The 72,089-nt window shown below is 39.9% G+C and overlaps 2 protein-coding genes and 2 non-coding genes across 4 annotated transcripts; 2 read left to right on the forward strand and 2 right to left on the reverse strand.

Annotated features, from left to right (window-relative positions):
* Window positions 1–30,293: 30,293 nt before the first annotated feature.
* vac14 (vac14 homolog (S. cerevisiae)) lies at window positions 30,294–44,088 on the reverse strand. The gene is made up of 19 exons (XM_066648624.1): window positions 43,443–44,088; window positions 41,843–41,993; window positions 41,555–41,722; window positions 41,360–41,422; window positions 40,233–40,340; window positions 39,927–40,036; window positions 39,278–39,399; window positions 39,018–39,155; window positions 38,496–38,636; window positions 36,141–36,204; window positions 35,467–35,611; window positions 35,291–35,356; window positions 35,047–35,191; window positions 34,580–34,712; window positions 33,960–34,134; window positions 32,433–32,551; window positions 31,913–31,992; window positions 31,613–31,763; window positions 30,294–31,292 (listed from the first exon to the last, which is right to left on the reverse strand). The coding sequence occupies exons 1-19, from the start codon at window positions 43,544–43,546 to the stop codon at window positions 31,133–31,135; spliced, it is 2,343 nt and encodes a 780-aa protein (XP_066504721.1). The 5' UTR covers window positions 43,547–44,088; the 3' UTR covers window positions 30,294–31,132.
* On the reverse strand, window positions 36,761–36,831 carry trnag-gcc (transfer RNA glycine (anticodon GCC)). Its single transcript has one exon. It is a non-coding gene; the product is annotated as a tRNA-Gly (tRNA).
* On the forward strand, window positions 37,326–37,396 carry trnag-gcc (transfer RNA glycine (anticodon GCC)). The gene has a single exon. It is a non-coding gene; the product is annotated as a tRNA-Gly (tRNA).
* A 3,953-nt stretch (window positions 44,089–48,041) lies between the features above and the next one.
* On the forward strand, window positions 48,042–59,043 carry mmp15a (matrix metallopeptidase 15a). The gene is made up of 10 exons (XM_066648628.1): window positions 48,042–48,649; window positions 50,435–50,583; window positions 51,148–51,270; window positions 51,621–51,925; window positions 52,088–52,249; window positions 53,193–53,464; window positions 54,104–54,242; window positions 55,069–55,216; window positions 56,192–56,307; window positions 57,366–59,043. Exons 1-10 carry the CDS (start codon window positions 48,521–48,523, stop codon window positions 57,809–57,811), a joined length of 1,989 nt encoding a protein of 662 aa, XP_066504725.1. The 5' UTR covers window positions 48,042–48,520; the 3' UTR covers window positions 57,812–59,043.
* The last annotated feature ends 13,046 nt before the right edge of the window (window positions 59,044–72,089 follow it).

Genomic DNA, 72,089 nt, shown 5'->3' on the forward strand with positions numbered 1-72,089 from the left:
CTGGATACTTCTGGAAAGGACGGTGTGTGTTATTAATAAAAATATTGTGCTTATTTCCATATCTTTCCTAATGCTGTTTTTTAAAAATAAAGGGTAAGTTCAGAGCCAGATTAAGACCATTGCCACATATTGGATGGCATATTGATTTAGCCAGAACATATTGAGGTTGATGTTAGATATAATTCTGGATCACTCCAACCTTTCCCAATGAAACTGAATAATAAACACAGTTCCAGTGCTCTACAGCCCAGTGTGGGGGCTTTATATCCTGCAGTTTTCCTTGGCTTCTAGTGTGAGGTCCTTAAACACATTTGTAGCTGATGTGTCTCATTAAATTTCATGCATTATATGCAGATTTTACAAACTGTGCATGCTCTAATAATATTTCTGTCCACCATGTGTGCACATTATATTAACCTTTGGAAATAGAGTATACATTCTTTTCGATTCATATATAATATTATTATATAATATCTCTGGCTTATACATTTTAGCCCTGTCCTAGAGGAATATTTACATTAGAATTATTATAACATTTTGAGATTTTTGTTTTATGAAACAGTATCCTCAGAAAGCTAGTTTGTTCTTAGAGGCTTGTTGCTAAACTGTCCTGAATCAACAGAATATACAGGGGTTAGACAATGAAAGTGAAACACCTGTCATTGTAGTGTGGGAGGTTTCATGGCTAAATTGGAGCAGCCTGGTGGCCAATCTTCATTAACTCCACACTGCACCAGTAAGACCATGTGCATCCAATGGTTCAAACATTGTGTCCTGAAGGCGGTGCCGTGTATCAGGACGACAATGCACCAATACACACAGCAAGACTGGTGAAAGATTGGTTTGGTGAACATGAAAGTGAAGTTGAACATCTCCCATGGCCTGCACAGTCACCAGATCTAAATATTATTGAGTGACATTGGGGTGTTTTGGAGGAGCGAGTCAGGAAACGTTTTCCTCCACCAGCATCACGTAGAGACCTGGCCACTATCCTGCAAGAAGAATGGCTTCAAATCCCTCTGACCACTGTGCAGGACTTGTGTATGTCATTCCCAAGACGAACTGACATTGTATTGTCCACAAAAAAGGCCCTACACCATACTAATAAATTACTGTGGTCTAAAACCAGGTGTTTCACTTTCATTGTCCAACCCCTGTAACTGCCAATGTATTTTGTAGTATACTTCGCAAATAGGTGTTTTTCTTCAAAAAAATGTACCCCATTCCCAATATTCTGTATAAAATTGGCAACAGTGTTTTGGAAAAGAATTACAAAATAAAACAGCGTATATGAACCCTGTTTTTGTGAAGTCTTTTGTAAGTGAAAAGAAGCTAGATCACAGATAGCATTTCAAATCATTTTTGATAGCATTTTCGATCTGCAGTCAAACATCCTCAACGTGATATCAAAGCCTGCCCTGAAGCTTTTTCTGCTTCGCCAGTGAAAGTGATATGACTCCTGAACATTTTGAACAAGAACAAACACAGACATCAATAGCAAGTCTTTTGAAGCTAGGAATGATCTAGGATGACATCTGAAGGAAAAAACTTTTCATAGAACTGGTCATGGAGGAAACATATGTAAGAAAAACATGGTATACAGTTGCTTCTAGACTGCTGAGTGAAATTCAGATCCCACACTGAGAAGGAACACCAAACTATACCAATATAGGCCCCAGCCTACATTGTCAGAAAATCTGTCACTGTGGTGGTACCTTTTGCTGTCTCTGTGGTAGTAGCCTCAAGAGTACATATTTGTACCTTTAGTTAGGAAACAATACTGTACCTTTTTTTTGTTTTCTTTTTATTTGACACAATTCTATTAAGAAAACTTATAAATATTCACCTCTCCTTCTAGTAAAGAGAATGTAAAGCACCTTCAGGAAACACAGCTGGACTTTTAAACACTGTTGTACTTTTAAAGGTACATTCTCACTGTTTGTAACTTTAGTGACTAATAATGTACCGTACCTTGTTTTCGGAGAGTGTACTTCTTGTAGAGACACAGTTTGCCAGTTTACAAGCTTGGATACTTTGTCCAGTATTTTGGACTGTTGACAAATCATAGGCGGAGTCTGCCCAGCTGGCAGGTGCATTTTCTAGCAATTTCATCATATTCATGGTAGCCATATGATCATCATCTCCACAGAAAGTAGGCTGAAGCTTTAAGGGTCCCTGGATAAGACTCCTAACCCTAAATTAGCCTAGCATGATTGTCGTTCTGGATAAGAGCATCTGTCTAATACGATAAATGTAAATGTAAACAGCATAAACTCGTAAGAGATTTAAAGAGTTTCGAGGAAATGATCTTGCCTAAAGAAATTTTATTAAACCATGGTAATGGATCGGCAAGCTTTGTGCAGAGCTCCTCCACTGTCCTGGAGCTTTAGAGGCATCACTTTTAATGGGCCCCAATAAATCATGGATTCATATTTATTTATTGGACTGCTGTTATTCAGCCTCACTCCAGCAAGCAAGTGTTAATTACAGCAGTGCTGTTCACTCAAGTGAAGCTTACATAACCAGGAAAACACTCACAGTTATTTCAAACAGGAGAGAAAGAGCGAGAGAGAGAGAGAGAGAGAGAGAGAGAGAGAGAGAGAGAGAGAGAGAGAGAGAGAGAGAGAGAGGTGACCTACCAATAATTGCTCTAGATGCAGTTTATTACATTAGTTACATGTATTTTTTTTAAAAAAAGAAGAAGAGTATATTCTCCCCCAGTTCTCAGTTTGAAATCACCATGAAAGCGCTGTGACTTCTAGCCATTTCAACTCAATTTTCAACATTGCTGAGTGAACTAGCGTGGGTCCCGCTTCACCGCAAGGATAATTACAGGAACACTGAAGCAAATTACACCTAACTTGCTTTTGCCAAGGCCATGGCGCAGGGCCTCACAAAGGCAACACACTTCGGCTGTGTGAACCACAGCTTAATTGTGTCGTGAGTCACAGCATAAGAACGGGGACGAAAGCTTTCTCTTTCAGAGCAAATTACTCGCCATCAGCCAGTTTGTTTCACCACTGTGGAAACACCGAGGCTGCTGTGATGAGCATCTTAAACTGAGGAGATTGAGAGAGGCAGCTGAAAGTCCATGTGATTGAGCATTTACATTTTCTTTCCCCCCAAAACTTTTCAATGGAAGATCACATTAGGCATATTTTTGGACACCATCCCACTCCTATAGAGAGAAGTCCCTCTACAGAACTCTGTCCATCTCTTTATTCATGAAATGAGAGCTTTTCATTTTCTTTGGTCTCTGTTTATGCAGTGTTATATTCAGCAGCTGAAACAGGAAATATGAAAGCAGATATTGGTTCTGACACTTAGGCTGGGGGTCAGTGTATTAAATGAAGCTGCACACTCTTTGTATTCTGCCCTTATTCAATAACGTTCTGCAGTTCACTCGGATGCCTTCTAGCCATGCCTTTAGCCTAAGATGCAATAATCCGGGTTCATCTACAGAAGCTGAGGTGACGGTTGCTTATATAGCTGGGAATAATACTACACTCAGTGAGCATAGATATTTAATTCATATAGTGAGATCACATTAATATGATTATATGCAGTAAGTGTATGAACTCTTTTCATTTTCAAGCATTTCTAGAGAACTACAATTTATGTTTACATTTAATTTGCTTGCTGTCTACATTGCTGCATCACATAGCTGTTATACGTGTTGATGTTAACATCTATTATTCCCGATGACATAGTTTGGGCAGCTGGTATATTAAGCCTATCAGTGACATTAAATTTTCTACAGCCAAGTGTCAGGTTGGCCTCAAGTATGTCAGGGGAAGCACATTCTTCATCCCACCCTCTCAGGGACTGTGGCATTGTGTGCAAGTATCGGAGGTTTACTTATGGATTTAATTAACTACAACAAATCACTAGTTATGAAATTTAGCTAAAAATGCACTGAAATGCTGCACCTCTAATATGGGTTCATTTATGTCTTCATTCATCTTCTGTAACTGCTTCATGTTTAGAGTTTGGAGCCTTGAAGGAACAAAGACATAAGGAGAACACACCAAACTCCTCAGACAGTGACACAAGGCAAAGATCAAACCCGGTACCCTGAGAACCAGGATTTTGTGGCAGACATCACTTGTAGTGGCAGCATGCAGCACTTATATGGGTTCAACAGGTCAAACAAATCAACAAATGAAAAGCTGTGCTGTGATTGGTCTGCTCCGATATAAAAGCGTATCACATCATTTCGCTTATTTTCAGCAATCCATTTTTGTCCTACTTTCTACAGCAGCAAGCAACATCACATGCTGTAGAAAGTAGTTGCACCGAAATGTTTTTTTTTTTACTTTAAAGTGCAGCAAAGTAATATTAAGTTCATTCATTATCCGTAACCCTTATCCAAATCAGGGTCGCAGTGGGTCCAGAGCCTACCTGGAATCATTGGGCGCAAGGCGGGAACACAACCTGGAGGGGGCGCCAGTCCTTCACAGGGCAACACAGACACACACACACTCACACACACTCACAAACTCACACCTACGGACACTTTTGAGTCGCCAATTCACCTACCAACATGTGTTTTTGGACTGTGGGAGGAAACCTACGCAGACACGGGGAGAACACACCAACTCCTCACAGACAGTCACTCAGAGGAAACCCACACAGACACAGGGAGAACACACCACACTCCTCACAGACAGTCACCCGGAGGAAACCCACACAGACACAGGGAGAACACACCACACTCCTCACAGACAGTCACCTGGAGGAAACCCATGCAGACACAGGGAGAACACACCACACTCCTCACAGACAGTCACCCAGAGTGGGAATCGAACCCACAACCTCCAGGCCCCTGGAGCTGTGTGACTGCGACACTACCTACCCAATATTAAGTTCAGTAAATTTAAAAAAGTAAAAAATTGTATTGTTTTGTTCAGTGCATTATAGGAATAGCTAGATTTACTTTATTTTATCCACCGTTGCTGGGAGGACTAAAGGATTCACATTGTATTATTCCTAGAAATAATGATTTTAAAGGGAAAAAAGTCTTTGTTTTTGTCAGAATACTTAAGCATGAAATCACTGAGGGCCCTGCAGTTGTTGAGCTTTGTAGCTTATCAGTAAAATGCAGTACCAGCATTAGAACTGAGCATGGACATAATATCATTTTTACTGGACTTGCCAAGCCAATGAACTTTACCAGGCAAATTTGGGTTTCTGGTAGAGTTCACCTTCACTATTTCTCTCTCTCTCACTCTCTCTCTGACACAAAAGTATGAGTGTCTGGAAGGGCAGGCAATTTATTTGGAGAGATCCATGGCGAAGCATGCAGATAAGAGTCACTGTACGTCACTCTTTGATGAAATATTCATTTTGAAGTCAAGCTTGTGTGATTTCATTGGTTTGTAAAGAGAAAATAAACAGAATTTAAATGAGGTCAATAGCCACAGGCTCAATTATAACAGGAAAAACAAATAAGCAACATTTCTCTCTTTAGATGCCTATGTACATGCTCTGTGCTTTTAATACTGTAAATAAGGCTTTAATAACAAGTAAATACATAAATATAATAGGCATTTTGTGACATTATTTAAGACACTTGCTAATCAAATTCTGTCATTGTGTGATATTCATTTGGAATGAAGTTGTGAATAAGTTTCACTGCATATTTCTGTGAAGTTTATTGAAAAGAAAAAGGAAGCTGTAATAAAAATGGTGGCCACACAAAATACTTGAAATTCATTATATACTATTTAGATACAAGTTTATGAGGTTTCTGCGTAACTGTCTCTTTTGTCACTGAACAACATTTTACACAGCTTTTAAAAACGTAAACTGAATGAGGAAGCAGTGTATGTTTATGTGACAGTTCTTAATTTATTATTATTTTTATTATTTATAAATCATTTTGGGGCAATAGTCGTCTGCTTGTCTTGAAATTTGGACACCTAAGTAGCAGGTGGAGTTTACGATAACGTCAAAAGATAAAAGGTGAAATGGAGTTATAAGGTTTTGTTCTGGCAGTTCCAATATGTTTTCCTGTTTATCAGCCAATGAAAGTGCAATAAATGTACTTAAAAGGTATGTTTAACTGAAATGTAATAAATGATGGTTGTTTTTTGTTTGTTTGATTTTTTAATTTTTTGTATACACTTTGCAGCCTCCAGTGTATGTCTGTTAGAATTGGACAGCCTTGAGATACAGTGGTTGATACAGTGACTAGCTCATAGTTGTTTGCCCGCAAAGGCTGACCTTAGTTCCAGCACATTCATATTACATTTAGTGAATGAAAAAGTCTAGACATCACTACAAGAACAAGGACGTCTCCCAGTGTCCTTGCCTGCAGGACAGGGTAATGCTAATGACCCTGAATCACTTCGTCTGGGTCTGGCTGGCTTTGTAGAAAGCTAATAAGGATAGTTTTTGTGTGTGTGTGTGTGTGTGTGTGTGTGGACTCCTCACACTGCATGGTCTTTCGCTGCTTAGGGGATAGTATTCTTCAAGAAGAACTAATAAATCCAATGTGTACATTTGTGTTGTTTATTTAAGGAATGTATATAATGCTAAACTTGTGAAATGGAAGTTTAGTATCTATCTTGAATTTATCAGTTGTGCTTCTAGCTGCTTTTTGCAACCCTCAGAACACTGTTTTAGTGTCTGGAGAATGTTTTCAGAGTTTCTGGTCTTGTTTCCAATATCTATTAATCATTAAAATGCTCACAGCTATTGGAATTCTGATCGCTGCATTCTGATTATCCATCTGCACCTCTGTGCACTTATAGGAGGCTCAGGTTTGTAAGCAATTACCCTGCAGACCATGTGGAGTCTTCTGTGGAAAGAAGTCAGGTTCTCTTTGAGGCATATAGCAGCTAGCAATTAATATATCCTTGTGGTTTTTTTTAACTTATACTGGTGTGGAATATATTGTCTTAAATGAAAAGATTTCATTGAGATTGAGTTCATTTTTATCATAAACACATGAACATTTTGATTGTTTTGGTTTGGACAGGCATGAGCTGGTGGACAAGTGGCACCGTGAGTGTGTTCATCTACTGTTGTGTTAACAGCACTCAAGCAGAGAGTACCCCCCTAAATCAGGTCTGACAAGGCAATTCCCTTTAATTCACCTCTCTAATTAAGATAAAGCCTTGGCCTACTTGTTGTCAAATAAAAGTGTTAAGCAATCAGCGAATTGTGACGGTCAGAGCAACATGCTGCTTTTCTCAATTGTAACTTTTCTTGGTTCATGTTTACCTTACTAATCTAGTGAATTTGACTCATACACCAGTTTTGCCAATATATTGCATGATATTCCTTTTACAGGGAATTTACCCTAAACAAATAAAACATTTCGACACTGCCATCAAAATACAACCTTGCTCACTTTGTCTCAAAATTACTGGAATAGATCAGTGTACCACACATGAATACATTTTCTCCAACAAACAAGGCCAAGCAGCTCTATAAATCTAAATAAAGCTACAAAGTTTTCTCCAAAGAGACTAACTGAATGTCAAAACAGTATTTTGCATTTCAAAACATCGCACTTCACCTCAGAAATGCCCCCCGGGAACCCCAAAACCCTGTACACAAGTCCTGCAAACAAACAATCGGTTTAATCAGTGCTGTGCTGATGTAGAGCACAGAAACACTTTCACCATCACAGGGATGTGATACTCGCTTGATACGATTCAAATACATGCTAATCCATGTCTGGAACAGAAACAGAGAAGTTTGGAAGTGTACTGATCAGAGGAAGCAGGAAAACACATGGACCGGATGCTTTCAGTTTGTGGTTTTGTGAGCACTTGTTAATGAGTAAATTTTGTGTCAGAATCAGATTGGAAGCAGAGTCATATTATCATTTGCATGATGAAGGAATTTGTCTAGTGAAACTAATGCATATGCATTGGGAGAAAAATATAAACACGATACTCAGCGACAAAAGGCCGACAAAATTATACACATGCATGTAAACCAGTCATTCATTATCTGTAAGCGCTTATCCAATTCAGGGTCATGATGGGTCCAGAGCCTACCTGGAATCATTGGGCGCAAGGTGGGAATACACCCTGGAGGGGGCGCCAGTCCTTCACAGGGCAACACAGACACACATTCACTCACACCTACGGACACTTTCACAGACCACACACACATACATACATCCACAATGAACCTCAGACATGGACTACAAGGAGACAACTCCAACAAGAAACACCTGGACAATAATTAAAACACGTGACACTAGAAAAACAACGGAAGGGTATCACATGACCGAGGAACAAGCAGGAAGCAGACTATGGAAGCAAATCTTTCTCATCAGACTTTGAAATATTACCACCTTTAAATTTGTAGCATTTAATTTTTTTTTTTTTTTGCAAATTATGCATCTGAATGTTTTGTACTGAAATTATGAATCTGAATATAATTGCTCTTGAACTGAACTCATGAATTTTCAAGAACACGTTTTCACTGTTATTATTCGAGGTTAATAAATTCAGATAAAAAAAAAATTCAAGCTCAAAAAAATACAAACAATATCCCAGTAAACAAGGAACATCCCTGGACATGAAAAATAGGTCTAAAAGTAGTCTGTCCGTCAACGACATATTTTAAACGTCAATGGACATCCAAAATCCATCTTAATAAGTTAGTTAAGTGGTGACCAATCGATAACGTCAGTGGATGTCCAAAACGCGTCTAATAGTCGTCTTTTCAATGTCTGTGTTTGGACTTCTTTTCAACTTTCATTTTCAACCTTAAGAGAACGTTGATTAGACGGCAGTCATTACTTTATTTCAACGTTGAATCAACGGCTAAATGTTTACTGGGATATTTTGAAGTTGCTCAAATTCGACAGACGAAATTCTGATACCAAAATACGAGTTACAAAAAAATTCAGATACACATGTGGGACACAAAGGATGAGCAATCGATTCATCTGGATTTTCTCTTTCACCTTAAATGCTTAAATGTTCCTGTGAACACAGCATGTGATATGACAGAATGTGGAAACATGAACTGTGGGGATACAGTCGTGTGAAAATTAGAACACCCCATGAAAGCCTTTGTCTTTTTAAACACATTTAAACATATGTACATTTCATTTTCATTTGAACAGCACTAAGAAATGGAGCTTATACAAATAAAACTGAAGAAGTTACTTATAAACATAGGTTGTACAATGTAATTGGCTTTGGCAGAGAGAAGTTGGCAAGTTTTTCATGGGTGCAACCCACATACTCAGCTCTACTGCTCCTCCCACAAATGCATGTTCCTTACAACAGTATAAGATTACAACAGTATAAGATTTATTGCCAAGAAGCATTGTTACAACAAATAAATAATCTACAAACACAAATTTCTATATAAATATTTATAAAAATAAAATAACCAGACATTGTTAATATACACACCGACATTCAGTGTTTAAACAAAAACAACTTAATGAATTAAACTCTGCACTTTGGGATATTATATTTGTACTACACGTTCTGTAAAATCAATTTCAGATTCTTGATAATCTGACAATAAAAAAATAAAAATGCCATAGGACATATACTCCAAAGTTCATATTTCCACATTCTGTCATATCACATGCTATCTACCGAATTTTAGCATCTTCAAAATATATTGTTTGAATTTTTTTCTGAATTTATTAACCTTGTGTCAGGGACTAGCGGAGGGCAGACTGACGGAGACGGACGCACACGCTAAAACACAGTTACTTTATTTACAAAAGGAAATAACGAATAACGAGTGCTACAAATTCAAAGGTGGTAATATTTCAAAGTCTGATGAGACAGATTTGCTTCCATAGCAGACAGAAGACAGGGGGAACAGTCACATGACACAGGGAGCACAAACAAGAAACAGTATAAAACAGAACACAAAACTATGCATGTTACAGAGAGAGAGAGACTTTAGACTGTAAACTACTGAAATACATTGTATTGGTACAATATCTGCAGTATAGTATACAGGAACTAAGAACACTTTCCAGTATAAAGTTTTCCTTTGACAAACAGTGACGTTTGAGTTCGGTACACTGAAAATTCCCTTTCATCTTATTGATCTCCTGAAACAGAGCCTTATGAAATATTCAGTGAATGGATCAACAGGAATTATGTATGACTGGGATCAATGCATAAAAAAAAAGGAGACATAGCTATCGGTCTTGTCTCTAGTCTTCAGCACGGCTCTTTAATGGAGGACTTTCACCTGTTCTGTTTGAGTGGGCTGTTCAGGTGGGATTAGAAGCAGACGGCTCATTGTCTAGTCTCTGTCTGAGAGGCTTTATGGAAGGTCCAGGTAGGATTCAGCAGAAAGGGCTGTGTACAGTACCAGCTTTCGATCGGTTTGCTGCTCATCCCTGAAGACTCACTCTCAGAAAGTCTGCTGTTACTGTAAGGATGTGAAAGACTACATTTTATCACTCCCTCAAAATTTACAAAAAGCCTTGGGCTGTGTGGGGTTCATGAAGTGAACCTGATTTGAGATTAGACCTAAAAATTATTTTCTTTTGCCTCCATTAATTAATTTTCCCTATCCCAAGACTGCTGGAATACCTTTAAAACCCCTCTCTCGTTTCTGTTCTGAGGTGAAGTTAAAACACAAATTATTAAAGAACTACAGATTAATAGGTAGGTTCTGTAGCAATAAGAGTGAAGAGTGGATCCACATGTAAACTCTTAGAGTTAAAAGGGTTAAAAGTATGCTTGTCTGTGGTAAAGGGCAGTGGGAACAGCTGGGTTTCCGTATCAAAGGGTATCTCTTGTGTTATATCCCACTAAAACCCCTCAAATACTCTTTGAAGACATTTGGCAATGCCTTCAAAGGAAAGGGCTAACAAAACCGGAAGGTCTGAGGGCCACTAGATTTTAGAGGTTAATCGGAGGCCAGATTAATGCCTTCTAAACTGGGTCTCTGGATCCCTTGTATAGAGAGGCCTGCACTTGGTTTGGTTTGGGTTGAGATTTGCTTGAAAAGTGAAAGATCTGAAAAAATGTCTGTCTTTTGCTAACAGACCAAACACAGCCTGAATTTCAGTGTTTATTACTGTACTAAATAAAGCCATGACTGGTCAACCGGATTTAGCTCAATAAAAAATGGCTGTATAGTATGTAAGTAAGTGGAGAGCAAATAACATCCTTATGATGTCTGGTGTTTGGTGGGTTGGATTTGAAGCTGTTGAATACCCAGTGAAGCATCAGCCATTGGCCAGGGGTCTTAGAGAGCACTACTGGCCTCTGGATGAAGGTAAAAGCCAGATAGTGTTATCCTCCAAGCATTCGAAGTCATTCAATAATGTGGTTTTAACAGCATTTGAAAAGAATTACTTGAATGAAAACATTTGAATTAACTGATTTGTAGGTAACTGAATAAAAACCGATAAATTCCTTTAAAAATAAATCTACTTTGATGTTTACAACAGGAGATATAGGAAGATTGAACTTCATGCACTGAAGATAAATATGAAATATCAATAGAATGGTGAAGTAAATACATCTAGGTTCATTTCTTTTCTTCATGACCTCTTGATTTTGTAAGAGCCATGAAATAAGAATGTGCTCTTTCCTGTCATCTCCACACTAGTTACCTCCACAGATGTTAACTCCTAAATTTCCCCAAGTCACAGTTCCATAAAAATATTTCGATCTCCAAACCAATCAGCCTCTGGAAATAGGCTCTGCCCTGTGTGTCAGCTAGGGCAGGAGCATCCATCCTCTCCACAAAAGAAGACAAGCTCATGAGTTGGCTCACAACAAAACGTACTTAGTATTTTTTTTTTCTTAAACTCAATCTGTTTCTGAAGGTCTCCACTTCATTTCATTATACCTCCACCCCAGCAGTGAAGAGTCACAGTCCCAGCTTTTCCATTTACATCTCTCTCTTTCTCTCTGTGTGTGAAGCAGCATGGGGGATTGGAAGTGCTTACCGGGGTTGAATTGCCTCTTTCTGTGTGAGCGAAACCTTTAGAAATCCAATGAATTTGCCACAGTGTGAAACTCTGAGCTTTTGTGCTGAAATCAGTCGGCACAGAGGTCAAGGCCTAATCTCACTCATTTAAAGTCAGGTTTCTAGACTGCAGGGATCAAGAGGATGTACAAGGAGCAGCTGATCCCCATGCACAAAGAAGCTGGACCCACTAGAATTAACTGGAGCCAGTTGACTGACTCTGAAACACAGCTGTAGCACTCATGCATCTTATTTTTGCTTTTTGGAAGAGTCATTTTGAACCAGTTTGAATCAATTCTGTTCCATTTATGAATCCGTTAGATTCTATTAATGAACAAGTTTGAATGCCTTACTGAGTACTTCCTGTGTTATGTGAATTATATGGTATTGATGAGTCAGGTTTAATCCATGGTTGAATAATATTATATTAACAACTCAGTTTTATTACATTGAGAAGTCAAGTCGAATGTATTGCATGCACAGTTTCGATCAAAATACTAAAACTTCATTCATTCATTATCTGTAAGTGCTTATCCAAGGGTTCAGGGTCACGGTGGGTCCAGAGCCTACCTGGAATCATTGGGCGCAAGGCGGGAATACCCCCTGGAGGGCGCCAGTCCTTCACAGGGCAACACAGAGACACACACATTCACGGACACTTTTGAGTCACCAATCCACCTACCAACGTGTGTTTTTGGACTATGGGAAGAAACCGGAGCACCCGGAGGAAACCCACGCAGACACAGGGAGAACACACCAACTCCTCACAGACAGTCACCCGGAGGAAACCCACGCAGACACAGGGAGAACACACCAACTCCTCACAGACAGTCACCCGGAGCAGGAATCGAACCCACAACCTCCAGGTCCCTGGAGCTGTGTGACTGCGACACTACCTGCAGCGCCACCGTGCCGCCTGTATTAAAACTTGTTTTTGGTTAATTTGAGGAAAAAAGAGCACCCAGAGAAAACCCATGCAGACGCAGGGAGAACACACCACTGTGTTAAGTCAGTTCTATTTTACTGTGGAGTCCGTTGTATTTTATTGTTATTTCTATTATATTCAATCTCTTGTCTATTTCTGTTTCTAATCCATCACTGAATTAGTCCCAGTTTTTGTTTGTGAATCAATTTATTTTGCTTTAGACTCGGTTGGCCTTATCTGCCTTTTCCTATTTATTGGCCAGTCAGTTTTATTTTATAGATGATTGATTCAGTTCAGTTGATGAGTCATTTCATGTTGTTTAGTCAGTTCTTTTTATTTTATTGATGAGTCTGTTCTATCCTGAGGGTGGATCTGTTCTATGGTGTTTGTGAGCTGAAAACTGATAATGCTTTGCTATGAAAACCCCACTGTCAGACAAGGTTTATACACAGTAACGAACTGATGCACAGGAATGAATTAGGCCTACAGTCAACCTGTGTTTGATGCTTCGCACATCAGATATTACAATGTAGAGCTATGACTATGAGCATATAGAATGCAGGTGCAAAGAAAAGCTTGTGGGTTTGAAACTTTCAGTAAAAGAGCCAAGGGCAACAGTGGCAAGTACAAAACAATCCCACACACAGGAGAGCAGAGCTAAGAACAAACATACTCTCCTCCTACCAAAAACAGCCACTAGCCTCTGGAGAGTATCTGTGGTTTAGGTGAGTCATGCCAGCCTTTCAATATTCAATCACATCCCCTTGTTTCTGGGACTGTAGGTATTTCTGAGTCCAAAATGTATAATAACCTCTTTCAGGTTAATGCCATGGTCAGGATCCTGGCTGTATGAGGCTAATCACCATCGGGTGCAAATGAATGTTGCATTTAGTAACAGCTTGACTGTTTACTGCCCACTCATCATGAATTATTCATGGAATCCAGATTCACTAAACTTTAATATTATAGTCTCACTCATTTCAGCATAAACCTAACAGTTCCTTATGTGTTTGAATTTTTTGGGGAAATTTCTTGAAAGTATTGGCTGTAGGGTATTAATTTATTACTAGTGACCTTTTCTGTATCCATCACTATGATTACACCAGAGGGCCAGCTGGGTTTGGCTAGGTGCAGAGACATTTATTGTTTGTTTTGACAAGGCTATTTGCATAGATTAGCTTATGACTTGAGCAATTATATTCAGTCTCAATGGGTGTATGGTAGTTTAATCAGTGTAAGATACAGTTAGAAAACAATCAATGGTACATGAGACTCTAATCTTCCTTTAACCTTGCAGACTATGAGATAAGCACACAAAGCTAGAAGAGTTTACAAATAACAATGTAGTATTTCTGGATGGAGCATGGATAGGTCAACTGGAAACAAATGAGCATTATATTTCAAATGGTGTGTGTGTGTGGGGGGGGTGCAGTTGTAAGCACTGTTGCAGCCGATGTGATTCTGGGGACATGACACTTGAGCAATAAATAAAACAAAACACATAATCTATTACTGTTAAGCATCTTTATGAAAAGAAAGTTTTACCTGCACATCTTTTGCTGGCTATACACAGCAGTGCAGCAGACAGAGTGAGGCTGGGGGTTACAACCAGCCAGATATAGAGTAATGTTGTGGCTGAAGAGCTCTCAGTGATGTAGCAAAATGAAGTATTGACTGGTTGTCAAAACAGAGAACACAATCATCCGTCTCCAGTGTGGCACAGGAACCAATCTGGAGGAGACACAGGCCAAACTAACATTAGAATGTGTGCAACAGAGGTTAATGTTGCAAACAAACACTAGAGCTCTGTAGTTACCCATTTGTTTCCACAAAATACATTCCCAAAACGTTTTACAACTTTAAACACTGTGTCCACTCAATGTTCACTCTGTTAAACACACCTACCTTGTTTGTCCACCTTGTAGATGTAAAGTCAGGGACAGTAGCTCATCTGTTGCTGCACAGTCGTCCTCTAGTTCTTCATCTGTGGTTATCTAAAGCTGCCCACAGGATGTTGTTGACAGGATGCATTTGGTTGTTGGACTATTCTTTGTCCAACAGCGACAACGAGTGCTTGAAAAACTCCAGCAGCACTGCTATGTCCGATCCACTTGTACTAGAACAACAAACAGTAACCCGCCACCATGATGTCAGTGTCACTGCTGTGCTGTGTATGAGCCACTACCCAAAACCAACTGTGGATGACCTCTAGGGGTCTTAACCATTGAAGAACAGGATGGAATGGGGCAAAGGAAGTATACAGAGCAACAGACTGGACTCCAGTAGGACTACAGTGTTCCCCTGTACAGTCAGTGGAGCTGAGAGAATGGACAGTGAGTGTGGAGACAAGGAGGTGGTCATAATGTAATGGCTGATTAATTTATGTTTACAGGAACCAAAGGAGTGCTGAACATAGCCTCACATCTAGGCACAACACTCGTTACCTAAAATGTCTGCCTCCAGCAGAGGTTTATTTAAGTCATACTGTGTCTATAAACTATATTAACATGTCTTCATTACATAAATTAATTTTTAAATGGTGTTATGCGCAAGGCTTGGCTGATAAATGAAGCAACTTTATTATATGACACTAAGAAGGGTGTATAATTTTGTACATTTGATTATTCACCTAACTAATGACTTAGAAAGCTTAGAAACACTAAATAAACAAATTCATTTTACAGTATAACTCATGTTTTCTGATTGAGAAAACTAGACAAAAATACTACACATAGGAGATCACAGTAGTTTGTTTACTATTTAATACATTTTTGGTGTTTCTAATTTACATTAAATGCCACATAAATTATTTAAATTTGACTATTAATATTGATATTTATAGCTTCTATTTTATTTTTTAATTATTTTATTAAGTAATACAACAGCATATATTAGTTTAACAACTGACTGCAAACTACTGAACTTTGGGGTAGCACTAACACATCCGTATTCATGAAACATGACAATTAGGAAGGGAGCTCACAGACGCAGTGAAAAGTGTTTGCATGCCTGGCAAATATTTCATGAAGAAATTCTCACTTACCATCACTAATGGCTACTCAAGACAGAGAGAAACAGAATTAGAGCTCATTTCCAGGCAGTGGCAGCTAATCATCTTAATTAGATTATCTGAGAAGAAAAACATTCCACACTGAAGGTGGACATTATTAGACATGTCAGTGGAGCTACTTTCCAGCAAAAATAAAAAAATAAAAAATATAGAGATGTTGAATTAATAGCCTCTTTTAAAGTAATATCTTCTAATACAATTTATAGCAGCATACACTCTCTTCAATCAGGGGGAAACTGACTCATCAGGCAAAACAACTGCCACTTTACAAAAGGTACCATTTCAGGAGTAGGAAAAAATATTTTTTCCAATGCACTTTAATGAAATAAGATTTTATCCCAACTTATTTTTAAGTGATTGTATATGACCTTTTCAGATGCTCCAGACATTCATTCATTGTCTGTAACCCTTATCAAATTCAGGGTCACGGTGGGTCCAGAGCCTACCTGGAATCATTGGGCGCAAGGCGGGAATACACCCTGGAGGGGGCGCCAGTCCTTCACAGGGCAACACACACACACACACTTTTGAGTCCACCTACCAACGTGTGTTTTTGGACTGTGGGAGGAAACCGGAGCACCCGGAGGAAACCCACGCGGACACGGGGAGAACACACCAACTCCTCACAGACAGTCACCCGGAGCGGGAATCGAACCCACAACCTCCAGGTCCCTGGAGGTGTGTGACTGCAACACTACCTGCTGTGCCACCGTGCCGCCCGCTATTTTCCAGACAATTTCCTGTTTTTCTATTGGGATTATATAAACTGTTTTGAAACATGGGTATATAACTGAACATCTCTGTCCATAAGGACGTGTCTACAAACTAAGGGGTGTCTACACAGTTTTGGACAGTAAGTCTGAAGTGCCACATCTCTCTATAACATTGTTTAATGTTCTGTAATGGGAAAGTGCAAGATTTATGAAGCTTCTGATAGTAGCCAAGCACTCTGCCTCTGATTTGTTGATTAATATTTCAAAGCATAACAAAAATGTCAGGGCCCTTCTAGGAGTCTAATTATTTTCGCCATTTCCCAGCACAGGATTTAGGACCCCGCTGGGGAAGCAAAACACGGTCTATCCTGAGATCTCTGCAGGGATCAAACAAGGCACTGGACGTAAAAGCAGTGGTTGGTCAAATACAAACCACTATTTATTCTACAATCCCCAATTCCATAAGAGGGACATAATGTGAAAAAACAGTAAAACAGCGGAAAAAAAAACTCAACATTTGTTATTTTTTCTGTATAATCTATGCTGTGTAGTAAACATTTATTTATCCCAAATTAATGATTATAGCATGGGGACAGGAGCATGTTCAGCACTGTGCTACTTTACCTTTGCTGTAATCAACGTTTAAACACCAACTGAAATAGTTTTGAGAATTTGACTGTTTTTTCTATTCTTTCATTATGCAGTCTTTAGATGAACAAATATAACGGGCCTTCACTGTCATATTGTGCCCCTGGGCCTTTCCATAAAGACAATCCCCCTGGTTCTACAAATATTCTGATTCTATAATGTGCTGTATAGGGTGAAATATATAAAACCCTTGCAGCTGCTCATGATCACTGAACTGTTGGATAATTCTTTAGTACATAGTTTGGCAACGCAAGTAGCATCAATATTAATCCATATTTGCTCACAAAGGACTAGGTTTTTCCTAGATCAGAGGCGATTGCTCTAAGACTGCAAGGGAAGCTCAGCTTCCCCTAAAATGTCAAAAAATAAGTGATCAAATATATACTGTTGTGTGTACATGTCATTGAATAAATATGCACTACAACGCGCTCAACTTTTGTTCAGATTCAGCTTCTTATCACTGGTAAAGGCGCAGCTTTCCTCTCAAACATTCCTGCAGCTTCACAGTGTTTTAAACAGTGTAGACGCTGAGCATCCATGGAGTTCAATAGCGAAGCAGCGAAACGAGATGAGTCATTGGCTAAATGCTGGGCTTTGTCCCGCCCATCGGACGCTCAGCATCTCTGGGGGTCTATGGGGCAGGGGGCTGGCCTCGGCCGGCCCGGACGCTCAGCTTCTGCATGATGATTGGATGATCTGTCTGAGGCTGAATCCCTTTTTGATTGACAGCGAAATGAGTGAATCAGCGATCCTTTGGTGTAAAGATCCGTGGGAGCATTACATTTTCATTCTGTTTTTAGTTGAACCAGAGACTTAATCCTCTAAGCGGCATTTTATTTGTTAAAAACGACTAGCGACAAATCAAGCTTCTATTTCTGGTGGGTTTTTTGTAGCTGCTTGTGTTTGGAGACTGACTTCTATCACTCTTTCTGACTTCTATCGCAGTTTCTGTCCAACAGGTGCTGCTGAGACCCTCCACCGTCACAAGGAACTGAGGGTAGAATTTATGTATAAATATACCAACACATTTTATGATGTAGGCCGAAACTAAGTTTCCCCTCCTTGAAAGACCAGCATCCACAACTGTCCTAGATGCTAATTTTATTTAATCATGCATGTTCCTCAACTCAGGGAAACCACAAGTAAACAAACCCAGGCTTTATATATGTATAAGTAACCGAGAACACCTATGAGCACATGACCAGCGACAACTCACAGGTGTGGGGAATGGACAAAGGAGATACAAAAAGCCTAAAATTGACATTAGAATAATGCACAACAAAGAAGACACCAAATGGTTGAATCCTGACAGAATTTAATTTTCATTTCTTGAGTAAACTATAACATCACTTTCAGAATGAATGTATATTTCCAAAAATATCTTAGTTTATTGTACTTTTTTCCTTTAAATACGGGTCAAATGAGATTTACAGATTAATGCTTCCTGTTTGTTTTACTTTCATTTTAGATATGGCCCTGGTTTATACTGTACATAAAGCTCTTTATTATGAGGAGCATGTGAGTTCTCTGCAGGAAGAGTCCGTTTATCAGAAGGAGATTGTGCTTTGACACCCACAAGGTCTTCACTGTGAAAGGACAGAGGAATTGAATTAGCTGCAGAAATACATTACTCCGTGGGCTTCACATTTTCACAAATGGATTCATCGTTTCAGCTGAAATGAAATGAACAGCACTTATGCAGGCTAATGCCTGTCCTCTCTTTAAAAAGGTCCTAACATTGCACAGTGCTCCTCTGGACAGATGAGCCAAGACGTAATACCCAGCCATGGGGGCTAATCGTCAGAGGCATGTAATAAGCTTTAATTACACTGCTCAAGGTGCTAATCAGTATTTCTACATATTACAGTGATCAGCCACAACCATCCGATTACAAGGAGACTCTGTGAGGTCTACCGAGCAGCTACACTATACGACCAAAAGACTGTGGACAATCCCATACTGTGTCCCCAACTGCATCAGTAATAGCCTTTATATTTGTATTTAAAGAAGTCTTTACACTGCATTGCTTCATGTTTTTCATGGCATTCAACCATGAGAATGTTAGACAGGTCAGGTGTTGATGTTGGATGACTAGTTCTTGAATGGAGTTCCAACACTCCAGAGACTGCAGTTTCACTGCTCCACAGCCCAATGCTGGGTGACTTGCTACCCCTCTAGCCGACACGTACCATTCAGCACACTGACCTTAAGCCCATATACAGCTGCTTCAGAGCTGTACTTAATGGGGTGTTATATCCCTTGTCCAAGAACACAACCATTCATATCCAAAAATTTCAGGGATTGAAACCCACAACCTTGCAGTTGCTTTACCTGCCCTTCTACTCAGTTGCCAGTTTATATAAAAGCTAGTGTTAAGGTCAAACATCTACACTGACTGCTAAACCAGAGAGCACAGCAAACTGAACTAGGGTTTTGGCCATTACCCACTTGCTTTTTCTAGTCAGATGAGACCAATCATTTATTAGCTTTCTTTATTGAAGAATATCAGAAGGGAGTCTCATCTACCAGCTGGATACTGAAGAGTGTAAATCAGAAAACTTGGGGGCAACATTCATTAAGCAGGACTTCTCACTTAGCCAAATGTCAGTACTGTTTGGCAGGGATGTGCTTTATCTCCTCTCTAGTTGGGATTTTGGCTTTCTGTCTTATCTTGATAGCTGAGAAATCTCAAAGCTCCACTTTGAGTACAGTTTCATTTAGATTATCACTTTGCTCAGTGAAGAAAATTAAGTTATGAAAATCATTCTTTCAGGCACTGGAGCGTTTTGCCTCAGCTTGCTGTCTTTTCGGTAAGCTACATATACCTATCCAAAAAATATTTAAACCTTTGTAGATACTTCAAATATAGGGGGGGGGCTCTCGCCCCTACCTGCCGTTGTATTCTTAGCTGAACCTATGTGTGCTTTTAGGTCTTTTACACCTTTATTTGCTACACAAAACTTGGAAATTTCTTTTTTAATTCAACTGAGAACTTACATTTACGTTTCGGCATAGCTGCTCGAGATGAGGGTAGGTACATGAGCTTTGCCTGACGTAAACAAGGACTACTGACGTGCAGACTGACCAATTAAATGTTTACAGAGAAGGTTATCGATCAATAACGGTAGCTCTACAGTCAGACCATCCAATCCGAAGATTTTAGGCTACTTCACCACGCCCCCTTCTCACTCAAGCGAACCAATCGGCGTAGGGGAGGGCGGGACTAGTTTGTGAACTAAACGCTTCTCGAAGTTCTATGTAAGCTCTAGAAAAACAAAATCCCGGACGTTTGTGAAATTCTGCCTGGACATTTTTTTTAAGTCTAAAAAAAGAGGACATGTCCGGGTAAAAGAGGACGTCTGGTCACCCTAGTTATACAGAATCAAAAGAAACAAGATGTTCTATAGCAGCTACACATGAGCTTATGGTAACCCTGCTTAATGCCAGATGCTGGCTATAGGCCCACTACTGGACTGAGTGAGTGAATCATTGGAGGGGTTTTTTATGACCCAGAACCAATCACATCAACATCAGTACCTACTTCATCCTCATCTTCTCTTCATGTTTATCAGGGTCCTGGTGAGTCCCGAGGGCAGGAACGTACCTTGAACAGGGTTCCAGTCATCACACATTCACCCCTGTGGACAGTTTCACACAGCCACTCCACCCGACAACATGTTTTAAGATTATTTGGAAAGAGTCCACGTAGACCCAGGGAGAACACACCAAACTCTTAACTGACCTGACTTCACTAATGCTTTCATGGCTGAATGCCATCAGATTCTCACAGCAATTATTTTAACTGCAAATGTAAAACATTCACAGCTTAGTAGAAGCTGTTAGTTGGATTAGTTTATTACTAATTCCCTTGACAAAAGGATGTATGATCTAGAGTCCACAACTGTTCGACCATGTAGTCTATTTGAACCCCACAAGCCTGAGTGATCATATGTCTGTTCAGAATGAGAACTAATGCCGCTTCCAGAGCTGAGCTGAAGTGAGCTTAGCCAGGCTTGATTAAGCTTATGCGGTGTTTGGTTCATCTTTTATTCAGGCATTAGTTTAATGACACTGACTGAGAGGTGCTGATTAGATGCTTCTAAGAAGTCTGATTTAAGAAAAGCAGGAATGTGCGTATGACAATAAAGTCCATGAGAGATTTGCCTCATCCCAAACTCTGAAAGAGCTGATAAATAGTTGAAGTGCTTGGCTGTGGGGCTGTCTGAACTCAGAGAGGAGAGAAGAGGCAGAGAACAGCTGCATGCCACATATCAAAGAACATCAGTCCCCACAATCCATTTTTAATTCAACGTTATTGATGTCTCTGTAGAAGGCAGAAGAGCTCAAAAGTCAGTCCTCTGTTCCATGTCCACGGTTTCATCAAAAACACAACTGTTCCCCAAGTGAACCCGGTGCCTGATGCACAAAAATCAAAGCAACGTGATTTGGATCAGTCTTCAACGATACCAAAAGTTGTAGACACCTGCGTTTCCTCTGAATTCAAGCGAATCTTCAGGAACCCTCCTATACTGCAAGACTCTTGACTCTTGTGAAAAGACTCTGAGGTTTGATTGAATTTGTTCGCAGCAGCATTTCTGAGGTCAGCTACTGGATGTTGGAGCCCAGAGATATTAGTTGGAGTTCTGTCACTCCAGAGAGTGACAACAGCCCGGTACTGGGGGGCTCTATACCCCACTGGTTTAAACATCTGGGAACCCGAGTTGGCATCATATATGGAGGGGATGTGGAGGGGGTGATATCCAGAAGTTGAGTGGATGGAAGTTAGTGTCCAGGATGAGTGCACCTCTGAGTATCTAGCCTGAACTGACTTATTTTAAGGGGAGTCTACACACTTCTGGACACATAAATATGCACGTGTAGTGGATCTAAATATGCTCAACTACATTAAGAGTATATATATGTATTAATAACTGAATTATTAGAATGTATCTAAGCCTTGAGCATATGTGCTGGTACAGATATGTTGCTACCATTGCGGCACCAGCAGATCTTTCCAATTTCTCAGGCTGACCCTGAAAATAACAGGTTCGACAGAGGCAGACCCCCACGTGTGGTGATTACTGGACTTCTGAGATGGATCTGAGCTTTCTGTTCAGACCTTAATTCTTGCATGTAGTTTTACACCGTGAGGCAAATCCTCCTGAACCCCTGGTGAGCCAATTAAGCCTAACAAAAAAAGTGAAGGAGCTCCATATTAGCCCAGACTCCCTGCCGTAGCATAAAGTAACCCCTTACAAAAAGGTTTACGTGCGTTCCAATCACTGAAATTGGCAGGCTTTGCTTAGATACAGAAAGTTGAGACTAACAGAATATATGATCTGGACTCGTTTTGAGGAGGGCTGCTATCTTTCTGCCAAAACAGAATATACGATAAGTAAGAATAAGGGTTTCTGGGGAGAGCTTTGAAATTCAGAGAAAATTCATTGAAGAACCAAAAGATTAAGGCAGCCTGTCTCATATTGCTGCTGTCAAAAATGTACCTGCATTTTTTTTTTTTTAAGTTTTATTATTTTTGTACCATTTCATCACAGGAGATTTGCATTGTGTGAAACTTTCATGAGGAATGAACCCATAAAAATATTCCAAAATTATTTATCTTCCACAAATAATTATTCCTGATTTTGCAGGAATCTTTGGGCACAATGTAGGAACACACCCTGGAAAGGGCTCCAATCCATCACAGAGCATCACACACACACACACACACACTCAGTCAAGCACACTCACATGCGCTTTTGAATCGTGGGAGGAAACTGAAACAGAGTAAACCCATGCAGACACAGATAAGGCCAAAATGTGTCTCATATCTAGGAGATTTTCCCAGTGCAAACCTGTCCAGAACATCACTCATTCCAGTGTCTTCTCTTCTTTTCAAAGTGTACTGTGTGCCATCCTCGAGTAAACACCACACGTGTTGTTTTTTTCTCCCTTGTGATGTAAAAGAAATCTTGACTCTTTGGACCAAGCAACCTTTTTTTTCCACTGCTCTAAGGTCCAGTTCTGTCACTGGGTGGCCCATTTTCTGTGATTCTGAAGTTAGACAGGGGTCAGCATGGGCACGCTGACAGGTCTGTGTCTACTCAGCACAGTGTACAGCAGATACTGTGTGTTGTGACAAATTCCTCCTGTAGCTATCATTAAACATTCCTGCGACTTGTGTCACAGCAGCCCTTCTGTCAGTACGGCCCAGGCTGGATCACCTTCATCACCCTCACACATCAACAATGAGCCTTGGGCTAGAGCCAGATTGTGGTTTGTCCTTCCTCAGACCACTGTGAGCACTAATCCCATTTCAAATAAACTTGGACAGTACATGAAATGTAAATAGAAAAGTGTGATCTGAAAATTCACTTTGCCCTGTATTTACACATACACATGTAGTATGAAGATATTTAATATTTAAAAGTCTTTTTGGCTTTATCTTATTACTGGACCGGCTTCCAGGCCGGTCTATAAGAGGCATCTTCATTTACTGACTGAGTGACTCCCAAAGTGGAAACGCACATGAGCCAGTAGGACCTGTCAGTTCAGCCGTATTTCACAGAGACAACTTAAGGCGGCGCTGTATGGAGAGAGATTAATCTCAAAATACTTTACAAATGCGTAAATGTTAATCCACAAATTAAACACAAGTCACAAAAATGTTTTACTGTCCACAAATGAGTACATCCCAATCTGTGTCTCATAGTGATGTGTCGGTCTCGAACGAACCGGTTCAAAGAGCCGGCTCTTGTAAGTGAACGATGAGAGCCGGTTCCCGTCTAAGACCGAGCCATTTTTAATAAGGCTTGTCATTCAACCAATCAGAGAACAACAAGCAAGTTCCAACCCTCCAACCCTCCGAGCTGAGACACTTGGTTTTCCTGAATGCCAATCTGCCTTCCAAAACATAGTTGAAGAAAATGTTAAATCAGTTAAATGTTTGTTGACAGTTGTGGTTGTTTTAATCACTACCGTTGAATGCTGCTGTTTTGCACTTTGCAGAGTATTTGTTTATTTTATTTCCCAGAAATGGATGATTATTTAATTTAATAAGCTATTTTGTAATACCTACCTTTTGGGTTCCATTGGCCTTACTTCAGAGTTTACAAGTGATTTTTTATTAAGGTGTTTAAATAAAAATCCAGTTATTTATACAAGTGAATGTGTGAGTGCAATCAGTGAGTTATTACAAGACAGCCATAAAAACAATTGACCATTGCAACACCATTCATTATTTTTAATATTGAACAATAATATCTTGTCCATATCGTCATGTAAAATGTAGGTAATATTGTTCTGTACCAGTGGAAATAAGTGGTAAAACAAAGAGCCATTTAGGAGCCGAAAGAGCCGGCTATTTATGAAGAGCCGAGCCAAAAGATCCGGCTCCCCAAAAAGAGCCGAAATTCCCATCACTAGTGTCTCACAGACTGCAATTTGTACAAATACCGTTACATTCATAAATAAATATTTTTGTTTTTCATAGATATATCATACTTTTATGTGAAAATAAATACATTTGTTTAAATTTACATTGCAAATATTGGTAAAGTCGAAGTCACGAATTTATTTGTAAATTGTTGAATCTGCGTTTGTGGATCGAGTCACTCAGTTTTCCGTGACGTGCATTTGTTCATTTCCTCTCGCGGGTTTTTGGATTTTGAGACTTTCCTTCCGCATTTCACACGATCCAAATACAAATGCAGCCTGATCCACAAATGTGGCCAGCAGGGGAACGACCTACCGCTGGGTGGCACTGTTGTTTTAGGACGTGGGGGGTAACTTAAACGGAGAAGCATTTGCGCAGCATTTAATGTGGAAGTTCGAACAAAAAGCCCCCAAGCCGCTGAATTCAGCTTCATATCACAGACCGTTAGGAGCGGGGATCACTGTGGAACACTTTTAAATGTGCCCTAAATTTAACGACGTTAAAGTCCAGCGGAACTTCCTTAATTTCACAGACTAAGGTTGTCAAATAAAATAAGTTAAAATTATCCAGTAAATGGACTAAAACCGTGTTGCTTACTGGACTGATACAGGACTGATATGTTTCGTAATTTCGAGATTGAATTGTTAAAACGGGTGATTTGTTTCAGATAGATGCTCTCCCTCAGCCGGAGGGAGGGGCAGATACCCCACGGCTCCGCAACAGAATATGCGCTTCTCATTGGTCATCACTTTTAATTAGCCAATCAGCAGCCAGAGTTAGCTGTATATCATTTACTGCGGCAGCCAATGGAGTCATAGTCCCGCCTACAGGGGTTTGTTTAGCTGCGGTCCTGAGAGCAACAGGTCAGTCCCGAGACACTGGGGGAAACAACAGTGCCACTTAGCGGTGGCTTGTTCACCTGCTGGACACATTTGAGGATCAGACTGCATTTGTATTTGGAGCCAAAGTCCACTATAATATGCAGACCTGGCAACTTTACATGATGCTAAAATGGGCTATGCATGTCAGCTACGTTTTGACTAGTCAGAATAATAATTTAAGATATCATATACTCCTAAACTGGCGCTACAGATGAGGTGTAAATTGTGCCGCTGTGATGTATCACCTTACCGATGCACCACTAGATGCTGGCACCTATAAATGACTTTAAGTTCTCTGCTTTTTGTGCCTGACGCAGACATATACTTAATGTAGAATGGGAGTGGACTGTGCGAATATGGGATGCTATGTTTGTAGCATGTTACTTGTTTGGTCCGTATACATGCTAGTAGCATACCTGTGTTAGTTAGCTATAAGCTAAACATCCATGTGCTAGCTAAACTTAGGCTGGCAGATGTTCAACAATGAATTGGAGTATATGCCAATGTAAAAACATGCCGATTTCAATGGCATATGCCACTGTCACTCGTACGTAAGGCGCCAATGCCGAAGCCTTTTCATGTTATTACTGCCTCTCCCTGCCCACCTGCATTTTTCACTGCCCCACTAGTTTTCTTACTGCAGTCCATCTTTACATAATTACATACAAAATGAATTAGTTCATGTTCATAGTTAATTTTGAAAAATGTAACTAATTTCACAGCTCCAAAAATAAACAAATTCACATGCTTTTGTTTATTTTTTCTCTCAGTAAATAGGCTTCTATCGTTTTCAATATAACCTCCTTCAACCCATTAATCACTAGCCCAAAATCACTGCTATTAAAATAGTCATGTATGAGCGATGGTCATGTCATTTAAATGTTTTCTATGTCAGAGCGGAAAAAAGAGCTAGCTACCGGTTAGCTAAAGTTTGTCATAAAAAAAAAACGGTTCAATATTACTTATGTAACATATAACACTTGATAGAATAACGTACATAACATTAACGATATTAACTAAATTTGGGCGATACCAAAATACATATGTATCCAAAAATATAAGGTTAAATTGAAATACTTACGGGATGAAGCTGTTTCCTGAGGCCGGTGAGAGCTGCTCGTGCGCCGCGGTCACAGAAAAGAGCGCGAATCTTCTTCTTCTTCTGTGTTTTTACAGCGGTTTGCTTCTGCCACCTTCCGTTTTCTCATTCAGAGTTCATTCATTTTAAAGCTGTCGTTCCAGTCGTCTTCAAAAACTTAAATAACAGTTTCCTCGCTTCAGCACCGCACTGTCTCCTTATTAACCCTATTTATCATATTCATTTCTGTCGTTCATGTCCCAGTCATTACATCAATATTCTAAAATATTATCTACAATATTAACAAAGCTTACCTATAACTGCATGGCATTTAACAAGTTAAAATAATTATTCTATTTATTTAGCTAACATCTTTTACATCGTTTTCCAGACAATTACCAGTATTGACTTTTATTTTTAGATGTGGGCAACATACGATTAATACGCAGTATTTAATAAAATGCTCTGATCAGTGTAGTGTGCTAACTGCAATGGCAATTGACTCGCCAGCCGACAGTGCCAACGTGCAGCCAGAATTGGGCCAGATGCAGGGTGCCGCATTCACGCCGAGCCTCAGCCAACCGACAGTGCCAACGTGCAGCCAGAATTGGGCCAGATGCAGGGTGCCGCATTCACGCCGAGCCTCAGCCAACCGACAGTGCCAACGTGCAGCAAGAATTGGGCCAGATGCAGGGTGCCGCATTCACGCCGAGCCTCAGCCAACCGACAGTGCCAACGTGCAGCCAGAATTGGGCCAGATGCAGGGTGCCGCATTCACGCCGAGCCTCAGCCAACCGACAGTGCCAACGTGCAGCCAGAATTGGGCCAGATGCGGCGTGCCGCATTCACGCCGAGACAGCAGAATGGCTTTTGGCTGAAACCAAAGAACAGTAGGTTCTTCAGGGTAAGCCGTGGCTGAATAATAGGAAATAAGACAGGGACACGGTCCATTTGTGTGTGTTTCTGGGGCTGTGTTTGGCACAACACCATGCACATTGGCCATAGCCTCGGCTTGGCGCTAGGAATTCACATGCTTTAACCTGTGAATAAATCATTTTAACCACTGAATAAATAAGTAATTGTAATTCTTAAAATCAACAAAAGGGTGGCACAGTGGTGCAGCAGGTAGTGTCGCAGTCACACAGCTCCAGGTGCCTGGAGGTTGTGGGTTCAATTCCCCCTCCAGGTGACTGTCTGTGAGGAGTTGGTGTGTTCTCTCCGTATCCACGTGGGTTTCCTCTGGGTGCTCCGGTTTCCTCCCACAGTCCAAAAACACACGTTGGTAGGTGAATTGGTGACTCAAAAGTGTCCATATGTGTGTGTGTTGCCCTGTGAAGGACTGGCGCCCCCTCCAGGGTATTTTCCCGCCTTGCGCCCAATGATTCCAGGTAGGCTCTGGACCCACCGCGACCCTGAATTGGATAAGGGTTACAGATAATGAATGAATGAATGAAAATCAACAAAATGTTCCTGGTTGTCTTTGTTCTAGGTAGTAGATGATCTAGAATTTATCTTTAAATTAAATGAACAAGAAAAACCCTGATGCCAGTGATATATTTAATGAAGAAAACGTTGTGCTAATTTTTCTTTTCTGCATTTGTTAGTCCTGCCCTCCATATATTCTTTACAACACAACCACATAATAAAAACCACGTGTAAACAAAGACATTGATATGAAGCACCAAAGCTTCATGTATTTTGGTCTTTCCTGATTTTGAAACACCTCTGTGACAATTGCTATATGGCTAATGGTGGTTCGGCGAAACTAGGCTAGAACTCTTTGCTCCTGTGTTGGAGACGTAAACTCACTTTTTAGTTTAGTTGTGACAGGAGCATCCAGTAAAACCTGGTCCTCACAGATCTCTTCTTTATATATTATAAAATATGTAACTTAATCCTCATTGCAGTTTTAATTTCACATACTGTGCCAAACACGTTTGAAGTTAGGTTGTACTACCACTGATGACCAGGAGCAGCCCAAGCCTTGCTATTTATGGCCAAATCTTCTGGCCATGACTATTTGAGGTTCTCAAGTCTTTATATCTACCCATTTCTTGTACATCCAACATGTGATAGTTAAAGTGTATTCACTTCATCTCAGAGTGTTCAGTGTTTTTTTCTCTTTTCCTGCTACATTTTGCTTTCATTTACTGCTATTCTATCTACCAGGCCTTTTGGAAAACAAACATGAAGGACAGTAACCACTTATCTGTCCACTGGTGTAAAGCAGTGGACCACTTTTGGGTTCATTACATTTGAGCTTGTTTTATTTCCCACTGACCTTTTCATCAGCAGTTGAACAACAAAAAAGTGCTCAGTATACACACGCAGGAGTTTAAAGCAAAGGCTTTCATAACGTATGTGGGACAGTGTATGAACATTTATAGAGCTCTATCCAAACTTTCAACTTTCAGATTGTTAGAGGAATTAAAGTACAGAAGAATTAAATGGCAAACCACAGATTACATCGTTGGCCCAATTATGATAGAAAAATAGGAATAAGCCAACATGCTCCAGAGGCAAAAACACAGACAGAGAGAGAGAGGCCAATACATGACCTCCACAATGACCCAAAGTCTGCCAAGACAGGACTGACCCATTTTTTAATATATCTACAAACAGCTAGAAGCAAACTACTGTGACCTTAGAGCAAGCTTTTTATAAAATGTACTTCAAAACAAAAATTCATTTCAAAAAGCAGCCAAAGAAAGCCCAAGTAGAGGGTGCCTGCTTTGAATGCCTATAAATCCCTGTGCTTTGTTTGCCGAAATGAAAGTGCTACATTTGATGGAGTATGCTTTGAGTACACACATTAACCAAGTCTCACGCTCTCCGTTCAGATAGCAGCTCAGTGGAAAGGCTGAAGCACACAATCTGAACTCTACTGCCTTTTTTTTTGCATTGGGCAAAGGAGGGATGACTGGGAAACAGTTAGCTGCTGGACAAGCCTTCATGATGTAGGCCAGTGTATGTGTCCATGCTCTACAATGGCTTTTTTTCTGCTCATGTCCAAATCAGTCTCTTCATTTCTACATCAGTCTATCTGAGATTCTTGGGCTAAGTGTTTTGGGGCCATGTGTATACTGGTAAACTTCATTAGATGCCCATTTGGAACACATGGCTGGGAAATATCCAATAACGCTTAGCTACACTTACTACATGCATTTTCCAAAGCACTGTCCAGACTACAATGGCTCTCCTCAGATGGCCCCATGTTCATCACAAGCTAAGATAACAATCACAAGATCAGGCAACCAAGATTGAGCATATCAATCATTCCAGAGTAAAAAGCTTTGTGTTATCTTTTGCAGTGTGGATGACAGCCTAAGATTAATGTGGTAGTAAATAACCTAAAGCAAGACTAATGTAGGCCATACATTTGTGTGTGAACTCGTTGCAGACTGGTGGGATGGATCACTCGAAAAATAGCTTGTTTGTTGGTAGGGGCCACATGTTCAGCCAATATGTAACAGCACCATCTGTTGGACATTAATGTCACTCCATAGTAAAACACAACATACATCTTATAAGCGGCATTGTGAATAAAACTGACACCAAGTTTTACACCACTCTTAATGATTTTTGTTTATATTAAATTTAGAAAAATACTGTGAAAATAACCTTTAAAGTCAATTTATTAACAGTGACAATTAAGAACCTTCTGGAAACGCAGACGAGAAATGACTATACAGGGTCCATTTTACTATTTACGTTTTTTCAGAACATGATTGACCAACAAACTCAGTCTGTTTACATCAGGCTGAGGTTCAAGGTTAGGTTACAGTGACCAGGTGAGATAGTAAGACAGAGCAACTCGCAGACAATACAGAAACTGAGGAATTAATGAAAGAGATGCATGAACATGACTTTAAAAATCAACTGAGATGAAATAGAATTTCTAAACCAGCAATGTTATATGCTCCATTAAGGTGCTGAAAACAAATAAGACTAAGTGAAACATCACATTCCACAAGTAACACACTGCCATAAGCACAAAATGCTGGTTTTGGATGCATACTGCATGTCATGTCACTGCAAAAACAGGCTTTATAAATATATGTGTACTGCGATACAGGCTCCTGTTCTAGCCATGTTGTAACATAAGAGTGCGCATACTGTTCTATACAAAACAAATAAGGATTTATAAATACCTGCGGAAGCTAAACTGAGATTACTGTTGAGAACCATTGGCCCATAACCAAACTGGCTTTTTTGGAGTTTGCTTGAATGTGTTTGAGTCTCCCCATATCCCCCAACCATCTTTAGACCCAAATAAAGCACTTAACATTAAAAATAAGAAAAAAAAGTCCATCATGCATACAGTAGAACTAAAAACTGAGTAAGAACATATACTCCAAATGGAAACGGGAAGCCCACAGTAGGCTCCAATGGGGTTTCAGTCAGATTCTCCTCCCTGCCCCATACGCCATGGCCATGAGCTCTGCTTCAGGCCATCACAGCATTAGCTTCCTGTCGGGATGCTCAGTATGGCCAGTTCTCTGATGCCGGACCTCCAGGTGTTTGCTCTGAACACGGTCAAAGTGCTGCAGCAGCTCCTTGTAGTCCACCTGCGGCTGATTCGCACACTTCTTGCTGTCTGGCTTTGGTAAATCCCTGGAAAAGTTAACTGATAGTTAGTCTTTCAAATCCAGTTCCTGTTGATCATCATACTAAATGGCCAAGAACTGCATAAATTGAGCACCCACAAACAGAGCTACAATTAAGACAGACCAATACAAACAAGTAGAATAAAAAAAAACGAATGTTACACTATTGTTAGTGCAGCAGAAAGAGGCTGAGTGAATGAAGACATGCAGGATTCAGCAGATGAAGTATGCAGCTAAACTAGTAGTTTCATATTTGAAATTAGTTTTGTTTTTCGAGAGAGAGAGAGAGAGAGAGAGAGAGAGAGAGAGAGAGATTTGGAGACTCACACTGTCCTCATGAGCTCTGGGTTTGGCACACAGCGGAGGCGATTGGACAACAGCTGAAAAGCCTGACTCTGAGGCAGAAGCATCAGAAGGCCGTACAGAGCCTTGATCAGATATGGGTTGTTTTCCACATCCAGCAGTTGCAGACGGAGGTCTATGTCAAGATAAAATATATTCATTTTAATACATTTGTAACTTCATATCTTTAATGGTATCTGCATCAGTACTGACATTAACAGATATGGAGTTAGAAAATATCAGATAACGGTACTTGTTCATACACCAGTGTGAAAACCAACTCACATGTGAAAATGGGACTCTCAATTAGTTGCACCAGTTTGTCTACCTCCATGAGGAAATCCACCGTCACCTCCAGGTCACCGCTGTTGGGCTCAAGTTAAGGTTTTAGATGTTACTGCTGACAAATATTTATCACGTTTGAGGAATAAAATGACAAATATGCATGCATGATTAATCACTAGAAAAGGTTTAAATGCTGAAAAATTAGCTTTGGTTATATATAAAGCCTATGCCTCTTAGTTCACATTGGCTGCCCAATTAGTGCCTGTGTCATTAATATGACAAACAATCAGGCTACGAAAACAAATGTGACTACAGTCTGACCACACAAATCGAATTGGGACACTTGTAACTTGCAATGTGGACACTGAAATCAGACCGCAGAGACAAATCCAATTTGCCCTGTAGTGGGAACAAAGCCTGAGACTATGTGCATATACAACACCATTAATGGCTATTGATTCAGTTCTACATGACTGGCACCGAAAGGCACAAGGAAAAAAAACATGTTACTGAAGGATACAACTTCTGAATGAGGTCATATGCGTGGTGGTAGTTCTGGGTCAGAAAGCAGAGGGAGACTGTTGCGACTGGGTTATGGCACCAGGAGCGATACAGGCAGCAGAACAGAGTGCAGCTCTCCTATATAACAGAGGAAAAGAGTCAAACTTACTTCTAGAGCTGCAGGAAATGGGCAAAATTGAGCTGAGACTGTACTGCTTTATATTACGCATACTGCAATATACTGTGAAGTGTATTAAAACACATTGATTAGTCAAAATATATGAAATTGTCTGGCCAAAATTGTTGGATTTAAAGCAACACTAGGTAGTATTTTTACCTTCAAATCACAGCTTCAAAATCACTTTGATGCCTTACTGACCTCTGTCATTGCTTAGCACTGCAGAAGCTGCACTTTGTAACTTTTAGAGGAGGATAAGAAACCACCCTCGCTCTCACCACCCCCTCCCCCACCGTGGTTTCTGTGATTCATTCATTCATTCATTATCTGTAACCCTTATCCAATTCAGGGTCGCGGTGGGTCCAGAGCCTACCTGGAATCATTGGGTGCAAGGCGGGAATACACCCTGGAGGGGGCGCCAGTCCTTCACAGGGCAACACACCACACTCCTCACAGACAGTCACGCGGAGGAAACCCACGCAGACACAGAGAGAACACACCACACTCCTCACAGACAGTCACGCGGAGGAAACCCACGCAGACACAGAGAGAACACACCACACTCCTCACAGACAGTCACCCGGAGGAAACCCACGCAGACACAGGGAGAACACACCACACTCCTCACAGACAGTCACCCGGAGGAAACCCACGCAGACACAGAGAGAACACACCACACTCCTCACAGACAGTCACCCGGGGACACGGGGAGAACACACCACACTCCTCACAGACAGTCACCCGGAGCGGGAATCGAACCCACAACCTCCAGGCCCCTGGAGCTGTGTGACTTTGACACTGGTTTCAGTGATATAAAAGCAAATTACCTAGTGTTCCTTTAAATATATGGATGATCATGACTCATATGAGAAAGGAAATGTCATTTAATTTTTGCAGTGATATCAGTATTGGAAATACCAATCTTACAGTAATTTGACAGTAATAATATTGATTCAATATTATATTAATGATTAACGAATTATTTGAAAGCAATTGGTATGGCCTAATGGATACCACATCACATATTGGAGGTCTGGGTTTCTTTGCTCCGACTGCTTCCCCCGCGACCCGGACCCGGATAAGCGGTGGATAATGGATGGATGGATGGATGGATCACATATTGGATACCCACATGTCAGACTAGAGTCCTAATCTACTTTCCAGCCTTACGCACTTCACAGAGCTTTAAGCCCATGCCAAAAGATACACTACTAAAGTGGATTTATTCACTTTCCCAGAAGAGGGTATTGTCCGTTTGCAAGAGAATGCCCTCAAGTATCAGTTTCCCAATTTAATGCCTTTTGTTTTAGAGCTACAATTGTAGTGTGAGCGATGTCAGTGGTGTGTGTGTTTGTGTGTGTTTCTCACAGGTGTGCGCAGGTCTTTGAGCTGGTTGCGGAGCTGAAAAAGCTCAGCAGAGGTCAACAGAATAGTGTTAAGTGTCTGCACCATGGTGGAGGAAAACTTCAAGTCCTCCTCTTTCAGCAAGATGTCCGCCATGGAGTGGAAAATGTTCTCAGCGTGCAGTAGAAGACACAGCTGTCTGGAGGGGATCAGAGAAAAGACTTTTCAGTTCTTCTGAAGTTCTCAAATAGTGCTCTGATTACTTTATTGAAATCAGCAAAACTCTGTCAAATGTGAAAAAAAAATCAGATCACATTAAAAAATGTATTTTTCCTTGCTGCAAACAGAACAGACCTGTGGATGAAGAACGTAAACCGAATACCAAATGTAATTTAAGTAATGTATTAATTTGTAAAACAATTTAATTATATCTTAGATTTTTAAGGGTTAAACTAAGGATTACAGCTTTAGTGAAAATATATCCTCTACCCTACCCCTGCATTGACTTAGTGTGTGCAATCACTGTAAGGAATCCTGAAGAATTATAAATGTTATCTTTTTTTTGGTATTATTTAGTACTTCTTTTGAAGACATTTCAAAATAGTGCTTAAATTCAAAGAAACCCCTTCATGTCTCTTTCTTACCTGATGATGAAGGCCCCCCTTGTTTCCAGAAGCTTTCTCTCCAGACTGAAGCGCTTGAGGAGGTTGATCATGAATTTGTAGAAGAAAGAGTTCATACTGGGTGTGGAGGGAGAGGAGTCTGTCCCTTTTGAATCTGTAGTTTTTGGACAAAACATCAAAGTCATGGCAAACACTCATATTCAAGCGTTACTGACATGGAAGTGCCAGAGTTTTGTAATATTCCTTGAGAGAAAAGATTACTAATGATTCCTCTGCTCCTCTCTGGAACCGTATTGGAACATATTTTGCAACATACTTGCTAATCACTGAGTTTTTTTAATGGTTTAATTGTTTATCTTTGAACGTGGTTTCCTCTTGATGTTAGGTATGATACATAGTAAGCATTAGGTGCTCTCCTGGTGTTATCAAGCAGCGATTAAGGAGCCAGATTCCTAAGACTAGAAACATTAATGTAGCTCAGTACTCACCCACCCCCAGGTGCTGCTGGACAGCTTTACTTCCATCTGGAACATGAAGCTCTGTTTTATCACCTTCACATGCCGTGGTGTACTCCGTTTGTCCAGCAGGAGATGATGCAATTTCCGCGAGAACCTCCAAATCTTTCAAGATGACCTATAAGTGAATGAAGTGCTCTAATACTGATTCCCAGTTCATGCATCATTAATACAAAGCCTCAACTGACATGTATGTAGTAAAAGAGCAGGTACTCACTTCATCAGACTCATCAGAAAGTGTCTTCAGCAACATGGGAAACAAACTGTCCGTATGCCGGAACATCTATAGGAATGCACATGGAATACATACCGGGTTTTCTATTAAGCATTCGAAACAGCAGATTCAATCGCAAAACCCCTGAAACGGTTTAGATCCCCACATGTCAAACTGACCTTACGAGGTGTTTTGATATAGAGATGATAAAGCCACTTCAGCACAGCAATACGTGTCATCATTCCAGTGGAGGAGTCATGTAAATGTCTGTCCAGAACCTGCACAATACCGTCCAGGTCCAGGGTTACAGGAGTCCTGTCATTGCTACAGAATCAGGAACAGAGAAAATATAAACAGATTTCATAAAACATGGGAAGCAGCATAAGCCTTTATTTTCACTCAAATTCTACTTGAGCTCCTCCAACATTTATAATAATAAAAGTCAATGAAGTAACTGAATGGTTTAGAAGATTTGCTGAAATATTTCTGAAGATTTTATGGCATTCAGACATGAGAACATTAGTGAGGTCAGGTGATAATGTTGGGTATTTTACTCCTGGATCACAAAACACCTTCAACTCCTCTCAAAAAATACAGGATGGTACTCAGTCTCTTAAACCATTGGTCCCCTGCTGCCTAGCCCAGCTTTAAGGGAATTAATACTTAGGCATTTTGACTTACAGAGCATCATAACCCATAACAAGCAGATTTTACTAGAATATACTGAATGAAAATACATTACTAATTTACAATTGACACACACATAATTATACATTCATCTCTGTCTAGTTGATTCAATCCGACATTCCCCTTTAAGTGCGCTCACAAGCATCAACACATCACTGGGTCATACCCTGTTGGTGTGAAGAAGGAAATGTTGCTTAAGCCCACTGACTCTTGAGAGGCATTCAATGAATCTGGAAAAGAAATGAAACAAAATGTAAATGGTCCTAGTTGATTGCAACCGGTTATTGCGTCCATGCTTAAATGTGGAACTAATTCTTAATTTTGCACACGGACATGGAGAAAAGTCAAACTGAGCAACTCCTTCTAGATGTTAAAATCCTTTCTCAAGACTTCAGTAATATATTTGCTGCTTGACAGTTAGGAACAGCACAGTGTTGTTTTAACACCTCGCACTTCACTAACTCTGCTACAAACTGTCTGGAGGTTTAGGAATGTTCCTGCTTCACCATCAGTACTAGCATCAGCAGAAACAGACTTACACTTGCCTATAATTCCTATGTTGATAAGTCTAATACATCCAGCATATTTCTGGAATGAATTAGAATCTGATTAAATTAGCTCATTAAAAATCTGAATGTAATTTTAAGCTTTCAAAGCACATGATAGTTTGTGTGTGTGTAAATATATATTCAAATAATACTACTACTAATAATAATAACAACTAACTGTAAAAAATCAGTGCTGGAATCTAAATAAATAATAAACATAGCTATGAAAAAGTTAGCTTGCATTGGCCGGGAATCGAACCCGGGCCTCCCGCGTGGCAGGCGAGAATTCTACCACTGAACCACCAATGCTGAGCTGAAAAACCATGATTGCTGATTCGCTGAAAAAAGGAATGTTACGCAAGCGCCGCCCCTTCACAAATTTCTACCAATCATACGAATCGGAGTTGGCAATGTGCCAATTGATTGGAGCAACGGTTTGTGAGGAGGGGCTATGCTCTGGGTGGGGTGAGGTGAGGATGACACGCATTAACCGTTTAGACCGACGAGGGCTAACGGATTAGCCAGTGCTCTGAAGCTAACGGAATGTGTTAAAACGAAGAAAAGTAGTTTCACCCAACGTACATTAGTCACGGGACTGTGTTGTCTGTTCCCTGTGTTAGTAATGAGGCTATGTTTGCGTCTTATTCGCCCTCGCCTATTTCAGATTTTTAGTTCCAATGGTTGGAACTGAAGTCAGAATTGATGAATAAAGAAAGCAACGTTGTGTTGGTCCATATGTTGGTAATGCAGTGAATGTTATTCTCTTTTTAAATGCAGACAGCAAGTCTCCATTTTGCAGCCTAGCATTGGTGGTTCAGTGGTAGAATTCTCGCCTGCCACGCGGGAGGCCCGGGTTCGATTCCCGGCCAATGCATGATAACTTTTTCAGCTTTTTCAATTTCATTTTACTGCCAGACATGTTGGCTTTAATTCTATTTTAGTTGGCTCAAATTTTTTAAAAAGTCATAGGATTCGATAACAATGAAAAAGGATAGGAAAGGAAAGGATAACAATGAAAATCAGGTTTTTTTGGATTGTTAACATCTACAGCTGATGTTTATACATTAGAAAACATAGGAAAATTAAGCAGTCAACACTCATGCCTGAGCCTTTCCTGCAGTGTACCAAATTTGTCTCCCAATAGGCAAATTCAGACATCTAGGTTTTCTTATGTCAGAAGGCACCAATCCTGTTAACCTGCGGGACTGGGCTTTCAAACTGCAGACAAGTGGCAGAGTGGTATGTGGAGACGGGATTATTAATCTTATATCCACACATACAGAATGAGTTCAAAAGTTTAGCATCTCTCACACACACACACACCTATAGACACGTAAGTAGCTAATCCACCTACCAGCGCATTTTAGAAACAGGAACAACATGACAGCGAAACTACCTGTTACACCACCATGCTACCCTACAAAGTACTGAAGTAAATTTACATTTAAAAATCTATTCAGGTACCCTAAAACAGGAATACCAATTTTAGTATATTTCTTCTTAGTTTAACCTGGAGATTCGTTATCCTAGCTGACCTCAAATGACACAGAAATACACGTGCTAAATACACAAAAATAGACAATTATACAATATTAACATTGAACAACTTAGCATTCCACAGTAATTATGTTCACATGCATGGGACATTAGTGGAAAGGAATTAGTGTTTGTCTAGTGTGTCTTTGAGACAATTTGCCAGAAATAGACATCGTTACATATTTAAAAGGATTATGAAAAACAGCACAGGCATTTGTAATGACTTGAAGTTTGATAAACGGAACACATTTGTTTCTTGTTATGAAATCATGCAAGTTAACAGGACTGTAAATATAAGGGTCTTCTACAGAGTTTATGTAAACACTGGTTGACTCTAGTAGAATATATGACTTCTTTGGGCAAAAAAAACAACAGCAATGGTTGTTCAGATATTATTAACAAAGCAAATGAGACTTAACACATCAGACATAACTCACCATTAACATCTTCTTTTTTAACAGACGTCTCTTTGCTTTGAGGGGAGGTTGTGGAATGTGTATCATCTTCATCTTCATCATCCTCGGGTGTCACAAGTTTCATGAGACTGTGGTTGCAGGCACTGGCAGCCTCTTTGGTGTCTGTGAACTATGGGTTAAGGGTTCAATAACAAGGGACATCAATTGTCAAACACAGATGTTCAGCTGTGCATATACAACTTGTATAATCTCCACAAAAAATAAATATTGAAGCAGTTGGAGTCACCAATGGCAAATGTTAGGCAAAGGGGTACAAAGCCTTCCAGGCTCTACGTTTTGGATCAGTGGAATTGTCATCTCTGAGGTGATGGGACAATAATCAGTATCTTAGTGATAAGATTAACACCTCTTATATCAGATGAAATTCGGACTAGCAGGTGTCCACAAACAATTGGCCACAGTGTACCCCTGGCTCACACTTACATTTGTTAGTGTGTTGCTCATAATCTCATACATTATAAGGACTAGATTCGTTAAGGATACTTTTTTTGCGGTCATCGTAGGACAAACAGGGCAGCACAGCAGTCAGAATGCCAGAAGAATAAGGCAGGACCACCCGGCCCGCTAGCTGAATAAACTCCCTCATCCAGGTCATAGCAGTCAGCTGGATCAGGTCATTAGCTGAGCAGAAAGTGAGAGAGATTTATATATAGAGAGAGATACTTAAGTCTTTCAAATACAACCCAGTCTTGTGTGTATATATATATATATATATATATAGTAATAAATGAACAGTTTCTTACTGAGTTTGGACTCATCTGAAACCTGGCAGTGGATAACCAGGATGTTTGCCATTTCTGCAAATTTGACACTGGAAGGAGTTTTCTTGATTTCTTTTAGAAATTCTCCTAACACAACTTCACACCTAAAACAAAGCAAGATACCACTTATCTGATTTAAATATATTTAAAACATAAACAAAAGATGAAAAAGTGAGTATAAATGATCCAGAAACATGCAAGAAGTTGCTGGAAAAAAAAAACACAAATCAAAGATTCATTCATTCATTCATTATCTGTAACCCTAATCCAATTCAGGGTCGCTGTGGGTCCAGAGCCTACCTGCAATCATTGGGCGCAAGGCGAGAATACACCCTGGAGGGGGCGCCAGTCCTTCACAAGGCAACACAGACACACACTCACACCTACGGACACTTTTGAGTCGCCAATCCACCTCCCAAGTGTGTTTTTGGACTGTGGGAGGAAACCGGAGCACCCGGAGGAAACCCACGCAGACACAGGAAGAACACACCAACTCCTCACAGACAGTCACCCGGAGCGGGAATCGAACCCACAACCTCCAGGTCCCTGGAGCTGTGTGACTGCGACACTAACCTGCTGCACCACCGTGCCGCCCTACAAATCAAACAGTATTTTTAAAAAAATTTTTTACATCCGCCTGATCTCCTTGCTGCTGTCTCCCAGTATCTGAAAGAGACCATCCAGAATTTCCGGCAGATAGTCCAGGAGGTTGATGTCTGGCACTGATTCCAACACCAAGATCTAAAATAGAAAAACAATACGTAAAGAGACATGAAATTAAAACTCATACATTATAAAGGATGCCAGTTTTAAATTTTGTTTTATACGAGGGAGGAGTGGTGTGTTAAAACAATCAAGCTTATCCAATAGAAAGAAAGGTAAGGATCAACTCATTTTGACCTAAATTCATCTTAGTTTGGGAAACGGCTCTATTTACCCAAGAAATGATGAACTGTCTGGCGTACTGATTATTGGAGTAGATTCTTTCTCGTAACAGAGGAACAAAAGCCACCAGGTCAAACTTGTTACTTTCTGTGACAATGTCCTGAAGAAAGAAAAATGATACATTATGGCATTAATGATTATGACATAGTGGGTAGTAAAAAACTACACATATTACTTTGGTCATAACATGGAGAAATGTCCACCTGCACACGATGACAAAGTCTTATATGGCTAGCTCTTGTGTTAGCCCATTAGCTTTAATGAAGACGTATCGTCCATTACTCATCTGGCTACATCTGAAAACGTGTATCTACATGTATTTTATTCAGAGCTGATTTTTTTGCACCTCCAAAATGACTGATGTCTGGGTTTTTTTAGGTTATCCATTATGTACATACGAAAATAAGTTTTCCCACATCTACTACACTTACACCCAACTGTGAGCGCAGACACACAATTTTAAGCTAAGAACTAGAGTCATTCCACCTTAAATAGAGGAGCAGTTAAATTCTGGCATCTCCAAAAAACAGCACTGTGTGGGCAGGGTGTTAATCTTTTCAGTGAACACATGCTATGTTTCAGACTCAGTATCCTAGAATTAACAGTGAAAGAGGCTGTCATGTGAATTCTAATGTGGTCAACAAAAAGAGGAACTACATCTGTTCATCTGGGGAAAACTTCCCCCCCTTGTTTTAAAAAGCATAAGAGACTTGTATAAGAATGTATTTGTTTCCATCATGTCATTCTTCCGTTTACCATTTCATTTTTACTGAAAGTAAAATGTCATTTGTATAGATTTTGTCCTTGCCAATTTTGACGTGCACTTACATTGAAAGATTTTTATATTATATTCATATTAATAATACCATAAATGTGATTATTCATTCAGTCATCATAAAAACAAATCAAAAATAGTTTCAGTTCTTTACTTCATCATTTAACCTGATTCACTGTAAGGTAAAAGTCCATATGTTCATTTGGAGGTGGGCTTACTCAGAGCTAGTCCTTTATAAATGGAGACATTTGCCAATGGTTCCAATACTGCTTCATCTGTAAGTAGCTTAAGCTTAGATTTTGACATTTACAATGGAACAGAGCTTCATTCTCTTTCAGTTTTACCTTCAGAAGGCGATCAAGGAGCTCAGAGCCACTCTTCACATTGGGGTCAGGGTCTGCTGCAAGCTGGGAAAGACATCATAGATGGATTTTAGGTTTAAAAAATATCTGACACAATACTTTCACTTTTGTCTTCCACACTGACAAAAAACTACATTTGCAATGGTCAATGCTTAGAGGTCATCATCATAGACAAACCTTACTGAGGCCGTCAAACAGAACGTTGAAGTGGGGGAGCACAGCTCCTCTGGCCACCTTCACAATATTGTAGAGAGCTTCACAGGCGTAGTATCGCAGACGGCTATCAGAGTCATTAAAGCAGGTGAGAACTGGCTCAATCAGCTCCTTCAGGTACAAGCCAGAATCCTATAGAAGACGCAAGCACAGGTCAGACACCAGCAGAAGGATATTGATCTCATAAATGTACAAGGTATTTCTGAAAGCAGTATTTATTTAACCAAGTACACCAAAGCAGAAAAAGCATACTTTGCCCAGGGCGATGGAGCAGGCGGCCAGGCCAATGAGGCCTCCCTTGCGGCTGTGTGGGTGCTGGGACAGGGCAAACTCTGTGGCCAGAATCTGGATGACATGCCTGATCTGAGTTGAATTGTTTTGAGCTACAAACTCCCGCACAAGCCTGCAGGGGAAGAGTTAGAAACATTAGGACCATAGTAAGCAAATACATACTGTGTGTGTGTGTGTGTGTGAGAGTGTATGTGTGTGTGAGAGTGTATGTGTGTGTGAGAGTGTATGTGTGTGTGAGAGTGTATGTGTGTGTGAGAGTATATGTGTGTGTGAGAGTATATGTGTGTGTGAGAGTATATGTGTGTGTGAGAGTATATGTGTGTGTGAGAGTATGTGTGTGTGTGAGAGTATGTGTGTGTGAGTGTGTGTGTGTGTGTGTGTGTGTGTGTGTGTGTATGTGTGAGTGTGTGTGTGAGTGAGAGAGAGAGAGAGAGGATCACTGACAATAAAAATACGTACAGTCATATTTCCCTTGTATCTTGGCCTGCTAAAAGTCACATGGTGTTCAGCACAGTTTTTTAACTGAGAATCTAAAATCACAAGTTAACATACATGTGTCCTCTGGGGTTTTACATGTAACAAATGTAATAAATATTAAACCACAACCGTATGTCAAACCCTATAACTCATAATTAATTAATTATTTATCTTATGCTCTTAAATACCAAATAGTTCAGGTATAAACAGATCTGGTTTTGTTTAAACGGGTTCAGTGCAATAACGGATGCTGCTAAAAGTTACATTGTGCAATAAGCGATGCTGCAGTTGTGGATTGTGTACATAGGAGAACTCATAGTTAATCACTTATGTTATGCTCTTAAATCTGTTTACTGCTTCCTTAAATAATGTTCTTTTACTTCTTTCGTCGTATAAGTAAAATGTACAATGACAATAAAGGTTTCATCATCATCTTCATCATCATCTTCATCATCACAGGTTTCAGGCAGTGAATTCATATCCATTTCATTTCATAAACATTTCTGTTGGGGCTTTTGGGTGTTTAAAATACAATTCTGATTGAGCAGGTTTTGCTAAAACTGAACATTTCATATCAACCGCTCTGAAAGACTATATTCACATTCACAGGTAAGATATCTGTGGAAACCCTCTTTTAATTTTGGCTGTCAGGTGCTAGATGCCTTAAGAAATTCCCCTGAGGGTCTTGCAGGGAACAGTTGTCCTTGCTGGACTCAATATTGTGTGTAAGTGCTTGCAATTAGCTATTCTTACTTTAATTCACTTTTGTGCTTAAATGCTGCTTGCTGTGATCCGTCATCTGTGCCTCTTTTATACAAATGTGGTGTTGATGATGAGTGAGAGAGAATGAAGTGCAACCATAAACGTACTCGGTTGAATCAAGGACCCTCTTGTAGTAATGAATCACAGCATTAGAAGGGAACTTTGATCGTCTGCACATGGGACCATTAAATCCCAAGACTAAACAAAAACATGATCACAAGGTCTCTCAGTTGGTGAGGTCATTATTCAAATTTTTAACGTAACGTCACAGGCACAGGCCAATGACAGATGCTACGAAATGAAATGTTAGACTGGGACTCACTTTTCGATCTCTAGAGCTGCTACTTTCCTCTTCTCGTACAGCTTGTCGTTGAGAGCTCTCACAATGTTAGGGGTCAGAGGAGAGAAGTCTTTCTCCGTGTTCATGTTTTCAAATGGATTAAGCCGTGAACTTAATCGTTAACGGGGTACAGAGCACGTTAAAAGACCGGTTTCAGACAAAAGTCTTTAAAAGAATCAGTAATCAAATGATCCCTCATAAAAAAAAAAAAAAAACAATGCTTAATCCTAACGCGGTGCTGTGAGTCTAAAGGGTTAAAGACTGTTTATCAACTGACTCTAATAAACTGCGTATAATATGTACTCTGTGATTTAGACTTAAATATAACACATTATTGTATGTTAGTATAAGAACAGTACTGTAAACACTGAGATTTTGATACTGAAGACTGAAGAACAGCTGCTCAGACAGAAGCAGACGATGAGTTACAGGTGGTGAAGTCTCCTTCTCTCGGTGGATTTCTTTGTTTTTGCTGAAGCGGAAGCGGTCCGAGGTCCGTAATTAAACAGCACGAAAAATAGCCGAACAAACCGAAAGACGAAAAAGCGGCCACAATGAGAAATGCCCTCAGTTTCTCAGTGTAAACTGGTGAACGCAGCCATACCTCCCCGCTCACATGACTGATGACAACCTCACCAGGGAAGATCAGTCGATCCCCGACTGCAGGATCTGTTTTCACTAGCTGGAATAGCGTTTTAGTCAAGCGTACACAAGGATATTTTTTTAAAATTTGCATTTTATTTCACGCACTGTATTTTTTAGTGATTTAGATTCATTAAACCGTGGAGCTGAATTAATAAAGTCCATTCTATAATAAGGCTTTCTAACACTGAATCTCAAATCATATTATCCTTACACTGTTGATAAAACTATATTCCACACACACGTGCACTATATGCTGGATGAGGAGCAAACACACAAAGGTTGAATATAATTAACTTCCTATTAGACGTATACAGTTTTGTGAGTGAGAATTTAGTCCATACCACAACCCTGAAATGGATCAAGCGGAAAAGAAGATGAATGAATGAATTAGTTTATGTGTAATACTCCCCCAAAACTCCATGAATCCTTAGTCTGACCTGTCCTTGTGAGGCTTCATATTCAAATGTTCATTCATTTCCACCTGTTGCTAAAATCGCAGATTTATTAAAAGTATGCAATAGCCAGTGATGGTATTAGGTACTTTCCTGTTGGGATGATATTTTAGTGTGAACAATTCTAATGGTTGTTTAACAGATCTTATGGTTCAGTAAGAGGATCTTCAGTGGTCCTAGGGTCCTACAATGCTCTGTAATGCTATTCCAGTGCCACACATGCAATTATATTCATTATCTGTAACCGGTTTTCCAGTTCAGGGTGGCGGGGTGTCCGGAGCCTACCCAAAATCATTGGGGCGCAAGGCAGGAACACACCCTGGAGGGGGCGCCAGTCACAGGGCGACACACACTCACACCTATGGACACTTCTGAGTCACCAATCAACATGTTTTTTGGACCGTGGGAGGAAACCCATGCGGACACAGGGAGAACACTCGAACTCTTCACAGACCGTTACCCAGAGCGGGACTTGAACCATCAACCTCCAGGAGCTGTGTGACTGCGACACTACCTGCTGCGCCACAGTGCCACCCACCCTTTGTTTTTGTTTTGTTGTGTTAGCTCCCTGGATGAAGATTAGTCAGCTTGCGTGCTTAAGGTGGTAGTAACTTTAGGCTCATGCAGATGCTGCTTACAAAGATGATCATGCTATTATACCTGCCGGATGTGTGACGGGATTCAGTGTTACAATGCAGCGTAGTCTCATTCATTCATTCATTATCTGTAACCCTTATCCAATTCAGGGTCGCGGTGGGTCCAGAGCCTACCTAGAATTATTGGGCGCAAGGCGGGAATACACCCTGGAGGGGGCGTCAGTCCTTCACAGGGCTACACAGACACACACACATTCACTCACACACTCACACCTACGGACACTTTTGAGTCGCCAATCCACCTACCAACGTGTGTTTTTGGACTGTGGGAGGAAACCGGAGCACCCGGAGGAAACCCACGCGGACACGGGGAGAACACACCAAACTCCTCACAGACAGTCACACGGAGGGGGATTCGAACCCACAACCTCCAGGCCCCTGGAGCTGTGTGACTGCGACACCTACCTGCAGCACCACCGTGCCACCCCTAGTCTCATTCAATACTCTCATAAAAATAAAGGTTCTACAAAATGTTATTTTGACAATGCTATATAAGAACCTCTTTTGGCTCCATAATGAACACATTTTACTAAGAATAAATTGATAAAGAACCTTAAGATCCAGTGATGGACTTTTAAACCTTTAAAAGATTTTTCACACTCACACATTCCTTAAACACGTTTAGTTTTTTACGGAACCAAATGTGGCTTTCTATGTCATAGCTCAAAGAAACCTTAATTTGTAGCACCTTTATTTTAAGAGTGCATGTGGAAAATGGGTTGCCATGTAGGTGTTAATTATTTGCAAAAATGAGAGCATTTGAGCATGCCAAAGGCCATAATGTGAATGAAGTAGCTGAATTTGAAGCATAGTCAAATGGGTCGACCAGAAGTGCTAATAATTACAGTCTACCAGAAATTCTCATCAGAATTGTGGCTGAAAAATGTGGACCACTGGCATTTCAAATGTTTCACAGCCTGCTATGCTTCCAGACAAGAATTGCCTCTAGAAGTCAAAACAAGGCCTATAGCCAATACGACACTCTGCAAGGAACTGCGTACCATGAACATAAGGGGCAGAGTGGCACGCAGTGAAGCCTTTGCTTGATTTTGCTGTGGGCAAAGACACACACAAACCATATATGATAGGTAGCTAGATAGTTATAAAGATTTTAGGGAGCCCTTCACCATAGGCCTTTGCAGGAAATGCCACTAATGTGCTTAATCCATGTCTGGGGTAGTGGCCCATATCATATTTTAAGTGTTTAATCCTTCCTTCAGATGATACTTCAAAGCATGTCTTTAACAAATATAAAAAAGTGGGGTTAACTGAGGTAAGAGCTTAATTGATAGTAAGAAGTTGCTTTGTCATGCAATTCCCAATCTGTTAAAAGAAGAAGAAGAAGAAGAAACACATCAGAAGGAAACGTCAGACTGCATTTACACAGAAACAATTCTTGTGTTGGCAGACTACGTTAGCCTGCAATCTGAATACAACAATGTCAGTGTTTGATTGTTTTAACCAGTGTATGTTTTTTGACTCATGATTCATGAGGGGAAAGAAAGAAAATCTGAATCCTTGCCCATAATTATACAGAGCATAATGTCTAATGCTAATTATCTGAACAAAAGTATAACAGCCTACAGCAAATAAACAAAGCATTTTCCATTCAGAATGAAATACTGTTACTGAAAGCAACACTCACCACTCACCTGATCATTTCCCTTCAGTTTGGTTACCTAGGAATTCTCACCCCCATTCTCTTTCTCTCTCTCTTTCTCTCTCTCTCTCTCTCTCTCTCTCTCTCTCTCTCTCTCTCTCTCTCTCTCTCTCTCTCTCTCTCTCCCTCTCTCTCTCTCGTTTTTAGCTGTAGTTGAATACTGAGTCAATAGCTTGACTTAACACAAGAACTGACAAAAAATAAATAAAAAAAATGGCAGCATTAAAACAAGTTAAGATTCTGGTTTGTTTTTGACTTCTGTACATGTGATATATAACTCTAACAAACACATGTTGCAAGACTATCTGCAATTAAATATTTATTCACTGAAAGCAATGCTCCAAAATGGTTTAGTTCATGGATGGATGGATGGTCATATATTCATTCATTCATTCATTTTCTGTAACCGCTTATCCAGTTCAGGGTCGCGGTGGGTCCAGAGCCTATCTGGAATCATTGGACGCAAGGCGGGAATACACCCTGGAGGGGGCGCCAGTCCCTCACAGGGCAACACACACACACACATTCACACCTATGGACAATTTTTGAGTCGCCAATCAACCTGCAACGTGTGTTTTTGGACTGTGGGAGGAAACCGGAGCACCCGGAGGAAACCCACGCGGACAGAGAGAGAACACACCACACTCCTCACAGACAGTCACACGGAGGAAACCCACGCGGACACGGGGAGAACACACCACACTCCTCACAGACAGTCACCCGGAGCGGGAATCGAACCCACAACCTCCAGGAGCTGTGTGACTGCGCCACCTACCTGCTGCGCCACCGTGCCGCCCTCAGGTCATATATGAGCCAATAAAATTAAAAATAGGCATTCTATTGTTATATATAAGCCACTTTTATGTCATTAGTATTTAGTATATTTTTCTGAATTCTTGGACAAAGATACACAGTTGAGACTTGACATTGAACAAAGTGACTAGTTCCTTTCTTCCTCTGGATGGCAGTGATGATTAAGTGGTGATATTGTTTGCATTGCTCCCAATTTTGCGCATTGGGGTTATTACTGGCTTCTTAATAGAAATGTGAATTTCAGTAAATGCTTTGTGTCAGATTTTTGCTGCTTTAGGGAAATGGGCAGGGCTCTGTAGTGTGCACTTCACCAGTAGGGCTCTAATGTAGTCTGTATAAATGAGTATCAGTGGGAAGGAGGCCAGCTGGAGTGGGAATGTGAGACTTTCCCTCTTTCAGCCGGTACCAGGACATTTGGATCAGAGGACATGGCGACTATCAACAAGTAGCTGTTTATTCGAATTGCTTGCAGTAGGAGGCTGCAGAAATCTCACAGTTCCTTAGAAAACGGAGACTGAACCTCGGCGTCTTTGTCTGCTGCGCTGAGTGAGTTAGAGCAAATCAGCGTATTGTATCAAATAGAGGAAAATTGGCCTCCTTAAAAACTTCGTGCTGATTTTATCTAAGGACACGCTGAGAAAATTCTTTATAAAGCTTTGACCTCTAGTTCAAACGATAACCTGGACGTGTTTTTAATTTTAAAGTGTTTATCTCGGTCAGTAGTGATCTTGGTTGAGGGTTTTGGAGTTTGGAGCCCTGTGAGAGAAAAGAAGGAAGAACTCCGGGGTGTTTTTTTTAACACCGAGGAGAAGCAGCTCCTCTATTAGGTCAGAGATGGCACACAGACGGGGCATTTCTATAAACCTCCGCAGACCTCTACCCTTAGCTCTCCAGGTGATTTTGTTGACAGTTTTGTTTTTTATTGTTGGAGCAACAGAACAAGACGACGAGTTCAACGCTGAGGTAATTTCACACACTTAGTGAAAGTAAACTGTTATATTTGGTGAGGCTAGGGTTATTATTATAGCCTTACAACCCAGTAAACAAGGAACGTCCCTGAACGTTCAAAATAGGTCTAAAAGTAGTCTGTCCGTCAAGGACATATTTTAAACGTCAACGGACGTCCAAAATCCATCTTAAAAATTGTGACCAATTGATAACGTCAGTGGACGTCCAAAATGCGTTTCAAACAAGTCATTTATTTCGGGACCAATTAATAACGTCAATGGACGTCCAAAATACGTCTAATAGTCGTCTTTTCAATGTCTGTGTTTGGACGTCTTTTCAACTTTCATTTCAACCTTAATAATACGTTGATTAGACGGCAGTCATTACGTTATTTCAACGTTGAATCAACGGCAAAATGTTTACTGGGAACTCTATACAGAAAGGTTGAATTTAATATGGAAGACAAATTAACCTAACCTCTGAAACATTTAATTTAACTATGTTACCGTATAACCTGACGTTTCTTTCTTTGCAAAACGAGCATAAGTTAGAGTAAAGTTATTTGATAATTGGTTTTAACTCGGCTAAATCTTAAACAGCTTTAAATCATTTAAAGTAGCTTTAAAATAAAAATGCCGACAAAGTCCTGTTGCTTGCCAATTAATGACCCCTTAAAATCTATGCTGATTAAACCCAGAACTTTCTGGATAGTTTTCTGTTATTAACAGCTTATTAATTATATTAATATGTCTTTTACATATTATTAATAATAAATGCAAAACCTGTTTTAAAACAATAGTAAACCCAACGAGAATATAGTGAATTGGTGCTGTTATGTTTAATATAGATTAAAATTGACGATGCAATTTGGCTTTGACATTTGTCTTTGGCAACCTCCCAGTAAACATTTAGCCGTTGATTCAACGTTGAAATAACGTAATCAACGTTCTCTTAAGGTTGAAAATAAAAGTTGAAAAGACGTCCAAACACAGACATTGAAAAGACGACTATTAGACGTATTTTGGACGTCCATTGACGTTATTAATTGGTCCCGAAATAAATTACTTGTATAAAACGCGTTTTGAACGTCCACTGACGTTATCGATTGGTCACCACTTAACTAACTTATTAAGATGGATTTTGGACGCCCATTGACGTTTAAAATATGTTCTTGACGGACAGACTACTTTTAGACCTATTTTGAACGTCCAGGGACGTTCCTTGTTTACTGGGCTACCACTGACAAACATATTCTCACTATTTTCATTTACTCATGCATATGCGCATGTAGACAGGAATGGGATTGCTAAATCAAACAATTAAAAAAATCACTTTATAATGCTCAGCTATTTCAGTTGCAAAATAATAGAGACCATATCCACATATTCATAGTTAACAACTGGTCCAAATTGGCTGCACATGTGTTTAGAGGCTGCACACCAAAAAATAGTGGTGGTGCTGAGGTTCCTTTCAGCGATGTTTGCTCTGACTTCAATCCATGAACAAAACAAGTTTGTAATGGTGTGTTTCCCCAGCGTTTCTAAAGAGACTTTTTAGCTAAAATTAAAAATTTTCATAATCACTACATGTTGCGTGTTTAAGATTTTCAATTGTTCATCATCAGAATTTACACATTTTGTACATTAGCTGTCACATTGTGTCAAATGAATCAGACAAAACCTGGGATGTAAGTTTTGTTTTAAAAAGTTGAAATAAAGTTTGTTTTCATTTATAATTCCTGTTTTTAAGCAATTATCTCTCTTTTTTCTTGTCTTATTCTCTCTTGTCATTCGTCAAAAGTCATGGCTAAGGACCTATGGCTATATGTCCCAGGCCAGCAGACAGATGTCCACTATGTTGTCATCTCAAATTCTATCCAGTGCAATTAAAGACATGCAGCGCTTCTATGGCCTGGAAGTCACTGGACACATGGACGCAGCCACTGAGAAGTACAGTAATTTTTTTTTTCAGACTGGTTTTGGTCAGCAAAGTGACCTGAAATGTGCCTTAATTTGTGAATCATTGGTTTTCTGAATAGCTCCTCCTTTGTTTACACCCATGTAAAAAGGCTTTGTCCTTAGCTTCCTCCCAGTGTACATTTCTCCTACATGAGCAGATCCAGTGGAACAGTGATGGGAGTTATTATGAAGCAGACTGGTATTATGTGAATTGCATTTTCCCCAATTATACATTTTAATATTCGCTAACACTGCTCTTAGAACTGGTATTTTTTTGTGTTTGCTTTAAACTGTATGTTGTTATTTACGTGAGCTGATATATATGAGTTCTGGGGACTAAATGTTGTGCTTTTATGTTTTATAATAGTAGGCCAAATTTACATTAAATCATAAAAATTCAATTAAATATTTAATGTGTGACCTACTTTTTTGTTCCCACAAAAGAGAAAAGTCCAGGGTTGTATTCCTTATCAGTTCCAATTAGTAACCCCAAGTTTCCCACATGTTTTGCTGAATGTGAACACTCCCTGAGTGGCTGACCTCCTGTACTTTTAGAGCTATGAAACGCCCACGCTGTGGAGTCCCAGACCGTTTTGAGGAGTCGAGTGGAGGAAGTGTCCGGAGGAAACGTTTTGCTGTGACAGGACATAAGTGGGATAAAGTCAAACTGACTTACAGGTGAGAGATATAGTGGAATGATGCAAATTTACCTTATTTCTCCTGTAAAAACGTTGAAGGTTTTGTATTTTTTACAATGTGCTCTTGATCATTCCTGTTAAAGGATCAATTTCTCTTCAATTTATCAGAGTGCTAGGTAAAATAATAGTCCATTTTAATTTGTTAACGTTGTGTGTATGTTAACAGTTAGTATTGTAATTAAGGTCATGCTGAATTTTCCCTCAATTTTTCATTAACTGCTAGCCATGCTGTCTTATTGGCTGACTTACTCCTTCAATTCATTGACCACATGTATCCCCAGAAGGGTTCCACTCTGGGAATCGAGAGTCATATTTTTTCTTAACTTTCAGCATTCAGAACCACTCCCCCAAAGTGGGCCAGGAGCAGTCTTACGAGGCCATCCGGAGGGCCTTCCGTGTTTGGGAAAAGGTGACTCCACTACAGTTTGAAGAGATCCCTTACCATGACATTAAAAATGGCAGCGATGGGCCTGATATCATTCTGCTGTTTGCCACTGGGTACCATGGAGATATGTCTCTTTTTGATGGTGAAGGAGGTTCACTGGCTCACGCTTTCTTCCCTGGTCCTGGCATGGGAGGCGACACACATTTTGATATGGATGAACCCTGGACACTCAACCAACAAGAAGGAACGGGTAAAACCAGTGCACTTTCTTGGTGCACACTAAAATATTAAGAGTCACATATTAAAAGGAAACCTCTGTATTAATTGGGTTTCAGCTGTATTTCCTGTCCAGGCTTAGTATAATTAATTAAATGGAACATATTTTTTCCCCTCACATTGCCTGTTCCTTTAGGCATTGACCTGTTTTTGGTTGCTGTTCATGAGCTGGGCCACGCTCTGGGCCTGGAGCACTCTAATGACCCCTCAGCAATCATGGCCCCCTTCTACCAATGGATAAACACGGTGAGCTTTTCCCTGGCAGAAGACGATATCAACGGGATTCACCAGATCTATGGTAAGCAGTTGTACGCTGTTGCAGGCTGTTATATTTTTTTCTTTACGATATTGAATACATTACAGTAAATAAAAGGCAGAGGCCTTGGAATATTTGTCCAAAACATTGAAAAGAGTCGTACTCTTTACAATGATGTACTGCTCATATACTATTTATTTGATACTCACCTAAATAAATAGGATATTATAAGTGAAACGAGCTATGGCTGAGAGATGAACTTTTGATTTCCTTGTCCCAGTTAAGGCGTATCAATGTAGGTCTGTTTTCTCCATTGTGGCTGATCAGAAAGCCTTGTACTGCAGTGCTGAGTGAATGAGTCTTGTGGGCTTCCTGCCACAGCTGCTGCAGAGTGGAAAATGTGTGATTCCACTTTAACAGTTTGTGTGTGTGTGTGTGTGTGTGTGTATCAGGGAATGCAAATGAATTGCAAACCTAGTAAAAATACTACAGTGCACTGATATATGTGTAGACCACTAACTGCTAATGAATGTCTTATTGTCAAACTGATTTTTGAAATAGGTTCACACTGTATTGCATGTATGAAGTACAAAACAGTGTGTTAGTTTAATAGACTAAAAGCAAAGTTTCGAGTGGCAAACATAACATGGAGCTTAAAGTATTTAGTAAGCAGGAAATTTACTCTGAATGTTACATGTGATGTGCACATTTTTTATTAAATACATGCGTGATCCTGGACAGATTGCATCACAATGCATTTGCCTAGTGTTCAACTGTCAAATATAAAAAAATATGGATGTGGTGATGTGATGAAAAAACAGGCTTGCACCTTAATTCTTAGGGGAGGAAAAATGCAGATTATATTTCAATTGCTTTATTGGTCTGTAAAATTGCAATTTATATATATTTCCCATTTATAGGGGAATGTACTTATATTTGTCACCCAATCGTAGCTAATATGCAACATGCCAATGTGTTTTTACAGGTATCCCCGAGATACCAACTACTCAGCCATTGCCTACCACTACAACTCCATATACTACCACGCCTGAGCCTGAGCCCACATCCACAACGACCCCCGCAAGAACAACTAGACCCCCTCGAAGACCCACACAGCCACGGGTCCCTCCACCCAACCCCACCAGGCACCCTCACCGACCCAAACCCACCAGCAGCTCGGACCAAATCGCCCCTGATATCTGTGAAGGAGAATTTGACACCGTTACTTTGCTGAGGGGTGAAATGTTTGTCTTCAAGGTGAGACAGTGACTGGTAATTTGTTGATAAACAATATTTGCTGCATGATCATTTTCCCCCGTGTTTCCAGAATGGTATTTGTGAATGTAAGGTAAAGTAATGAGATCAGATGTAAAGTGGCCTAAATTCATATTTAATGAAGGTATTATAATTAGAACAGAGTTACTCAGGTAAAATTAAAAGTGCTTTCACAAACCCTACAAAACTACAAGCTCCAATTTACAGCTCTATTCTTCTACTTTCTATGTTTGCTATACCTTTGGCATAGTTTATTTAATAAGCCTCAATAGTAAGAGGTTGAACCAATCACAGGGCAGAACAGACAGTGATTGACAAAAGACATAATGCAATTAAACACAATTAAGGACTGAGTAAATAAATATTAAGGCTAAAAACCTAATAGTAAAACAGACTAGTGGAGAAAATGGAGAGAAATGGGATAAAAGATGATAACCCGAGCAGTGTTTACAAAGTCTTGCACAATGTTTGAAGTTCGCAGAGAAGCTAGTTCTCAGAACATTGTTGTGCATTCTGTTAAGAAATGGAAAAGCATGTACCAATCTGTGAGTCACATGCTTCTCTGTGTGTGTGTGTGTGTGTGTTTTGTCTGAAGATAATAATTCTGTCACTCTCTCTCAGGGTCGGTGGTTCTGGAGGGTCAGGCGGAACCGAGTTCTAGACAATTACCCCATGCCTATTTCTTTATTCTGGGTGGGACTACCCGAGGACATAGATGCTGCTTATGAACGTCATGATGGAAAATTTGTGTTTTTCAAAGGTCAGCACTCTTGAGAACTGTTTGTTAGTTTTTAGATAATATTTTTACCTCGATGGGTCTGTTTTGGGATGCACACATTGTTTCCTCAGTCTCGTGAATTGCAGAGAAGTTACTGAAAATTCGTAGAAGTTTCTGAATAATAAGCTTTGGATGCAACAAGTTAAATTATTCTATTAGAAGCTACTGCTGTGGTCACATCTCAATGGCCTTGTCTATTCTGACACAAACTGGAAATGTGGAGCATCTCCCTTATCATAAAGTGTCTGATCAATGCTTTACGACATCTGAAATGGGCACTGGTGCAGAGCTGTAAATATTTCTCAGATATCAAAAACTTTCTTCAAAACATCTGTTTCCCCTGCCCTAGCACACTCTAGGCCATATTACATCACTAGTAAAGCACTCTGTTGAAAAGAGGGTGGGTGTGTGTGTGTGTGTGGGGGGGTACTTTGGCAGAAGCGCTAGGCCTTGCCTGTGTTGCATCAGCCTCCACACACTTAACACTGATCTGCTTTAAGTTTGCAGAAAGAGTGGAAGAAGTGTGCTAAGGGACGAGCTTCTGCTGTTCAGCAGAATGCATTAAACCCCTTATTAGGGCTTCAGCATCCACAGCTCATTTATAAGAAATCTTTATGAATCTCATGCAGTGACCTGAGGGGAAATGTCCCTTTGGGCTGCACAATATAGCCTCTGTCTCCTCAGACTGGGAGAACAGTGCGGTTCAGGATGCCTCTCAGCCCTTCCCTTTCACCCTTTAAACACTTGTTTGTTCCACAAAGACACTCTTCACTTTTGTCTGCTCCACTCCCTTCGACTCCCCCTGCAGGCACTCAGTACTGGCTCTTCAGAGAAGCTGATGTGTTGCCTGGTTATCCTCAGGACCTGTTTCGCTATGGTCAGGGCATGCCTGACAGTGTGGACACAGCCGTATGGTGGGAGCCCTCTGGTTACACCTATTTCTTCAAAGGAGAGAGGTAAAAAAAATGATTATAGAGCATGAGAATAAAGCAGTGTGAATAAAAGCAGTTATTTTCTCATTCCTCCCTCTTTTTTAAGTATATAATAGTGTGCTAAAGTCAGAAGCCATTTCTAATTTATTTAATGTCTTTTTAAATATTAATATTTAAGTTAAGGGGCAGCATGGTGGCGCAGCAGGTAGTGTCTCAGTCACACAGCTCCAGGGACCTGGAGGTTGTGGGTTCGATTCCCGCTCCAGGTGACTGTCTGTGAGGAGTTGGTGTGTTCTCCCTGTGTCTGCGTGGGTTTCCTCCGGTTTCCTCCCACAGTCCAAAAACACACGTTGGTAGGTGGATTGGCGACTCCAAAGTGTCCGTAGGTGTGAGTGAATGTGTGTGTGTGTGTCTGTGTTGCCCTGTGAAGGACTGGCGCCCCCTCCAGGGTGTATTCCCGCCTTGTGCCCAATGATTCCAGGTAGGCTCTGGACCCACTGCGACCCTGAATTGGATAAGGGCTTACAGATAATGAATGAATTAATTTAAGTTAAGTAAAATACTTTCACATGAAGAAAAGAATGTAACAGAATCAAAGCTTCATCAACTAAAAGTATATTATCCAAATATTTAGATATTTAGTCGTTCTTAAGCTTTGTTGCAGTTAACATTTTTTATTCATTATTTATTTTTGTTTCAAAAGATTTGATATACATTTTTCAGTGTATTGTACAGGCATTTGTTCCTTATTCTATCATCAGTTCATTAAACCTTACTCCACTTCTAAGATGTCCAAGACACAGAGCAAATTCTTTTATGTATTGTCTTCTTGACAGCAAAACATACTTTCTGATGCAGTGTTGAGATGCCTTCTTCCTGTGGAAGGACATACAGAATACACATACAGTTGTGGTGGTATGCCATGGCTTGCACTATAGTTAAGAGTCACATTTCCTCTAAACCATTTTCTTTTTCTTTCTCTTTTTTTCTCTCCTGCAGATACTGGCGCTTCAGTGAAGAGTCTCAGGCTGTGGACAAAGACTACCCCAAACACATCAATGTGTGGGGCTCTATCCCTGGTTCCCCTAAGGGGGCCTTCCTTAGCGATGATGGAGGTGAGTCAGGACAGGGGGACGGGTGCCCAGGAAAATGGCTCTCAATAAATGGGAGAGTGAGGTGGATCTGAAGCAGAGAGAAGGAAAATGTGACTTCACTGCAGAGAAAGTAGGGCGCGTTAACAGCCCCAATTCCCTAAAGTTCCATTTCTGTTTCTGACTTTACATATCACTTCACACAGTTGGGCACAAGCACCTTCATCAGGTTCTGTTAAAGCAACAGCTGTGCCACGTGCATATGAATGAATCCAAGACTGGATTCATTCATAGGCAATGCAAGACTGCAGTTGCCAAACATTTAATTTTCTCAGTGTTTTTGTCCTTTTTTCAAAGACTGCAAATAAATGAGGGCAGCACGGTGGCACAGCAGGTAGTGTTGCAGTCACACAGCTCAAGGGGCCTGGAGGTTGTGGGTTCGATTCCCGCTCCGGGTGACTGTCTGTGAGGAGTGTGGTGTGTTCTCCCTGTGTCTGCGTGGGTTTCCTCCGGGTGACTGTCTGTGAGGAGTGTGGTGTGTTCTCCCTGTGTCTGCGTGGGTTTCCTCCGGGTGATTGTCTGTGAGGAGTGTGGTGTGTTCTCCCTGTGTTGGTGTGGGTTTCCTCCGGGTGATCCGGTTTCCTCCCACAGTCCAAAAACACACATTGGTAGGTGGATTGGCGACTCAAAAGTGTCCGTGGGTGTGGGTGTGAGTGTGTTGCCCTGTGAAGGACTGGCGCCCCCTCCAGGGTGTATTCCTGCCTTGCGCCCAATGATTCCAGGTAGGCTCTGGACCCACCGCAACCCTGAATTGGATAAGGGTTACAGATAATGAATAAATGAATGAATGCAAATAAATGAATGTTGATTGTTTTTTGTTTGTTTTTTTAAAGCAGGTAATTGATGAATTTGCACAGGATAGACAAAATCAAAATAATAAACGGGATGAATTTTGATCAGGTTTAGAGTGAATTTCTTATTCTGTGTTCCCACTTTTTAAAAGTAGCTTTAAAGTTGTGATAATTTAATTTTGGTACTTGATGGAACAGTGTATTATTAAAAGTTTATCTGTTTCTCCACAGCGTATACCTACTTCTACAAAGGCATGAAATATTGGCGATTTGACAACAAGAGAATGAAGATTGATCCTGGATACCCGAGATCCATCCTGAACGACTTCATGGGCTGCCGGGTCGAATTTGACATGGGTCCAGATAAAAATAACCACGGACCAGAGCCTGGGGGCAGAGAACAAGACTCGGATGACTACAAATACGATGACATCGATGACATTGATGATGTCGAAGGTCATGATGACAGTGACGAGAATGAGAAGAAGGAGATAGATGTTGTGTTCCCAGTGAAAGAGACTGATGGCCATGTCATGACCCTCATTTTGGTGACGGTGCCTTTAGTCCTGGTGCTGTGCATTCTGGGAGTTATTTACATCATCATCACCACCCTGCAGAAAAAAGAGGCGCCCAAAGTGCTGGTTCACTGTAGACGTTCCTTACAGGAGTGGGTGTGATGTGTCACTTTCTCGCAGTTCACTGTCCTCTTTCAGCACATACGTTTTACTCAGCGAAATACACTCCTTGCCTTTACACGACTGTGGTGCTCTAACCCATTCATCACTGAGAATTTGCACTTTCATGTCTTTTTAATGATTTTATCATTTGTTTTGCGGTTGGTTCATTCTGTGATGTGTGTATGCGTGCGAGAGAATGTCTATGGCTATGTCCGTGTGCATTAAACAGATTCAGTTTCTCTAATGAACACAAACTTTACAACTGTGGGAAAGTTGGATGTGTTCTTCGTCAGCAGAATTCTCTTGGTTTCCTTTAAGTATCCTCAAGCAAGTTGCAAAAACCCAACTATGCACACAGAAAAACACTGAGGAAAGGACATGGTTAAAATAATTCGGCTTAATAAATTGCATTGCACATACTTAGAAGGTTTACTGTCTGTGCATATGGGCCAAGCTTGGCTAACATAACACAGATGTTGCTGATTTAGGACTTTGGAGAGAGAGGAAGAAAGCAAGAGAAAATAATGGAGGGGAGGGAGGTAGAGGATGGGGGAAGGGGGATGGGGCCAGCCAGCATTTCCTTCTCTTCAGTTCCACTAAGTTTGCCAAACCAGGGGGGTAGAGGGGTGGGGGGGCAGGAGGACTAAAGCTGGGGTGTGGTCCTACTGTTGCTGTGACCTACATTAGTGTCTGCCATTCTTTCTTAAGGATTTTTTTTCCCCTCTTCTTAAAAGGACCCTGTCTTCCTGTGGAACTTTGTTTCTCTGCCGTATTTTAACCGCAGGCTCCCCTTCCCCAGAGCTTTTGTTTATGAGAAGCATTCCCGGCCTTGGCTGTCTGTCCACTAGTGCCTCTGCAGCTGAGCCAAGCTGCTGTGATAGGGCTCGCTATCGTGGCTAACGTTTCACATGGAGCTCTTTGTTTTTACTGAGTGAGAGCCCACACTTCTGCTATTCACCCAAACGAATTTGTGCAATTTCAGCATAAAATGCCTTTGTCTGTCAGTGCCTTGAACAGTGTTCATGTTTGAAACTTGGTTCATCTTTTGTACTGTTTTTATGAATGTGTTTTTTTTTCTTTTTGCATAAGCTCATAATTCAGATTTTGTTTATGTTTAATTAATATTTAGATTTTTGATTTTTGTATTAACAAATATTTGAGAGAATCATGCAGGGCATGTTTTTTTTTTATTTTGTAAACAGGTACCCAATTATAGCTTGCTCATAATAAAAAAGGTTGTACCAAAAAGAAACCAGATATAGTTCCTTTTAATGCTTATATAAAATACAAAAATGCAAGACAGAGTGAAAGAAGAGAAGGGAAGTTGTTCCTTAAACAGTTTAGTAAATGTAACCGCTTCACAGCAGCAGGGGGTGTTTGAGCATTTCCTTCTGCCTTCTCTCACTGCGCTTTTCCTTCGCTATGGAACTATGCCACCACAGGGAAATCTGTGATTTTTTTTATAGAGTGTGTTTATACTGAAAGTTAATTTTGCATAAGAGATGCCTTTCCTGCTATTGTTGGGCTAATGTGAAGATGGAATCAGGCCACCACTACGCACATTAATAAATCTGCTTGGCTGAGCCCTTTGCAGATTTGATCATAAATAGTCTACAGTTTTTATATTTATTTTTTAGGGAGTCAAAATGGCCATTGGGTATAAGTTATAGTTTTCACAAGATATGTTTCTATGGTGATATTAAATGCAAGGTATATTAACATTATTTTATATTATTTTATAAACATAAAATAGTTTCTCAAAATAAACTTTGGAGCTAAATTATAAAATTGTTATGGTCAATTTATGTTAAACATGTTCCCTTTTTCTGATGCTAAAATAATCAACAATTTCTTACTTGTTGGTGGTTTTAATTGGATCCCATGTAAGGGACATCTGAATTTCTCAAAAGAGTTCTAGTCAGCAGAATAATTACTTGGGTTGTACATAACGGAAATACAATATGTAGAGGTTTAAGGCCCTTATTTTAAGACATTAGGACCCCTCACAACCACCTTGATCCTGGCCTCTGTATTGGATCAGATTACCTCTTTCTTGTCCAATCACACGCGAGGACACCATCGTGCCATGGGCTGATAGGGGCTGCTCTAATTTACTGACACAGGATCAGTTACTTGTCTTGTCCGTTAAAGAGTAAAAGTGGGACTTTGAACATGGTCTGCTGTTCCAGGATCTTTCTGGAAGGGAAACTTGTGTCCAGTGGTGGTGGCCTTCTCAGGCTGGGCTAATCCCTTTGTTATCTCATTATGGGATCTCCTGCGTTTTAGCTGCTCAGCATGCACAGTCCAACTGCAGGGCCACTGCACCGAGTGATGACGCAGAGACACAAAGTTGTAGAAAATGCCAACTGTCCACTCACATTCATTTATATTGTCACTTAAGCATTATTTGGGCAGACCACTGTAGACACTTACCTTGCATTTAACATCTACAACTGATTTGGGAAAAATAATAGATTCCTTAGATATGATACCCAGTCAATTTCTAACTGCTGAAAAAGGAATAAGACTTTTCAGGACAGGATCTGGACTTCCCCATCTACATGAGCCAGTAGGTTCCTGGTAGGAGAAAATGGATGAGGTGGTACCATGATTGCACTGCTATGCCACTTAATTCCACACTTGGCTTGAGCTTCAAAAGGCCAGAGAGCCAGGCATAACCTATTAAGCACCCAGCGTGAGTTGCCATTCACACAAGCAAGTATTCAAGTTGAACCTTTTGTTCTTTTGACTAATCTGAATAATCAGTTCTGCCTATGATCTAAATTATATCTTGGCTGGGAAAACAAATTGAAGGTTGTTTTGTAGACCGACATCAGGCTGGTAAACTAGCATAACCAACGTACTCAGGATGATACGTTGTTAGAAAAACTCAATATGGTGGTACATTTTGTTGTCACTAAAAGGTACATTTCTATCCCTCCCTTCAGTTAAGGAAATGTACCATATTTTATATTAATTACGGATTTAAAAATGGTGTTGATTTCATTTGCTCCAGGACTTCTCCAGGACTTGTGATCTTTTATTTTACACAGTTCTTTAATGAAAGATTACAAATATTCACCTCTTCTTTTGGAGAAGAGAATGTAATGTACTGTACCTTTAGGGAACAGAAGTGGACTTTAACACCACTTTTAAAGGCACATTTACACAGTTTGTAGAACAACTTGACCAACATGACAAGCAAGGACTAGGCTGGTAGACTGAAATGATCATCTTGCAAGCTCAACCATCTATTCACCCATCTTAACCAGCTTTTCAACCAACATAGTGTATGTTTTCAATTAGTCAAGTTGGATGTCCAGCTTGTCAACCATCTTGATGATCAAGGACCACGTTAGATTATGTTAAACCTGCTACCAGCAAAGGATGGCCTTTTGGTAGATTTTTTTTAAAAAAGGAAATGTCTCTTTCCTGATGAGAACTAATATCCAGAACAGAAAACAGAAAGAATACTTAGAACAATGCTCAGTGGGCACAGTGCAAGAATTTTGACCTAGAGGAGATTCATAAAACACACTCTTCCCCAAGGTACTGTGAGGTTAAAGGTGCAAGAGAAAGCAGAATAAATTAGCTGCTCAACTGTGGCTGTAGGTTGTAGCTGTGGCTGCCATTTTAGGCATCATTTTTGTCCTTTGAGGATCTTTTGCCTGCTGTACAATTTGACAAAAGTAATTAGATCTATTTGTACTGAAAACCTTTTTAAATATGCGTTTTAAAGGCTTTTAAAAAAGCCTTTTCCAGATTCACATGCTGAGACTGTTCAGTTGCATGTAGTTTTTATGCTCAATCTGAAAGAAGCGCTGTCCTTCAGGCTTTAATCCCATTAGCCCAGTCTTGTTTCAATCCTAATCCACACACAAATTGCTGAAGTGTGTACTGGGCTTCTACCTGTCCCCCTGGAAAACAACACAGCTGCTAAGAGACCAGGTAAGAAAAACACGTATTGTCACTATATTTGAGTACTATGACTGGGTTTGTGAAGATACTAACTATAAAAGTACACATTAACACTAAAACGACTCGATGAGATTAGAGGAGTTTGCCTGGAATGTGCTTTGACCGTTATTATTTAGCACTGCATTTCTAAGTTAATTTTGTTGCCAATTTGTTTTCAGTTTGTTCTCCTTAGAGTATGTTTTCTTGTTTTGATGTAACGTGACCAGAGATGCTTAGACTGTTGCACATGGCTGAATAGACTTTATTCACAATGACTAAAGACATAAAGCACAGGCAACAAAACACTAATCATGACCATTAGTGTCTAGAAGAGACTGTGCAGGTGTGAATGACATTTCCTGTGAATGTGTACAAGCTGAGACATCGGCAGAGCATGGGGATTCTGTGGTTAAAAGCTGAAAAATGTTTTTAGAATTTGCTTCACAACACTGCACTGCATCAATGTGAGTAAGTGACCGTATTAAGCATGTGATAATCATTATATGTCCACCTTCCAGGTTTGTGTGAACATGTAGATATCACAAAAACACCAACGATGCCCATACCACTGTGAAGAATAGTAACAGATGGTGTGATTAACTGGAGAAAGTGACAGAATTAGAAAGTGATTAGTGACTGATCTTTGTGTTCTCAGTGAGGAGAAAGGTGAAATCACCATTACCATGCTATCACCACTCTTGCTCAACCTGAGTGCAGAACAGTACGGGAAAATGGAATCAGGTCTAGGATCAAAAGAAAAAATTAAATCTAACCTTTGATGTGTGAATGACATCAAAAAAAAAAAAAAATCTGAAGACAAAAGGAGAGAAAAAAGGATAAAGCTTTAAGCAAATGTACCATTTTCCAGTGTTATCACCTTAACATTGATTGAGAAAAAGTGTCACTACAAACAAACACTAGAATTGTTCAGACTGTGTTTCTTTATAGATGTGAAAGCTGGAAACCCCAAGAAGCAGAATATGATTGAGGTTCATACTTTTACCAGTATTTCTTCTCACCAGGACCCACTAGCTAGGTCCTTCTCCAAACACAGTTCACCCAGGTGAAAGGATGAAAGTTAGCATTTGGTATCTTCAGGACTTGAAGCCAACCGCTTTTTCTTTTTGAACAGCAGACACCTCAATACACTTGGAGGAGAAAACTAACAATTCTGTTACCTTAGCTAATACACACTTCTCACATACCTCTAAAGGATATAGGGAAAAAAGTAGCCATCCTTCCTATCCAGAAGGAGTGAGGTCATTTATTCTTTCTTGGTCCCCTGGACACGGATATCCAAATATCAACAAAGCTGGATCCTGAAGAAAGGGACCAACGCATTGTTCCTGTGTTATTTATGTATGTTGTGTGGGTGTATGTGAGCACATGTAAATGCAGCTTTGTTTGTGTGTTAGGATGTTTAAATGGGTGGTGAAGGTGGTGCCTCAGGTGCCAGACAGTAACAACACTGCCAGTGATGCCAGACAAGGACACACTGCTACAGTAAGTTATAAACCCATTTATAACACAGTATACAGACAAATGCTTTAATCCATTTACCTTGTACACTTATATCTTGACCCCTTTATATATATATATATTCATTCATTCATTATCTGTAACCCTTATCCAGTTCAGGGTCGCGGTGGGTCCAGGGCCTACCTGGAATCATTGGGCACAAGGCGGGAATACGCCCTGGAGGGGGCGCCAGTCCTTCACAGGGCAACACACACACACACATTCACTCACACACTCACACCTACGGACACTTTTGAGTCGCCAATCCACCTACCAACGTGTGTTTTTGGACTGTGGGAGGAAACCGGAGCCACGGTGGGTCCAGAGCCTACCTGGAATCATTGGGCGCAAGTCGGGGAATACACCCTGGAGGGGGCGCCAGTCCTTCACAGGGATATATATATATATATATATATATATATATATATATATATATATATATATATATATTTCTCTGTGTGTCTTGCTCTTTCTAGGAGAGAAATGGGAAAGTACCAGGAAAAATGAATTCAGCCAAATCTATCACGGAGGATGATCAAGGGTCAGAAACATCTCAGGGCAGGTCGTATCTAGCCCAATTTAAGCTCAAATTTTAGCTTATGAGACACTGAAATACAGAAGTTTATGGAACGCTCTCTGTGTGTGCAACTCTCTGCAGTGTTCAGAGTGGGGTGTTGAACTGGATCTCAAACGGCTTTGTGAGTACTCTGCCTAAGCATGCAGGAAGTCGTCTCCTCCCTACAGCCAACTCTGCTGCAAAGGTTAAGATTTAAATGTATATTTTTTGCAGACACTCCAGAGGAGATTAGAATGTTTAAATTAATGACAAATGAATGATGTTCCTGCCTGAGCTGGGTATTGAACCTAGACTCCTGTCTTGATGGCAGCAGGTTACCCACAATTCTTGTGCTACTGGTTATTGCAGCTTAATTTAACACAGCATAATTTAACCTCAACTAACAGTAGGTAAAACAAAGCCAATACAATGCTGTTACATAACTAATTATCTGTACATCTTAACTCTTTAGGCTTCTCAAGAGGAGGGTTCTGAGAGGTATGACAAAATGTTTAAAATATTATATTTTGGAATGTATGTAGATTTTGCACATATCAAGTTGATCAAATATTCAAATTAATATGAACTGTGGTCTATTTTTCCTTATTTAAATTTGCTGCCATAGAAGATTAACAGAATAATGTATCTCCAACAGGCCGGGGATGATTGGATGGATTTCTCATGGAATCGGGAAAGTTGTGCCTCAGCCAGAATCCAAATACACACAGAAGGGCCAGGATCCTGATGAACATACAGAGGTGTTTTTAACATTATCTCTCATATTCATATTTGTTAGTGTATATGTTAACTCATCATATCTGTCATAACTAACTAGCACTGAAACAAAATTAGAAATTTAACTCATTAAATGATGTTTCCTCCTGACTTCATATGTAAGGTTATTTTAAAAAGCAAGAAAAGGACAAATAAAACAGTTATAATTTAAAATGATGAAAGCCAGATACAGCACTTTCGTTTATTTAATTTCCAGTCAAAACTGCCATTAAATACAAATTAAATTTAACAATTTAATATTTTTAGCTTCTGAGAAAAGTAAATAAAATTAAAGGCAATAGTTTTCCATGTTTAGCGTGCTACTTTAATCCACAATTCCTTCTGTTCGTCCTTTGAAAGTATGAAGACAACTCAGTTCATGGATCTGAAAAGATGTATAGCGGCCAAGAAGCCATTACTGACATAAAACAAAAAATAGCCAACTGGGATCAGTTTTGACTATGAGAAGCACTTATGTTTTTTGACCGGGTGATGTCTGTGATGCCTTGTGATTAACTGGCACCATGTCCAGGGAGAGTTGATGTCTTGAGCACTGTGTTTCTCGGTAGGTTCCAGATCCACCACAACTCTGATCAGGATGAAGCAGTTACAGAACATGAATGAACGAATCTATGCTTTCTATTTTCTCTCTCAATGTAAAAAAATCATTGGTATTTGATTGCTGTTTTGACTGAAAACTATATAACTGACAATTATATTGTACACTGTAATTAACATGTTAATCAACAGCATTGATGAACGTAGTTAAACTAATCAGGAAATTATATAAATGCAGTTATAAGTATAGATAAACCATAACCATCTTAACTTCATAAAGAGATAGGGCATGGGGGCAGGTGTCATGGCAGTTAGCCCTTCAGATATGTGACATAGAGTAATTGCATTCTCATTCAGATTTCAGAGGTCCGAGAGGCGGGGTGTAAGGAGTCTTGTGTAAGTACAGCTGCCCGCTGTGTCCAGCCTCCTCTCTCTGTATGTCACTTGAACCCATTTGATCAGTACATGCTAATGTATAAATAACATAAACACACTCACCTCAGCAACATATTATATTAACGATAAATATATCATTTTAAAACATTTTAACTAGAGAGACCAGCACTAGTAAACTAACACATTTTAATTTGTCATAGCAGAGATATTAAATTAACATATTTTAACTAGGTAAAAATAGTCTCTGTGGACCTCTTTAAACAGACGATGGACAAAATGTAATATGTAATAAGAGTCAATGTTCAGCTAAATGGCATATTTTCAGATGAGTTTGTTGTATTCATATTGATAATGCTGATGAACACAAATGTAGCATAAATAAGATTAATAGGCAATCTGTTCATGCTAAATATGCAACTTCAAATATTCATTAAATAATACTGAATATGAAGTTTTGTCCAATAAACTGAAGTCCTAGTAAGAAATCACACAAATAATTATAAACTTAAGTCTTCTGCTTTCACTTTCTGATATTTTTTATCCATGTATGTCTTATAAACACCTTCTTTCAGGTTTACAATATGGAGGATATTCCAGGTGTGTATCTCTATAACAATTCATTGAAAACAACTACAAGTTTGTTTGCTCTTGTTTACATTCTAAGCGGTCATTGACTCTTTGCCCTGCTTTTAGATGCAGAGCCACTACCTCACATTCCAGTGGTGGAGATGGTCTCAGAGGATGAAGTGTCTGAAATAGAACAGCCTGGTCATTTCCAACCTCGGTAAGTTCAGCAAATACTTCAACAAATATCATCCACAAAGGAGCTATACTCTAGCTATACATCTCCCTCTCACTTTTCCTCAGAATAAAGCTAGCCACTACTGGAAAATAGCAGGATTGTGCAGTCAGTACAAGTGTGTTGAGCAACCTAATGACGGCAGATCAAGAGTAAGCACTGTTTGTGCTAGCCAAAACCTGTCCAACCAGCTGTCTTTTTGTACAGACAGAATTAGGTGCATATGCCTTATTACAATTATCACTATATTGTCAACTGAAGGCCAAACCAAAGCTTGGTTTTGGTGAGACCTTACAGTGGGTGAATTGACAGGATGAGTATTAGTATGTGATGTAAAGTGTGATTAGAGTTGGGATTAGAGGTCAGGACAAGTTAAGGTATGCTTGAATTTGTTGTGTGTAGCAACCCCTTTCTTCACAAGTCTTTTCCATCTTTTTTTTTTCTGGACAGGGTTGTGGACTGGATTAAGACTGGTATCCAGAATGCTTTGCCCCAACCTGTGCCTCGACCACCTGACTGTCCAGACAGCAGTTCACAGAGATCTTCCCGCTGCTCTAATAAAGGTACAAACTCTGCAGCTGTCAGGGCGCACCCGCTTCAACAAGTCACTGTGGACATTAAAATATTTAAATGTCTTTCACAATATTAAATGATCACGAATGAAAATCTATGGAATGACTGCTTGTTGAAATTAAATAACTATATGAAAAACACATTCTATTTAATAATAATAATTTATTATCTGCTTAAAATTGTCATTTTAATGCCACATTACAATAATAATATTTAGATACATTTATTTATTTATTTATTTAACATAAAACATTCTTCTCATATTAGAATAATAAAATGACTTTGTTGTTTCTGAATGAAAAAGTTTAAGCTCAACAGAGCAGAGTTTTTTAAAATAGGTAAGAAGACATTGTGACAGTGCAATTGCTCTTTCATAACATGAAGAAGAATCATCAAAGCAAATGGGTAGAATGAGCAGATTGTCCAGCAAACTTTGTTGTAGCATTTTAAAATGTTTTTTATTTTAAATATTTATGTGTTTTTGAAGTAAAGACTCTCACAGGGATACCAAATATTTCCATTACCTCTTTCATCACAGTACTCTCACCACCTCCTGAATCGGTAACCAGTCTTACGGAGGTCGATACAAAAGTTAGGTAAGTAAAATCTTACCTGGCATTAGGCACCAGGCCACTAGGGATAGCATTAAAAGCTGCTCCTGCTCTCGTTTCCTAGCAGTGTATAAAATATAGGTTAGTACAACCATTAATAATGAATAACCAAATTCCAAGCTTTATAAGGCACAATAAGAATACTGGAGTTTGATATTGCTCTAGCTACCTCACAAAGCTGGTTTGCTAGGAAGCTAGCCAGCTAAACCAGGACGATCTTTAATGAAACAGTGCAAGGAATCACTTTTGAATGTGTTGGTATTTATATTACATACAAACCCAAATGTGTATGTGATACTGTTGTGCTCAATCTGTGATTTATCAACGATGTTAAGAAAATCCTACTGGTTAGCTTACTGATCTTAACATTGCTCTTTAACATATATTAACATGGTTTTATAGAGCAGTTACCCAGATAAATTTTAGCTTACTGTCGTAATAGATTTTATTCCATGAATGAGTTCTTCCACATTGATTCATCCAAAACATTCAGGAATTAAATAAAACCAGAACCACATATGATCAGAATGGTGTATCAGACATACCTTTTTGCAGTATTTGACACCATTTTTTCCAGCATAATGTAAATCTTCTGCAGCCAGAAATTTAAGAATCTTTTCAGAAAGAAACTGATGAACACAGGCTAAAATTTGTATCACTTTGTCCCTGACAGCATGATGGGATGGATTGTCCATGGTCTAGGTCTGGCTTTGCCACAGCCTGTCATAAGAAGCAAAGAGGATCATGGGGTGAGTGAAGCACTTGAGAAGGCCTTTACATTTACATTTACATTTATGCATTTGGCAGACGCTTTTATCCAAAGCGACTTACAAAAGAGAATCTAACATTCAAACTACAGCACAATTTATACAAAATACCTTACATTGAGTGCAATATGTCAGGAAGTGCATTAAAGAAAGACTTAGTGCAAGAGATACTCTCAGAAGAGCTGGGTCTTCAAGGATTTCTTGAATGCGGAGAGGGTTCCTGTTGCTCTGATGGTGCTTGGAAGCTCGTTCCACCAGCGTGGTACCAGAGATGAGAATAGCCTCGACTGACCTGTACGGGGGGTTGGCCGTGTTAGTTGGCGCTCCTTTGAGGAACGGAGAGGGCGGGCGCTAACGTATGGTTTTAAGAGTCTATTGAGGGAGATGGGAGCAGAGCCAGTGAATACTCTGAAGGCCATCATTAGTGACTTTGTGAATTTTATGCGAGCAGCTAAGGGTAGGGTTAAGCATCCACTTGTAACTTACTCAATGACTGATTCTCTCACACACACATGTTTGCCAATATTCTCCATGGGAGCATTATTTAGTACTTCATTACTTATAAATGACTTAATATTTCTCAATTTTTTAGGAGGTTCCAGAAGTTAAACAAAACGGTGAGTAAGATTTTTTGTTTTTTTTCTCTCTCTCTCTCCCTCCTCCACTCATACATACCAGTTTTAAAAACTGGGAATATCTACAGGGTTGTAGCTGTCTTTATGGAGATCACTGCATGAATAACAACAAAACACATCCTTTAATGCAGTCAGAATGCAAAAGTAGCCTTACCCTTGGATTGCAGCAAAAGCTGGGACTAGGTGCTGTAGTGAAGGGCTGGCTTGACCAGTCATCAGTGGGCAGTTCTGTTGGGCCAGTGTCCAGCCAAACTCTAACCCAGTTCATCTTCTCCTTCTGTTTCAGGGGGGAGGCCACTGAGGGCCCCTTAAACAATATCAGGAAGAGAAGACTGAGGAAGAGTCTGGCACTGTCCCACAGCTCAGACAGACACATAGCCAGAAATGCTGATAGACATACCACACACTAAAAGACTAACATTACTGTGGCCCATTTGTCTGATGTAAAATACCAGCCAAAGATTTTAACAACAAAATGATCTGGTCACCTCAATAAATGTAACCATTGCTACATCTGATACAACATCAATCCACATAGATTATTCAAATGAAAATGGCTTTTTTCAGATGAGAAGAAAGAAAGAAAAACTTAAATCTCAGTTAATTATTTATGCTAATACAAGTGCTTGTATGATGTGTTTGAGTAGCTTCTGTAGGGGCACTGAAGTGGGAGAACACTGATGAAAACATGAGAAAATAGGAAACGGAACAAATAAAAGAGAAAAAACTTGGCTATGGATAGGCCCAAACTTTGACTGGTACTGATCATTTATCCCTAGCTGTTGTGGCTGTTTTTTGTTGGAGGCCAAACCTTGCAGTCTGAACAAAGCCTAAAACACACACTCAGAGACAGGTGCATCTTGAGGACGTATCTGGCAGCTATGAATGTACAATGTCTAATTTTAAATACATTTTTATATAAATATATATGCAGTTAATATTTGCATTTTGTTATATTATACAGTAGGTGTGTTTGTATATGCATATAATTCAATATGGTATTTATTTTTGTAAACTGACTTGCATATGTAAATGATATGTATATGTGTATATATATATATATAGGGTGGGTTTTGTTGTTCATAATGCTGTGATCTTTTATTGGCCATGCAAATTTGAATAACTAGACTTTTATTAGATTTGTGTCTATCTATGACACAGTGTATCTTTGGTTTCTTGTATTACTTGTTTACATTTGATTACATTTGAATATGCTGCTTAATGCCCTTCTGCAATTTGATGGGAGTCTTAATGAGATAAAATCTCCATAACTGAGTTACTGAGATATAAACACAATCATTCAGAGTGGTTTCATGTGAAGTGGTTCAAATAATAACTAAACATTTTCTGAGAGATAAATTTTAGAATCACACAGTACATTTTTCTTGAATTGAACATCAGTCTACTCTGAATGGCTTTGTTTACCTCAGACATTTTGGGAAGATACTGGACTCTACACTCTATATTCTCTATATGACACACTAAACTCTTTGTAATGTGCAATGTTTGACATAAACCTACCACTACCTCTGTGTTTTTATCTAGTTCCCGTGTCCCATTGCCTTCACTTTTAAAGGCTGCCTATATTTGCAAACATTACTAGTAAAGGTGTAAGATTAAAGGGATGTGTCATTGTGTTTTATATATTATTGTGTTGATGTACTATTGCATTTTAAACTAAATAATAAAGAAAAAGTCTAAATAACAATAATGCATTCAACATCGTGACATTTATTTTACCTGTTAACTGTAGAACCTCATTTTCTTCATGATTCATTAATTACATCATACCACTAGTATAGCTACAAAGATAAAAAAGTTTTTCCATTTTTGTCTAGTTTTATAACAATATGTCATTGTTTTCACTGAAAACATTATATACGGGAATGGTCCATTCCTGTTTCAGCTCGTCCCCAGTTTCACACCTACAACTTCTCGAGGACTAATTGAATCTAGCTCTGTATGTGCTTTCTCCAACACATCTCCATTGCAGTCATATATTCTTTGACTACTTGACATTTATTTAAGGCAAACTGGGGGATATTTGAGATATAAACTTTAATTAACTGTTACATTAGCTTAGGGCTCCAGTGCAAAACTAAAGAAACATTCTTAAGACACCAAACATGTCTTTGCTACTCATGTTTTGAACAAGAAGAAACTGCAAATGTGTTTTTCTTTCTAAATTTCACAAGATTCAGATTTTAAAAAATTGACCAAAGTCTATGAAAATGACTTGTCTACTTTCTGTATTACCAGCTGTCGATGTTAGGCCTGCCCCTGCAGACCAGATTCTGGAAGTCTTCCCAGAGGAGGTGGTTTCAGTCCAGGAGAACATATGCAAGCAGCCATCCCTGAAGTCGGAGCATTCGTTGATTGAACAGAGTTCTGTAAAAGCAGAACCAATTGAACATTCAGAAACAGAATCAGAACCAGTGAGCTCTCTGAGTAATCACCAGTCAGCACCAAACTCATGCACTCAGTGGGAAGACGCTGAAACGCAAACTGGACGATGGACACCCTTCATTGACAGCATCAAGAAAGAGGCAGAGAACAATGCTATGGCAACTCTGGAGGAACGGTTAGATACAGAGATTTTCTTGATTGGATATAATTGTGAATGTTAATGAATGTTATAATTAAGAATGTTCCAACTATAGGGGGATCACACTCCTCAGCCTCCCCGGTAAGGTCTATGCGGGGGTACTGGAGAAGAGAGTCGGACTGATAGTTGAACCTCAGATCCAGGAGGAACAATGCAGATTCCGTCCCGGTCGTGGAACACAGGACCAGCTCTTTACCCTCGCTGGATCCTGGAGGGTGCGTGGGAGTTTGCTCAACCAGTCTACATGTGTTTTGTAGATCTGGAGAAGGCATTCGACCGTGTCCCTCTGGGTATTCTGTGGGGGGTGCTCTGGGAGTATGTGGTACTGGGCTCTTTGCTACGAGCTATCCAGTCCCTGTATAAACAGAGCACGAGTCTGGTTCGTGTGGCTGGCAGTAAGTCCGACTGATTTCCAGTCAGAGTTGGACTCCGTCAAGGCTGCTCGTTGTCACCGGTTCTGTTCATAATTTTTATGGACAGAATTTCTCGGCATAGCCTAGTGGCGGAAGGTGTCTGGTTTGGTGGTCTC

The sequence above is a fragment of the Hoplias malabaricus genome, chromosome 17 (genome assembly GCF_029633855.1).
Source record: "Hoplias malabaricus isolate fHopMal1 chromosome 17, fHopMal1.hap1, whole genome shotgun sequence".
NCBI classification, from domain to species: Eukaryota; Metazoa; Chordata; class Actinopteri; order Characiformes; family Erythrinidae; genus Hoplias; species Hoplias malabaricus.

Coding starts and splice junctions, on each gene's coding strand:
- mmp15a (XM_066648628.1), top strand. CDS start 48,521: ATGGCACACAGACGGGGCATTTCTATAAACCTCCGCAGACCTCTACCC. Junction 54,243..55,068: donor AAAATTTGTGTTTTTCAAAG/GTCAGCACTCTT, acceptor CTCCCCCTGCAG/GCACTCAGTACTGGCTCTTC. Junction 56,308..57,365: donor CTTCCTTAGCGATGATGGAG/GTGAGTCAGGAC, acceptor GTTTCTCCACAG/CGTATACCTACTTCTACAAA.
- vac14 (XM_066648624.1), bottom strand. CDS start 43,546: ATGAACACGGAGAAAGACTTCTCTCCTCTGACCCCTAACATTGTGAGA. Junction 35,612..36,140: donor TCCTTCTTCACACCAACAGG/GTATGACCCAGT, acceptor CTGATTCTGTAG/CAATGACAGGACTCCTGTAA. Junction 31,293..31,612: donor CCAGAGCTCATGAGGACAGT/GTGAGTCTCCAA, acceptor TAACTTTTCCAG/GGATTTACCAAAGCCAGACA.